General features: G+C 34.2%; 6 protein-coding genes and 1 pseudogene across 6 annotated transcripts in view; 4 read left to right on the plus strand and 3 right to left on the minus strand.

The window, feature by feature from the left end:
• Positions 1 to 1,827: 1,827 nt before the first annotated feature.
• Positions 1,828 to 23,983, minus strand: LOC123911219 (annotated as a pseudogene).
• A 6,509-nt stretch (positions 23,984 to 30,492) lies between these two features.
• LOC123905371 (PKS-NRPS hybrid synthetase cheA-like) lies at positions 30,493 to 33,716 on the minus strand. Its single transcript, XM_045954975.1, has 3 exons — positions 32,859 to 33,716; positions 31,349 to 31,659; positions 30,493 to 31,153 (listed from the first exon to the last, which is right to left on the minus strand). The coding sequence occupies exons 1-3, from the start codon at positions 33,714 to 33,716 to the stop codon at positions 30,493 to 30,495; spliced, it is 1,830 nt and encodes a 609-aa protein (XP_045810931.1).
• Positions 33,717 to 46,742: 13,026 nt separating this feature from the next.
• On the plus strand, positions 46,743 to 48,073 carry LOC123905373 (uncharacterized mitochondrial protein AtMg00810-like). The gene has a single exon (XM_045954976.1). The coding sequence runs from the start codon at positions 46,743 to 46,745 to the stop codon at positions 47,895 to 47,897; it is 1,155 nt and encodes a 384-aa protein (XP_045810932.1). The 3' UTR covers positions 47,898 to 48,073.
• Positions 48,074 to 49,308: 1,235 nt separating this feature from the next.
• Positions 49,309 to 50,902, plus strand: LOC123911222 (probably inactive leucine-rich repeat receptor-like protein kinase IMK2). Its single transcript, XM_045962593.1, has one exon. It carries the CDS (start codon positions 49,487 to 49,489, stop codon positions 50,732 to 50,734), a length of 1,248 nt encoding a protein of 415 aa, XP_045818549.1. The 5' UTR covers positions 49,309 to 49,486; the 3' UTR covers positions 50,735 to 50,902.
• Positions 50,903 to 50,986: 84 nt separating this feature from the next.
• LOC123911220 (receptor-like protein EIX2) lies at positions 50,987 to 54,536 on the minus strand. The gene is made up of 2 exons (XM_045962592.1): positions 51,818 to 54,536; positions 50,987 to 51,427 (listed from the first exon to the last, which is right to left on the minus strand). The coding sequence occupies exon 1, from the start codon at positions 54,399 to 54,401 to the stop codon at positions 51,840 to 51,842; it is 2,562 nt and encodes an 853-aa protein (XP_045818548.1). The 5' UTR covers positions 54,402 to 54,536; the 3' UTR covers positions 50,987 to 51,427; positions 51,818 to 51,839.
• Positions 54,537 to 62,672: 8,136 nt separating this feature from the next.
• LOC123911223 (transmembrane 9 superfamily member 12) lies at positions 62,673 to 67,087 on the plus strand. Its single transcript, XM_045962594.1, has 2 exons — positions 62,673 to 62,884; positions 64,533 to 67,087. The coding sequence occupies exon 2, from the start codon at positions 64,613 to 64,615 to the stop codon at positions 66,590 to 66,592; it is 1,980 nt and encodes a 659-aa protein (XP_045818550.1). The 5' UTR covers positions 62,673 to 62,884; positions 64,533 to 64,612; the 3' UTR covers positions 66,593 to 67,087.
• Positions 67,088 to 69,913: 2,826 nt separating this feature from the next.
• LOC123911224 (glucose-1-phosphate adenylyltransferase small subunit 2, chloroplastic) overlaps positions 69,914 to 72,089 on the plus strand; it is a 3,590-nt gene continuing 1,414 nt past the window's right edge. The window contains exons 1-5 of the mRNA XM_045962595.1: positions 69,914 to 70,336; positions 71,003 to 71,299; positions 71,407 to 71,676; positions 71,766 to 71,945; positions 72,057 to 72,089. The exon at positions 72,057 to 72,089 is cut by the window's right edge and continues 71 nt beyond it. Of these exons, the coding sequence (XP_045818551.1) occupies positions 70,070 to 70,336; positions 71,003 to 71,299; positions 71,407 to 71,676; positions 71,766 to 71,945; positions 72,057 to 72,089 (1,047 nt within the window). The 5' untranslated portion in view covers positions 69,914 to 70,069. The remainder of the gene's footprint in view (positions 70,337 to 71,002; positions 71,300 to 71,406; positions 71,677 to 71,765; positions 71,946 to 72,056) is intronic.

Here is a 72,089-nt window from a genome sequence, read left to right on the forward strand (position 1 = left end):
CACCGGGTTAATTAATCATTCAAGGCTTTTAACTAAATTAAAAGCAAATTTACCGTCCCTTCGAGCAATAGTTTTTTGTCTTTACTTACCTTCAAATTTTGAGTTAGAGAGAGGTTTAGAATGAGACATACCTTCATGGGTGATGATGTGAGACTTATATAGTCGAGAAGGAAGTGGCATTGGGCTTGGACCATCCAAACAGTCAACTCTACAACTGTAGCATGAATATTCCAGTCAAGTCTCTCATAATGAATCTAAAAGGATGCCAAATTAATCAACTTCAGTTTGTTTTACACATAAAAACCAAATTAGAAAACATAAATAGAGAATACCTCCAAAATCCAAATTACCAGGATTTTAAATTCTTGGAGCTTATAACTATATGGCATTTTGGCTACTTTCTCTTCCTTCTTTTGAAGAACTCTAAACTAATTAAGTATACAGTCCCTCAATGTTGGCTGCTATGAATATCAATCTTATCCAGTGTTACCACTTGTACGCTCAACAAGAATAATATTTTCAACCAATAATTGCAATAGCTTTCACATTGTTAGCTAATTATTCATATACTTATATGATGACATAAAACATTGTCATTTTTGAAATGACTCATTTTTAGACTTATGAGAGCATAAACCTATTAAAGTCTGAGTCACTCATTCTTTGATAATATGTGTCCTTACAAACAGAAATTGTCACTGAAATAGACCTTAACTCAAGAAATTTTCATGTTGGCCATGATACTTGAATTGTGTCCTTACAAACAGAAATTGTGTAAAAGTAGTAAGTATATATTCAAAAGAATCTAATGTTATAATGTCAATATAGGCTGAATAAGTTCTCAAAAACAAAAATAGACTGCATTCAACATCAAATCTCCAAAATACATAACATGATAACATAGTAAAAAAGATCCTCTTGTTAAGCTAATTATAGAGTTGTAGTCATATAACTACATCGTAAATTGCACGACGCGTAGGTAATTGACAGCAAGTGTTAATTGCATAAAGAAAAACACATCAGTAAGCTAATTATAGAGTTGTAGTCATATGCAACATCGTAAATTAAACGACACATAGGTAATTGAAAGCAAGTGTTGAATCACTTACTTTTCCTTCATTCTGAAGCGCACTTGCAGTTATATCTGATTCTACACCATATATATAGGGGGAAAAGCAGCTCAAATCATAGAATTATACCATATTAAGAAAACTTGTTCCCACATTTACTTCTGACATTAAAATCCTGCCCAGTCAACAAATTAACCTTAAAAGTTGGGATTCAATAGAATGGTCCCAGCACCTGTAATTGTTCCCTAGTTTCTATCCTGCAACCAAAGCTTCCATCATCTCTCCAGAGACTCTGGACCATTCTATCATCGTCTATGGGACATTGGTCTCATAATCAATCTAAAAGGATGATAGTCATCTATTACAGAACTGCACAGTGTACTATTGTTGAACAAAGTTCTATATATAAGAATATGTTGTTATATGAATCTAAAATGCATAATTCAACCATGTTTGAAAACATAAAGCCAATACAAACAATCACAATGAAATTTTTTAAAAAAAAAAAAACTTGAATAGCTCATCACCTGAGAATTCCTTCTCATCAAATAGCTTTCACATTAAGGCATCATCCTGCGTTTTTGGACCATCAAGAAAATCCCTTATAAAAATCACAAAACAAAATATATTTATCTTATTGTTGAATTTTGAGTTAGTGGGCTCATATTTACCACACAACGCTTTATAGATAATGAAAAAAATTCATCTCAGTGACATATTAACGATTCGGGTCATAATGCATTTTACTCTGACGCCATTGTCTCATTGAGGCATCCATTGCTTACAAAACTTATGAAACAATAGGGAATAGGGTCATTAAGATCATAATTCAAATCACTGCAAAATTGAATCTAGGGACTAAGGGTCACCAAAAGCACAATAGATATCCATTCATGGATTTTGAATAAAAATTCATATATATTTTTTGACAAAAAAGAGGACACAGATAGAGACAATATATTCAACTGGTTGTCTACATATTGGACATCTATTTGTATGGAACCTTAAAACCTTTGCACATCCGCTACACATGCACTGCAAAGAAGACAAGAATATATCAAGAGAAGAAGGATTCAAACACTGATTATGAGCGTTAGCACTTATGAGCGTTAGCACTTATGAAACTGTTTGGGAGAGCTTTTAAAAACAGTTTATGGCTTGTTCATAAATTGTTTCAGCTTATTTACAAAAGCACTTCAAGATAGAAGATGAAAACAGCTTATAGCTTACGCCTTGTTTGGATAAACAACTTAATTAAGAGTTTATAGCATAAAAACTTATCATGTAAATGAAAGATAAAATTAATTCAAACTATTTACATTTAAGCTATACAGGAGTGGGGAGCTTTATTGAAATAAGTTGAAAAAGCTTATGAACATGTAATAAAATTGTTTCCACAAGCTGTCCCAAGTCCCAAACAGTTCCACAAGTGTTTGTGTCAGTAGATAAGCTCAATGTGCTTACACTATTAGCTTAGACACAAACATTAAGTTCTCATAAAAATAGATTTGACACACACTCAGTGCTTGTGCTACTAGCTCTTAATGAAGTTTTATCCAAACAGGACATAAGTAGTTTTCAACTATTAAGTCGAACAAAAATAGTAATCAGTATGCTGAGATTGATCAGTGACAGAGTAAATTTTGGGTTAAGATAACAAGAAATGACCAGAAAATATAATGATCTAATCATTGAAAATAATTGGCAGCACCAAATATCAATATCATTTAACATTTCCCAATGATTTAGCATTAGTACTAGTGAAATCACCGGCAAAGATCAGCATCATTCTGTTAACAAGTAAAAAAAATTAAATCACAAAAAGGAAACAGTAAATACCATGTGGCGACAAGGAAGGACAGTTGTGTCGCGAGATTCTGATAAGCAGATAACTCTTTTCCGGGGTCATTCACATCACAGTCACTCTACTAAAGTTTCAATACCATATATCTCCTGCAGCTCATACCTCATTCCATTCACCCACAATATCTGCTTACCAACCTTCACCTGGAATTCTCCTTTCTCCTTCTCAAACACTTCTTGAGTTATTTGAGAGTTTCATTTATTACCAGATGTTGGAGTTTCATTTGTTCCGTTCATGTCACCGGAAGATGCATCTGCTTTAGCTGCTACAGGATAGACGTCTAGGTCGCCCATTTTTAATAACTCGGATTCCTCGAACATTGAAAGAGTGATACCAGTTCCAGATGGTTGTCTAAACTTCTGGCCAAGACCATGCTGGAAATTGATAGTAACCGTCATCTTCTTTTGCAAAGAAAAGTACTGTGATGTTGTTATGGAGAAAATAGGAAACAAACATTTAAATCAAACAAATAAAAGAACTACACCACAAAAATACATATTCAAATGTGCACTAAACTCGTGTTCAATTTCAGTTTTGGAAAAATTAAAATTGCTCTAGTAAAACATGGATTGAACCGACTATTAAGAGACTTTGTAATGAACAGGTACATAATGTATCTATAGATCTTGCCACAGAAACCAATTTTTTATATTACTTGATGCTAACTTGGCTATGATGTAAGTGGAAGTGTCACCAATGTCTATTTCAACATTTCAATTTTCCTACCAACAAAATTAGCCACTATGGATTTCAATCCAACTAACGAATTATTGACAACTATTCTCTCACCTCAGTTAACCATCGCACTTTCGACTACCATGCACCAAATATTTTCACTTTCATTTGTTAAACTCGAGGAGATCTCAGTAACCTCAAGGGACATTCTCAATAGATGTCACTTCAATATACTGCTTATAAGCAATTGCAATCTTTAGCAGCAATAGACCCTGCTTTTAAATCAGGCTCCCCGTATTATTATAGGAAATTGAACCCGAGTGACGGATAGATATACTTTTTCAGTAAATCACAAAATATACGCAAAACATAGCTGCTCTATTTTTCATTTGAAAAATGCTATATGTAAACCTGTCATGCACCAGTTTCCTAAGCTAGCCAAAAAATAACATGTTATGCCGATAAGTAAATATTTACCCATATTAGTCTACATTGGCAACTATAAGAAAGCTCTCACTACATTACAGTCCAAATTCCAGATATCAGCCGAGTTCCCATAAAAATATCAAAAGGACAAGCTTATGAATACAAAACAATAAGACTAAACATGGTTAGACTTAGAGGTTGAATAAAAATATAAACCAATCAGGGTCATAATAAGCCAATATAAACTATACATGTTTTGAATAAAAGTTCATATTAAAATTTCTTTAAAGGCCACCATCCAACTTTTCCTTTATGAATAAAGAGTTCGTAAATAATTTTACTCTAAGGTCATTGAGGCATCCATCCCCATTCATGCATTTTGAATAAAAATTCATATATATTTTTTGATATATCACTTCTAAGTTCATATATAGCTTAAATGAAAAGGGTCATTAAGATCATGATGCAAAACCACTTCTAATTGCAGTTGCAAAACTGAATTTAGGGACCAAGGGTCATCAAACCACAATAGATTAGATATCCATTCATTTATTATGAATAAAAATTCATATAGGAGTATATGTTTTGACAAAAAATAGGACACCGATACAGACAATTGCTTGAGTGGCAATTAAAGCAACAACTAACTTTTACATTCAGGGACTAGGGTCATTAAGTTCATCCAACATTTTACTTTATGGTCATTGAGGCATCTATGATCCATCCGTTACAAAACTTATAAAAAGATTCCAACCGTCAAATTTGGGGTTACTAGGGCAATATACTCCACCCCTTTTTCAGGCAATTTAAAAAGATTCCATCACTCAATGTTTCACAGTCTTATAGGGTTTTTATACCATTTTAAATTACGATTAACAAAATCGAAGGCTGACTTTTTTTCTCAAGCAGAAAATTGAATGTTCTTGAATAATCAAGAATAAGAATAATGGGTAAGGGCCGTAAGGCTCTACGTTTATTCAAGTAGAAAATTGAATGTTTTTGACTAAATCTAAAATGAAACAAATAGGTATCTCAACAAGCATGAATGAAAATATCTTTCAGGGTTCTCGGCACAGAGCATACCTGTTACATAATAATATTGTCTGAAAGAACTGTCAACAGTCACCACAGCAAGTTTTTAGACTGCATACCAGAGAGGCCACCTGTATTCGGTTACTAAATCCAAGACTTGCATTTATAATTATCAACACAAATCTAGTGCTATATGATTCTTATACATCTACGTGCATTCAAAAACATTGACACATAAAAACTTGTTGAGCTTTCCTCCATAGATTACAATACAAGCATCCTTATATGACATAGATGGTCAGCTTAATGCCATATATACCAGATAAATACTTTGATAAATAGTTCAAACTCCAAAGAGTAAATTTCTATGTACTTTGCTTCAGTTGATTCGTTTCTTCCTTAGAGAATTCCTTTGAAACCTTTATCAATAGGCTAATCCAACACAAGCATGCACTCCAATTTGCATTGGCAAAATCACTTCATATTGTAGTTGCAAAATTGCTTTTAGGGACTAGGGTCATAAAAGCACAATAGCTAGTATTTATGCCTTAATGCCTTATATTATGAACAAAATTTTATATTAAAATTGCATTTGAGGCAACAACTAGCTTTCACATTAAGGCATCATCCAACTTTTTTAGGTTATCAAGAAAATCTCTTACAAAAAACATGGAAAAAGTATAACCATCTTGTTATTGAATTTGGAGTTAGTGGGCTCATATATACCATACCACCCTTTATAGATAATGAAGAAAAAAAAATTATGTCAATGACAGTACCACAATTAGGGTCATAAAAGACAGTGGAGACCATGCACCGTCCAACTTCTTTAAAGGCACCATCCAACTTTTCCTTTATGAATAAAGAGTTTGTAATGCATTTTACTCCAAGGTCACTGAGGCATCTATCCCATACAAAGCTTATGAAACATTAGAAACTAGGGTCATTAAGTTCATAATACAAACCACTTACAAATTATAATTGCAGCTGTAAAATTAAAATTAGGGACTAAGGGTCAACAAATCAAAATAGATATCCATTCATGCATTATGAATCAAAGTTCATAATTTATTTTTGAGAAAAAAGAGGACATAGAGATAATAGCTTGAGTGGCAATTAAAGCAACAACTAGCTTTCACATTCAAGGACTAGGGTATCTCAACATGTATTAATGCAAATATAAAAGATTGAAAGTTCCAATAATTACCGTAGTAAACGAAAAAGTTCTATCTTTCAAAATATTGGTACCAAACAGGGTCTAAGGACAAAACACTTTTTTCTCAATTAGTAAGGTTATTTTGTTTTTATGAAAAATTGAGAGTGAAATCACCACTCGTGAAATCAAAACATAAAAAATTGAGAGTGAAATCATATACCTCTTGATCTGGCTTTTCATTTTCAAAGTTGCTCTAATTCGTGGATGAAGCCACATCAACACCAACAGCTGAACCATCAACAATCCATTTACTCACCAGCATACTTTCAACTTCAGTTACAGTCCTCCACTAACAGTTCCATGAGATTTCGGTTTCACCATTGAACCTTTGGGAAATTACCACCTTATTAGCATTCTGAACCTGAACATCACTATGTTCAGCAATAAAACATTTTGTATTTATCAAGCAAAAGATTGAATCTTATCGAATGATCAAAAATGATAAAAATGAGTAAGGTTCTGTCATTTATAATTATCAACACAAAGCTAGTGATATCTGATTTTTATACCAACATCCACCAAATTTTATCAGATTTCACAATAGGTCTGCAGAAAAAAGACTAACAAATACAACCTCATTATGGTTTCCCTCATTGATCACAATGCAAGCATCCTTATATGGCATACGTTGTCTACAAAATTCCATATATACCAATTAGATATTATAAGAAATAATTTAGACTCCAAAAAGTTGGTTTCTTTGTACTTTGCTTCAGTTGATTCGTTTATTCATTAGAGAATTCCTTTGAAACCTTTATCAGCAGGCTAATCAAACACAAGGGCACACTTCCTTTTGCATTTGCAGAATCACACTTCATATTGTAGTTGCAAAATTGCATTTAGGGACTAGGGTCATCAAAGCACAATAGATAATATCCAAGCCTTATATTAAAATTGCATTTCAGGCAACAACTAGCTTTCTCATTAAGGCATCATCCATCATTTATGGGCCACCAAGACAAACTATACCATACCACTAGTGACAGTTTCACAATTAGGGTCATAAAAAGACGACAGACACAATCAACATTTTGAATAAAATTTCATATCAACATTTATTTCCTTTGAAAGTCACCATCCAACTTTTCCATTATGAATAATGAATTCATAATGCATTTTCCTCAAAGGTCATTGAGGCATCCATCCCTTACAAAACTTATGAAACATTAGGGACAAGGGTCATTAAGTTCATATTGCAAAATCACTGCTAATTGCAGTTGCAGAATTAAACTTACGGACTAAGGGTCATCAATTAAGGCAACAACTAACTTTCGCATTCATGCCTAGGGTCATTAAGTTATTTATCCAGCATTTTTTGGAGAGCTTATTGAAATAAGTTGAATAAGCTTATGAACATGTAATAAAATTGTTTCCATAAGTTGTCCCAAGTCCCAAACAATTCCACGAGTGTTTGTGTCAGTAGATAAGCTCAAAGTGCTTATACTATTATAGCTTAGACACAAACACCAAGTGCTTGTACTATTAGCTCTTAATTAAGTTTTATCCAAACAAGACACAAGTAGTTTTCAACTATTAGGTTGAACAAAATTAGTAATCAGTATGCTGAGATTGATCAGTGACAGTAACTTTTGGGTTGAGATAACAAGAAATGACAAGAAATTATAATGATCTAATCATTGAAATTTTTTTGGCAGAAACAAACATCAATATCATTTAACATTTCCCAATGATTTAGCATTAGTACTAGTGATATCACCGGCTAAGACCAGCATCATTCCGTTAACCAATAAAAAAAATTAAATCACAAAAAGGAAACTGAAAATACCATGTGGCGACAAGGAAGGACAGTTGTGTCGCGAGGTTCTGATAAGCAGATAACACACTCTTTTCTGGGGTCATTCCCATCCAAGTCACTCTATACTGAAGTTCCAATACCATATATCTCCTGCAGCTCCATACCTCATTCCATTCACGCACAATATCTTCTTAACAACCTTCACCCGGAATTCTCCTTTCTCCTTCTCAAACACTGCTTGAGTTATCTGAGAGTTTGTGTTTGTTTTACTACCAGATGTTGGAGTTTCATTTGTTCTGTTCATGTCACCGGAAGATGCATCTGCTTTAACTGCTACAGGATAGACGTCTAGGTCGCCCACTTTCAACAACTTGGATTCCTCGAAGATTGAAAGAGTGATACTAGTTTCATATGGTTGTCTAAACTTCTGGCCAAGACCATGCTGGAAATTGATAGTAACAGGTGCAAAAATATTTTCCCTAGTCGAGTTAAGGACACAACCGTTACCTTCTTTTGCAAAGAAAAATATTGTGATGCTGTTATGAAGAAAATAGGAAACAAACATTTAGATCAAACAAATAAAAGAATTATAACACAAAATATACATATTCACTAAACTCGTGTTCAATTTTAGTTTTGGAAAAACTGGAATTGCTCTAGTAAAACATGGATTGAACCGACTATTAAGAGACTTGTATCCATAGATCTTGCCACAGAAACCAATTTTTCGTATTACTTGATGCTAACTTGGCTATGATGTAATGGAAGTGTCACCCATGTCTATTTCAACATTTCAACCTTCCTACCAGCAAGATTAGCTACCATGGATTTCAAACCAACCAACGAATTATTGACAACTATTCTCTCAACTCAGTTAACCATCTCACTTTCGATTACCATGCACCAAATAATTTCACTTTCATTTGTTAAACTCCAACAGTCCACGCAAAATAAGTTAAGTAATCTTTCCACACCCTAAAAAGTAAAAGAATTAAAAAGGCACCCTCAGTAACCTCAAGGGACATTCTCAATAGAGGTCACCTCAGTTGGTGACTTGGTGTTAGATTGTCTAGAGCATATAAGCAATTGCTATCTTTAGCAGCAACAGACTCTGCTTTTCAACCAGGCTCCCCATATTATTGTAGGAAATTGAACCCGAGTGACGCATAGATATACTTATTCGGTAAATCACAAAATATACGCAAAACATAGCTGCTCTATTTTTCATTTGAAAAATGCTATTTGCATACCTGTCATGCACCAGTTTCCTAAGCTAGCCAAAAAAAACATGTTATGCTGATAAGTAAATATTTACCCAAATTAGTCTACATTGGCAACTATAAGAAAGCTCTCATTAAATTACAGTCCAAATTCCAGATAGACGAGTTCCCATAAAAATATCAAAAGTACAAGCTTATCAATATAAAACAATAAGACTAAACATGGTTAGACTTAGAGGTTGAATAAAAAAATAAACCAATCGGGGTCATAATAAGCTAATATAAACCATACATATTTTGAATAAAAGTTCATATTAAAATTTCTTTGAAGGCCACCAGCCAACTTTTCCTTTATGAATAAAGAGTTCGTAGCATTTTACTCTAAGGTCATTGAGGTATCCATCCCTTACAAAACATTAGGAACTAGAGTCATTAAGTTCATATATATCCATTCATGCATTTTGAATAAAAAAATTCATATATATTTTTTGACAAAAAAGAGGACACAGATAGAGACAATTGCTTGAGTGGCAATTAAGGCAACAACTAGCTTTCACATTCAGGGACTAGGGTGATTAAGTTCGTCCAGCATTTTACTCTATGGTCATCGAAGCATCTATGATCCATTCATTACAAAATTTTAAAAACAACGTATATTCATCAATTCCAACGGTCAAATTTGGGGTTACAGGGGCCATATAACTCCAGCCCTTATAGAGTTTTTATACCCTTTTAAATTTTGATTTACAAAATTGGAGGTTCACTTTTTTGACACCAGAGGGAAACGAACTTGAGACCTTGAGAGGAGCACACTACAAGGTCCCAAACCAACGCCACTAGGCCAACCCAAGTGGGTTTATAACCACCACTCATGAAATCAAAACATAAAAAATTGAGAGTGGAATCATATACCTCTGGATCTGACTCTTCATTTTCAAAGTTGCTCTGATTCGTGGATGAAGCCACATCAAAACTAACACCTGAATCTGAACCATCAACAATCCCTTTGCTCACCAGCATGCTTTCAACTTCAGTTACAGTCCTCCGCTAATAGTTCCATGAGATTTCGGTTTCACCGTTGAACCTTTGGGAATTTACCACCTTATTAGCATATTGAACCTGGACACCACTACATTCAGCAATAAAACGTTTTGTATTTAACAAGCAGGAGATTGAATCTTATCGAATGATCAAGAATGATAAAAATGGGTAAGGTTCTGTCTTTTTTAAGTAACTAAATCCAAGACTTATATTTATAATTATCAACACAAAGCTAGTGAATCTGATTTTTATACCAACATCCACCAAATTTTATCAGATTTCACAATTGGTCTCCAGAAAGAAAAATAAGACTAACAAATATAACCTCATTATGGTTTCCCTTATTGATGACAATGCAAGCATCCTTATATGGCATACGTTGTCTGCAAAATTCCATATATACCAGATAGATATCATAAGAAATAGTTTAGACTCCAAAAAGTTGGTTTCTTTGTACTTTGCTTCAGTTGATTCGTTTCTCATTAGAGAATTCCTTTGAAACCCTTATCAGCAGGCTAATCAAACACAAGGGTGCACTTCCTTTTGCATTTGCAAAATAACTTCATATTGTAGTTGCAAAATTGTGATTAGGGACTAGGGTCATCAAAGCACAATAGATAATATCCATGCTTTATATCAAAATTGCATTTCAGACAACTACTAGCTTTCACATTAAGGCGTCATCCAACATTTTTGGGCCACCAAGACAAAGTATACCATACCACTAGTGACAGTTTCACAATTAGGGTCATAAAAAGACAATAGACACAATCAACATTTTGAATAAAATTTCATATTAACATTTATTTCCTTTGAAATCTACCATCCAACTTTTTCATTATGAATAATGAATTCATAATGCATTTGCCTCAATTTGAGGCATCTATCCCTTACAAAACTTACGAAACATTAGGGACAAGGGTCATTAAGTTCATATTGCAAAATCACTGCTAATTGCAGTTGCAAAATTGAATTTAGGGACTAAGGGTCATCAAAGCAGAATATATAGTCATTCATGCATTATTATGAATAAAAATTCATAATTTTTTTTAATAGAAAAGCAGACACCGATAGCAACAATTGCTTAAGTAGCAATTAAGGCAACAACTAGATTAAACATTCAGGCATAGGGTCATTAAGATATTTATCCAACATTTTTTGGGCATCAAGACATCACATCACTTTTTATCGAAGCAGAAGATTAAAAGTTTTTATCGACGTCCATCATCGTTCCCAACAGTTATTGATTATAAACCGGATGGGGCAAATATGTTGGAATGAAAATTCCAAAAATGGGCTAAACTGCATTATTGTAACAAAAAACTGTTCTTTTTTTAAATATTGCTACCAAACATGATCTTGGGATATAACACGTTTTGCACAATTAATGGTCATCGATTCCAATGGTCAAATTTAGGGTTACTAGGGCAATATACTCCACCCTTTTTCAGATAATGAAAAATGATTTCGTCACACAATGAATGTTCTTGACTAAATTTAAAATATGTATCTCAACTTGTATCGATGAAAATATATTGGATAAAAGTTCCAAAATATATAAACTAGGAAAATTGATACATCCACTCATGAAATCAAAACATAAGAAACTGAGATGAGAATCATATACCTCTTGATCTGACTTTTCATTTTCAAAAGGTTGTTCTGATTCGTGCATGAAGCCGCATCTGAATGATGAACCTTCCCTTTACCCAACAACATGATTTCAACTTCAGTTACAGTCCTCCAAGAACAGTTCCATGAGATTTTGATTTCCAAATCACTGTTGAACCTTGGCAATTAACCACCTTATTAGCATGCTAAACCTGAACACTGCTATGCTCAGCAACAAAAGCTTTTGTATTTATCAAGCAAAAGATTGAATCTTATTGAATGATCAAGAATGATAACGCATACATCTAGTGCTATTATGCCAACACCTACTGAATTTTATCAGATACAACCTCATTATGGTTTCCTCCATTGATCACAATGCAAGCATCCTTATATGCCATAGGTTGTCTGCATAATGCCATACATACCAGGTCGATATTTTAAGTAATAGTTTATACTCCAAAGAGTTGGTTTCTTTGTACTTTGTTCATGAGAATTCCTTTGAAACCCTTATCAGGAAGGTCATCAAAGCACAATAGATATTATCCTTGCATTATAATATGAATGAAATTTTACATTAAAATTGCATTTAAGGAAACAACGCTTTCACAATATGGCATCATCCAGCATTTTTGGGCCACCAAGACAATTCCTTATAAAAATCATGGAACAAAGTATATCCAACTTTATATACAATACCACTACAATTAGGGTCATAAAAAGACAATAGACACCATCACGTTTTGAATAAAATTTTCATATTAAATTTCTTTCCTTTGAAAAGCCACCATCCAACTTTTTCATTATGAATAAAAAATTCATAATGCATTTTTCTCAAAGGTCATTGAGGCATCCATCCCTTACAAAACTTATGAATCATTTGGGACAAGGGTCATTATGTTCATAATGCAAAATCACTTCTAATTGCAGTTGTAAAATTGAAGTTATGGACTAAGGGTCATCAAAGCAAACTATATACCGATGCATGCATTATTATGAATAAAAATTCATATTTTTTTAATAGAAAAGCGGACACCGATGTGGACAATTGCTTCAGTAGCAATTACGGCAACCACTAGCTTTCACATCCAGGGACCAGGGTCATTAAGTAATTTATCCAGTATGTTTTGGGCATCAAGACATCCAATCACTTTTTATCGAAGCATAAGATTAAAAGTTTTATCGAAGCCCATCATCGTTCCCAACAAGTGTTGATTATAAACTAGATAGGGCAAATATGTTGGAATGAAAATTCCAAAAACTGTTGTTTTAAAATATTGTTACCAAACATGGTCTTGGGACATAACATTTTTTGCACAATTAAGGTTCTTTTTGTTCTTCAATGATCAAGAACGAGAAAAGTGGGTAAAATTATACCTCTTTTTCAAGCTGAAGATTAAATGTTCTTGAATAAATAATAAATGAAGAAATGGGTCTTTGTAATGTTCTTGAGGCCAGAAAAACAGTTCATTACCTTCCAGGAGGCATTCTGAAGGATCTTGTAATGTTCGGTAACTTTCTTCTGAAGCTCAAGCTTTTCATATCTTTCATCAATAAACCCTCATCTTTCTATAGCTTTCTGATATCAATGTGCAAAGAGTATAAATAAGCAAAACAGGGAAACATGCATGAACCAGGCTCAAACAATGTAACCCATCAATATAGTGAAAAAAAATCAGAAGTTCAAGATAGATGAACTCTAGAAGCAAGAGAGCTAAAATTGTTTATGTATTAGGACTTGAACCACCCTCCTGAAGAAAAGTAACACATCTAACGTTTGTAAACCAATGCCGCACTCCCTATTTAATTCAAAATTTTATATCGCAACCCAACAACATGGAACATAGAAAAGGGAGCAGATAAACATTATAGAAAATAAGCATCGTTTTACAGAATAAAAACCTTTTCCGGCATGAAAATAAGCAACATTGAAATCATGTCTCAACCTAACCCAAGAAACCACTATTTATTGGCCACATAGAAGATCTGGAGCAAGCAATCCACCATTTACTAACAGAAAGAGAACATAAGAAATTATGTGAATTCTAGACTGAGCTAGAATAAAAGACCTCCTGGAAATTTGTCCCTTAGAAGATGAGAAGGCCACCCAGAATAAGAATAACGGTCAACAATGAGAGTGTTATTCCACTTTTCAATTTTGTTTCCGTCAATGACCTGCACCAACAATACAACTTAATTAAAGAAATATTGGCATTTCACTTGTCATGAGCAAGTACCAGCAAAAATATCCAAATGGTTCTATTGCTATAAAACTTGCACGCAACATTAGCAAATAAGAACAACATTCTAGGATATAACCATATTAACATAGTAACTAGAGCCATGTATCAAGCTTATTGAATTATACTTCCCTATGAGTCAGAAACCATGTCAGCTTTACAACACTATGTCATCACAACTTGCTTCTGCGGATTACATAAAGGCTACGGAAACTAGAGGTTTTGATCAAAGGACTTAAATGCCTAAGCTGTCTATGGTTACCATTTCTTCCTTCATAATGCAAAATCACTTCTAATTGCAGTTGCAGAATTGAATTTAGGGACTAAGGGTCATCAAAGCAGAATATATATTCATTCATGCATTATTATGAATAAAATTTCATAATTTTTTTTAAAAGGACACCGATAGAGACAATTGCTTAAGTAGCAATTAAGGCAACACTAGCTTTCACAGATATGGACTACGGTCATTAAGTTCATCCAACATTTTACTCTATGATCCATCCGTTACAAAATTTATAAAACAAAGTATATTCATCGATTCCAACAGTCAAATTTAGGATTACTAGGGCAGTATACTCCATCACTTTTTCAGCTAATGAAAAGGGATTCCGTCACGCAATGATTCACAGTCTTGTGGGTTTCTATACCCGTTTAAATTGGAAACCCGCCATAGTTCCCAACATGTATCGATTATAAACCAGATGGGACAAATATGTTAGAATGAAAATTCCAAACACGAGTGAAACTCCTTTATCATGACAAAAAAAAACTGTCTTTTAAGGTTCTTTTGGGATGGACCAGAACACCTTTTGCACAATTAAGGTTCTTTAGTTTTTCTCAAGCAGAAGATTGAATGTTCTTGAATGACCAAGAATGAGAAAAATGGGTAAAGTTGTACCTTTGCACAATTAAGGTTTTTTATTCTTCCCTTAAGCAGAAGTTGTACCTTTTTTCAAGCAGATGATTGAATTTAGGGACTACGGATCATCAAACCAGAACATATATCCATTCATTCATTATTATGAATAAAAATTCATAACTTTTTTTTTTAATAAAAAAGCGGACACAGATAGAGACAATTGCTTGAGTAGCAATTAAGGCAACAACAAAGCTTTCACATTTAGGGACTAGGGTCATTAAGTTCATCCAACATTTTACTCTATGGTCATTGAGGCATCTATGATCCATCCGTTATTAAATTTATAAAACAAAGTATATTCATCGATTCCAACCACCAAATTTAAGGTTACTAGGGCAGTATACTCCCCACCCCTTTTTCAAATAATGAAAAAAGATTCCCTCACACAATCATTCAGTCCTATATAGGGTTTTATACCCTTTAAAATTCGAAAGCCAACATCGCTCCCAACATGTATTGATTATAAACCAGTTGGTGCAAATATCTTAAAGTGAAAATTCCAAAAACAAGTGAAACTCCCTTATCGTGACAAACAAAAAACTGTCTTTTAAGGTTCTTTTTGGGACAGAACAGAACACCTTTTGCACAATTAAGGTTCTTTTGTTTTTCTCAAGCAGAAGATTGAATGTTCTTGAATGATCAAGAATGAGAAAAATGGGTAAAGTTGTAACTTTGCACAATTAAGGTTTTTTTTTCTTCCCTTAAGCAGAAGTTGTACCTTTTTTCAAGCAGATGATTGAATTTAGGGACTACGGATCATCAAAGCAGAACATATATCGATTCATGCATTATTATGAATAAAAATTCATAACTTATTTTAATAGAAAAGCGGACACCGATAGAGACAATTGCTTGAGTAGCAATAACGGCAACAACAAGCTTTCACATTTAGGGACTAGGGTCATATTTAGGGACTAGGGTCATTAAATTCATCCAACATTTTACTCTATGGTCAAATTTAAGGTCACGGGCAATATACTCCCCACCCCTTTTTTCAGATAATGAAAAAAGATTCCTTCACACAATCTTGTATAGGGTTTTTATACCTTTAAAATGGAAAGCCAACATCGCCCTACATCGTTCCCAACATGTATCCATTATAAACCAGATGGTGCAAATATCTTAGATCATGTAATCCATTCTCGCCTTAATGGGCCATTTGTTTTGGTATTTTAAAAAAATAATTTTTATACAATTAACTGTATTTTTTGTCTTTATAAATTTTTAAATTTTACTTTCTAACCAATCAATAATCACTGAATACCTTCTAACCAATCACAATGCAAATCATCATGCTAGTACACCACAGTACAAAAAAACCACTAAACTTCAAACAAATCACAATGCAAATCATCATGCTAGTACACCACAGTACAAAAAAACCACTAAACTTCAAACAAATCACAATGCAAATCAAACTACAAAATTAAGCAATGCATGAAAATAAATCAATTTATTTATAGTTGTTTAAAGTCCAGTACAAGTGGTGAGGAAAAATGAAAGAGATGAGAAACTTACAAATCATACGGCGAAGTAGCAATCGTGCAGGAACAGCAGAGCCTTCGTGCAGGAGTGACGGAACCGTCGTACATGGGACATAACAGCTTACTATGCCTCTTCCTCCTAATTTCCTCTTGCTTTAAAACATTTGAAGAAAAGGTAAGTCAATAAAGATAAGGCTAACTTGGTAACTAAGGACTAAATGCTACGTCTTAGCTCTTAATTTTAAACTAATCAGTGCCTCATCACAAACAGTTTTGACACCAAAATTTGGGAACTTCTTTGGCCAATGATTATAATAATGAGCAATAAAAGATCCACAAAGAAGACCCTGTTAATAAAAAATGCACTAACACACAACCAATATCAGTATATATAAATAGAGGACAACGTATCAACTATCATTATCAAGCATTCAATATAAGTGACAATGCAAAGAGGAAATTAGGAGAATGTGTCTGATCTAACAAAAAACTTGATTTCCAATTTGCTAAATCAGATAAATAACACAATCACTGCTACTATAACTCTTAAATCAACAAAAGCAAGTATCCATCCTATCAGAGGAAAACTAATACCTCAAACAACAAATAAATTGTAAAATAAAACATCAGTTACAAAATTTATAAAACATAGTATATTCATCGATTCCAATGGTCAAATTTAGGGTTACTAGGGCAATATACTCCACCCTTTTTCAGATAATGAAAAATGATTTCGTCACACAATGAATGTTCTTGACTAAATTTAAAATATGTATCTCAACTTGTATCGATGAAAATATATTGGATTGAAAGTTCCAAAATATATAAACTAGGAAAATTGATACATCCACTCATGAAATCAAAACATAAGAAACTGAAATGGGAATCATATACCTCTTGATCTGACTTTCATTTTCAAAAGGTTGTTCTGATTCGTGCATGAAGCCGCATCTGAATGATGAACCTTCCCTTTACCCAACAACATGATTTCAACTTCGGTTACAGTCCTCCAAGAACAGTTCCATGAGATTTCGATTTCCAAATCACTGTTGAACCTTGGCAATTAACCACCTTATTAGCATGCTGAACCTGAACACTGCTATGCTCAGCAACAAAAGCTTTTGTATTTATCAAGCAAAAGATTGAATCTTATTGAATGATCAAGAATGATAACAGATACATCTAGTGTTATTATGCCAACACCTACTGAATTTTATCAGATACAACCTCATTATGGTTTCCTCCATTGATCACAATGCAAGCATCCTTATATGCCATAGGTTGTCTGCATAATGCCATACATACCAGGTCGATATTATAAGTAATAGTTTATACTCCAAAGAGTTGGTTTCTTTGTACTTTGTTCATGAGAATTCCTTTGAAACCCTTATCAGTAAGGTCATCAAAGCACAATAGATATTATCCTTGCATTATAATATGAATGATATTTTACATTAAAATTGCATTTAAGGCAACAACGCTTTCACAATATGGCATCATCCAGCATTTTTGGGCCACCAAGACAATTCCTTATAAAAAATCATGGAACAAAGTATATCCAACTTTATATACAATACCACTAGTGACAATTTCACAATTAGGGTCATAAAAAGACAATAGACACCATCACGTTTTGAATAAAATTTTCATATTAAATTTCTTTCCTTTGAAAGCCACCATCCAACTTTTTCATTATGAATAAAGAATTCATAATGCATTTTTCTCAAAGGTCATTGAGGCATCCATCCCTTACAAAACTTATGAAACATTTGGGACAAGGGTCATTATGTTCATAATGCAAAATCACTTCTAATTGCAGTTGTAGAATTGAAGTTAGGGACTAAGGGTCATCAAAGCAAACTATATACCCATGCATGCATTATTATGAATAAAAATTCATATTTTTTTAATAGAAAAGCGGACACTGATATAGACAATTGCTTCAGTAGCAATTAAGGCAACCACTAGCTTTCACATTCAGGGACCAGGGTCATTAAGTAATTTATCCAGTATGTTTTGGGCATCAAGACATCCAATCACTTTTTATCGAAGCATAAGATTAAAAGTTTTATCGAAGCCCACCATCGTTCCCAACAAGTATTGATTAGGGCAAATATGTTGGAATGAAAATTCCAAAAACTGTTGTTTTAAAATATTGGTACCAAACATGATCTTGGGACATAACATTTTTTGCACAATTAAGGTTCATTTTGTTCTTCAATGATCAAGAACGAGAAAAGTGGGTAAAATTGTACCTCTTTTTCAAGCTGAAGATTGAATGTTCTTGAATAAATAATAAATGAAGAAATGGGTCTTTGTAATGTTCTTGAGGCCAGAAAAACAGTTCATTACCTTCCAGGAGGCATTCTGAAGGATCTTGTAATGTTCGGTAACTTTCTTCTGAAACTCAAGCTTTTCATATCTTTCATCAATAAACCCTCATCTTTCTATAGCTTTCTGATATGAATGTGCAAAGAGTATAAATAAGCAAAACAGGGAAACATGCATGAACCAGGCTCAAACAATGTAACCCATCAATATAGTGAAAAAAAGTCAGAAGTTCAAGATAGATGAACTCTAGAAGCAAGAGAGCTAAAATCATTTATGTATTAGGACTTACCACCCTCCTGAAGAAAAGTAACACATCTAACGTTTGTAAACCAATGCCGCACTCCCTATTTAATTCAAAATTTTATATCGCAACCCAACAACATGGAACATAGAAAAGGGAGCAGATAAACATTATAGAAAATAAGCATTGTTTTACAGAATAAAAACCTTTTCCGGCATGAAAATAAGCAACATTGAAATCATGTCTCAACCTAACCCAAGAAACCACTATTTATTGGCCACATAGAAGATCTGGAGCAAGCAATCCACCATTTACTAACAGAAAGAGAACATAAGAAATTATGTGAATTCTAGACTGAGCTAGAATAAAAGATCTCCTGGAAATTTGTCCCTTAGCAGATGAGAAGGCCACCCAGAATAAGAATAACGGTCAACAATGAGAGTGTTATTCCACTTTTCAATTTTGTTTCCATCAATGACCTGCACCAACAATACAACTTAATTAAAGAAATCTTGGCATTTCACTTGTCATGAGCAAGTACCAGCAAAAATATCCAAATGGTTCTATTGCTATAAAACTTGCACGCAACATTAGCAAATAAGAACAACATTCTAGGATATAACCATATTAACATAGTAACTAGAGCCATGTATCAAGCTTATTGAATTATACTTCCCTATGAGTCAGAAACCATGTCAGCTTTACAACACTATGTCATCACAACTTGCTTCTGTGGATTACATAAAGGCTATGGAAACTAGAGGTTTTGATCAAAGGACTTAAATGTCTAAGCTGTCTATGGTTACCATTTCTTCCTTCATAATGCAAAATCACTTCTAATTGCAGTTGCAGAATTGAATTTAAGGACTACGGGTCATCAAAGCAGAATATATATTCATTCATGCATTATTATGAATAAAAATTCATAATTTTTTTTTAAAAGGACACCGATAGAGACAATTGCTTGAGTAGCAATTAAGGCAACACTAGCTTTCACATATATGGACTACGGTCATTAAGTTCACCCAACATTTTACTCTATGATCCATCCGTTACAAAATTTATAAAACAAAGTATATTCATCGATTCCAACAGTCAAATTTAGGATTACTAGGGAAATATACTCCATCACTTTTTCAGATAATGAAAAGGGATTCCGTCACGCAATGATTCACAGTCTTGTGGGTTTCTATACCCGTTTAAATTGGAAACCCGCCATAGTTCCCAACATGTATCGATTATAAACCAGATGGGACAAATATGTTAGAATGAAAATTCCAAACACGAGTGAAACTCCTTTATCATGACAAAAAAAAACTGTCTTTTAAGGTTCTTTTGGGATGGACCAGAACACCTTTTGCACAATTAAGGTTCTTTAGTTTTTCTCAAGCAGAAGATTGAATGTTCTTGAATGATCAAGAATGAGAAAAATGGGTAAAGTTGTACCTTTGCACAATTAAGGTTTTTTTTTCTTCCCTTAAGCAGAAGTTGTACCTTTTTTCAAGCAGATGATTGAATTTAGGGACTACGGATCATCAAACCAGAACATATATCCATTCATTCATTATTATGAATAAAAATTCATAACTTTTTTTTTTAATAAAAAAGCGGACACAGATAGAGACAATTGCTTGAGTAGCAATTAAGGCAACAACAAAGCTTTCACATTTAGGGACTAGGGTCATTAAGTTCATCCAACATTTTACTCTATGGTCATTGAGGCATCTATGATCCATCCGTTATAAAATTTATAAAACAAAGTATATTCATCGATTCCAACCACCAAATTTAAGGTTACTAGGGCAGTATACTCCCCACCCCTTTTTCAAATAATGAAAAAAGATTCCCTCACACAATCATTCAGTCCTATATAGGGTTTTATACCCTTTAAAATTAGAAAGCCAACATCGCTCCCAACATGTATTGATTATAAACCAGTTGGTGCAAATATCTTAAAGTGAAAATTCCAAAAACGAGTGAAACTCCCTTATCGTGACAAACAAAAAACTGTCTTTTAAGGTTCTTTTTGGGACAGAACAGAACACCTTTTGCACAATTAAGGTTCTTTTGTTTTTCTCAAGCAGAAGATTGAATGTTCTTGAATGATCAAGAATGAGAAAAATGGGTAAAGTTGTAACTTTGCACAATTAAGGTTTTTTTTCTTCCCTTAAGGAGAAGTTGTACCTTTTTTCAAGCAGATGATTGAATTTAGGGACTACGGATCATCAAACCAGAACATATATCGATTCATGCATTATTATGAATAAAAATTCATAACTTATTTTAATAGAAAAGCGGACACCGATAGAGACAATTGCTTGAGTAGCAATAACGGCAACAACAAGCTTTCACATTTAGGGACTAGGGTCATTAAGTTCATCCAACATTTTACTCTATGGTCATTAGGCATCTATGATCCATCCGTTACAAAATTTATAAAACAAAGTATATTCATCGATTCCAACCACCAAATTTAAGGTTACTAGGGCAGTATACTCCCCACCCCTTTTTCAAATAATGAAAAAAGATTCCCTCACACAATCATTCAGTCCTATATAGGGTTTTATACCCTTTAAAATTCGAAAGCCAACATCGCTCCCAACATGTATTGATTATAAACCAGTTGGTGCAAATATCTTAAAGTGAAAATTCCAAAAACGAGTGAAACTCCCTTATGGTGACAAACAAAAAACTGTCTTTTAAGGTTCTTTTGAGACAGAACAGAACACCTTTTGCACAATTAAGGTTCTTTTGTTTTTCTCAAGCAGAAGATTGAATGTTCTTGAATGATCAAGAATGAGAAAAATGGGTAAAGTTGTAACTTTGCACAATTAAGGTTTTTTTTCTTCCCTTAAGCAGAAGTTGTACCTTTTTTCAAGCAGATGATTGAATTTAGGGACTACGGATCATCAAAGCAGAACATATATCGATTCATGCATTATTATGAATAAAAATTCATAACTTTTTTTAATAGAAAAGCGGACACCGATAGAGACAATTGCTTGAGTAGCAATAAAGGCAACAACAAGCTTTCACATTTAGGGACTAGGGTCATATTTAGGGACTAGGGTCATATTTAGCTCCCCACCCCTTTTTTCAGATAATGAAAAAAGATTCCTTCACACAATCTTGTATAGGGTTTTTATACCTTTAAAATGGAAAGCCAACATCGCCCAACATCGTTCCCAACATGTATCCATTATAAACCAGATGGTGCAAATATCTTAGATCGTGTAATCCATTCTCTCCTTAATGGGCCATTTGTTTTGGTATTTTAAAAAAATAATTTTTATACAATTAACTGTATTTTTTGTCTTTATAAATTATTAAATTTTACTTTCTAACCAATCAATAATCACTGTATACCTTCTAACCAATCACAATGCAAATCATCATGCTAGTACACCACAGTACAAAAAAACCACTAAACTTCAAACAAATCACAATGCAAATCAAACTACAAAATTAAGCAATGCATGAAAATAAATCAATTTATTTATATTTGTTTAAAGTCTAGTACAAGTGGTGAGGAAAAATGAAAGAGATGAGAAACTTACAAATCATACGGGGAAGTAGCAATCGTGCAGGAACAACAGAGCATTCGTGCAGGAGTGACGGAACCGTCGTACATGGGACATAAGTCTTGCTAACAGCTTACTATGCCTCTTCCTCCTAATTTCCTCTTGCTTTAAAACATTTGAAGAAAAGGTAAGTCAATAAAGATAAGGCTAACTTGGTAACTAAGGACTAAATGCTACGTCTTAGCTCTTAATTTTAAACTAATCAGTGCCTCATCACAAACAGTTTTGACACCAAAATTTGGGAACTTCTTTGGCCAATGATTATAATAATGAGCAATAAAAGATCCACAAAGAAGACCCTGTTAATAAAAAATGCACTAACACACAACCAATATCAGTATATATAAATAGAGGACAACGTATCAACTATCAAGCATTCAATATAAGTGACAATGCAAAGAGGAAATTAGGAGAATGTGTCTGATCTAACAAAAAACTTGATTTCCAATTTGCTAAATCAGATAAATAACATAATCACTGCTACTACAACTCTTAAATCAACAAAAGCAAGTATCCATCCTATCAGAGGAAAACTAATACCTCAAACAACAAATAAATTGTAAAATAATAATCAATCTTAGAAGAGAGTAGAGACGATTTGCTAATACTCTGCATCTTTTTTATCAAAACTTTACTTTGCATTTTGAGATTGTAAAACAAATAATCAAATCTTAGAGCAGAGATTCAGGCACAGTGGCATCATTTAGAGGCTCACCCTTAGTTGCAAACTGAAAATTAAGTTCACAATTGTACTTGGCAGTCCTGTAACAACCTCTCTAGCAGAAGCAACACTCGTAGATTAATTGTGGACTGCCATTTTACCTTCATAGATTAATTGAACAAGATGTGGGATTCAGTGCTCGTGCAATTTGGGGGAAAAGGGACTAATGAGAAAGTTAGGGTTTCGGTGACATTCAAATTTCTAAACGGGAAAGGGTTTGAAATTTGAAGGGTTCGTGAAAGAAGATTAGAGGGTTCTGAGAAACCGTGACGACGATGAGAAACGGTGACAGTGAAGAGATTGTGAGAAACGGTGACGACGATGAGAAACGGTAATGGCGAAGGGTTTGTGATAAACGGTGACGATTAGAGAATGAGAAGATCATAGAAACGGTGACACGGTGACAAGGTTACAGTGAGAAACGACGACGACGACGAGGTTACGGTGAGAAATGGTGACGACGAGGTTACGGTGAGAAATGGTGACGACGATGAGAATGAGAAGCTTGAAGGCTCTCGTGGAGAGAAAAGAAGGAATGAAATCAAATTCTTTTCGAAAATGCACACACGCATATTTCACATTCTCTAACCTTAAAGTTTGAATTTGTTTTTTTTAAGTTTTTTCAAATAATAAATTTTTATAGTCTTTTCAAAATAAAATTTATGTATTTTTGTCAAAGTGTATTTCTATTTAAGTTTTTATTGTTAAGCTAATGTGTATTTTTAAATAATTATTTTGTATACATGCTTAGAATATTGTAAAAAGTTCCTCGAAAAAAAAAAAACTCAATAGTAATTTTTATGTCGAGATTTTAATTACATTTATCTTTATCTTTTAAAATTTTAAAAATTCATATCTAATTCTCCGCATTTTTAAAAAAAAAAATCAAGTTATATAAATAAATTTCGGGTCTTGCTAATGAGTGTCCTCGAACAATCTTTAAATATTAAATTTAAAAAAACTATTTCATAAAGATTCAGAAATCAATGAGATCGGGGCTGAGCCCATTTTTTTTAATAATAAACAGTATATATATAAAATAAAATCACCATAGTTTTTTTTATAAGCACCAAAACAAAATAAATTCTAGGATAAAATAAAGGAAAATACTAACATGTTAAAACATTGGATATGGTAATTTTGACTCAAAAATTGTGTAATCAATTATTTTATCATAGAATTTATTTTGTTTTGGTGATTTAGAGAATGTGGTTCCAGTCCCCTCCCAAATGCAGTTGAGGGGGATCGAACTGTGGTCCTCCTTACTAAGTTCAGTGTCAATCACCACTAAACCAACTAATATTTGGTAAATTGTGTAATCAATTTCTTAAATGTACAAAAACTGTTCTTATCACTACAAAATCACTATCTTTAAATTCATTAACAATGTTGGCAATGAGAATCGAACCTAGGACCTCATGCATACTATCCAAATCTTTCACCACTAGATCAAACCTAGTGTAGTGGCTTTATTTTAGGCATCATTCTTGTATTTTTTTTATTACACGTTTATTTGAATTATAAATATATATTACTAAATATTAAAGTTGACAAATTTGATGAACCAAAAAAAAGTTGACAAATTTGATGAAAAAATAATTTTTGTTTATAATTAAAAAAATTGATATAATAGTTATTTAAATTTTTCATTAGCAACAACTTGTGTATAGTAGTTATTTAAATTTTTCATTAGCACCAACTTATTTTCTTGTGTATAATAGTTATTTAAAAAAATATTAAAAAAACATTAATGACAACTCGTCACTTATATATAACACTACCTCCGTTCCTTTTGAATGCCACTTTAAAGAATAGAAACGGTGGAAGAATTGGTTCATATAAAAATTGCATTTAGGGTGTGTTTGGTTGTGAGAATAAATTGAGAAGAGAGAAATTGGTGAGAAACAGTATGAGAAGAGAGAAAAAGAAGAGAAAAAGAGTAGATTTGTAATATTGTTTCGAAAGAATTCGTATAACAACTCGAAGACTTTGCAAAATGTAGCTTAAAGGAATCAAACCCCTTTCATGAATTTCAAATCTAAAACTTTTTTTCCCACAAAGCTAAACTAAAGATGATTAATAGATATCAATGATCATTTTATTATTTTTTTTTTTTTTGACGGAAAAAAGCTTATCTCATTTCATTAATAATAATATTGTAAATACAAGATGGTATAGTGATAAAATTATGGAAACTAGCTAAGGATGTAGCCGCCCCGGCAAGCCTATGAGCAACTTCATTTGCTTGTCTCCTAATGAACTTAACATCAGAGTTCACAAGATTAGAAGCTAGAATATTTCTACAATCCATTAAAATAGCACCAAGATCAGAGAGATAGGTTCTTTTACTGTGAAGGCTGTCGACTATCTTTTTGCAGTCCATTTCAAAATCAGTGTCATATAGCTGCATTCCTTCTACCCACTTGAGTGCATACAGCAAGCCTATGGCTTCACCAATCTCCACGTCGACTATAGGTTCTATCCACTCTGTTCTCGCAGCCACAAACCTGCCATGATCATCCCTTAAACACATACCAATTCCCACCTTGTTGCGGTCTAGCGAAAAGGACGCATCTACATTACACTTGTATCTTCCATGTCTTGGCTTGGTCCAGACCGTTTGTTGAGGACTCGGCTGAGTTATATGGGCTGATTGACGGATCTGTTGTGCATTTCGCCAGGACGTGATTAAATGTTTTGCACGTTCAACCACAGTTTGGTCAGAATCAGTGACATCTTCCCACACTTTGTTATTCCTGCGCTTCCATATACTCCACACTAATACACAAAACAATTCTTGCTGGTCTTTATTCAACCGGTGCAAAATTGAGAACAAATTTTCTGCAATATTGTTATTAGCACCCAGACCTGTACTGATCTGAGCCCACAAACCTGCTTGCTGCCAGCACTGAATGCTTCTTGTACATGAGAACAATACATGCGTACTATCTTCATCTCCATCGTTACAGACAACACAATGCATTGGACATTGTACTCCACGACTATTAAGCTTCTTGCGTGTTGGTAAAACATCCCGAATCATTTTGGTATTGTTACATATGAGATTTGGTATTTTACATTTATTTTAGGTTTTAAGTTGATCGTCACTATATTTAAAAAGTCTTAACCAGATCTCTTATGTTATTGATGTGAATATAAGTTCGTCATTTTCGTCAAATTTTGAGTTAATTTCATCTAAAACTTTCATGTGGCACGCTAATAACATTTATGCCACTTTGTTTGCCACTTCGTCTAAACTACTTAAAACGTCATATGATGATTTTAGCGTCATTTTAGTGTCGTTTTAAGTAGTTTTGAGTTAAATTGAGTCATTTAGGTACTGATTTAGTGAAGTTTGCAAGAAGTTGAAGATTCGATAGCTCATAAATGGGTGTTTCAAGCCAATTATATGAAATTTTTTGGAAGTTTCCCACAACAGCTATTTAGTTGGATGTGCTAGGGGTGGCAAAGTGGGCATGTCCGCCCCGTTTAAGCCCGTCCAAAAGCGGGGCGGGGCAACTTAGGCGTCCGAGTTCAACAACTCAAGCCCGCCCGTTTATTGGCGAGTTTGCGGGCCGGCTGGCCAAATACTTTTCTTTTTTTTTTAATAGTTTGAATTATAACTTCACAATTCTTACCTCCTAGATGATGTTAAAAAAAATACTAGTAAATTGCATTGAGAGAAGATTGTGAAGTTAAGCAGGTTGAATTATAACTTCACAATTTCTTAAAATTCTTACCTCATATTTTTAAACTAACAGAAAATAGGGATAATTAAGAGTTGAGAGAAGATTACAGCAGAGAATAGAGATAATTAAACTAACAGAAACATTAATTAAGTTAATAAGTAATTCCTTACAATATATTACCCTTAATTAAACTAACACTTACAATTACCCTTAATTAAACTAACAGAAACATCAACTAAGTTAATAAGTAATTCATTACAATATAAGATAAAAGGATAAATACTAGCATAAAGGGAGCACGACGGCGGAAGAAATGAATGAATGAAACAAACAACCCTAATTTTGGCAGGAAAAAGAAACGTGAAGTTTTATATAAGAGAAAAATATTACTGGATTGAAATTTGGGCTCCTCATTCTAAGCCCAATTTTCAGTAAAAGTAAAAAATATAAAAAATTAAAAAGCCCGCGGGCTAACCCGCCCCACCCCACCCCGCCCCGTTTTTTAGGCGGGTTAGGCGGGGGCGGGCCACCTTAAGGTAGCGAGCCGAAAACCTCAGCCCGGCCCGCCAAAAATGGTGGGTTAAACGGGTCGGCCCGGCGGGCCCGGCCCATTTTGCCACCCCTAGGATGTGCCACGTGAATCTTGATAGAATAGTTAGAGATCAGGTCCTATTGAATGTGCCTCGCGCGGCCCCGCAACAACGGATCATGTTTTTTTGCATTTCTCTATGTGTAAATATGAGTAGCTAAGTCATTTATTGATTAGGTTCATTAGATGATCTTCCTTGGATCAATTTGAAACATGTAAATTCTGAGGATCTTAGTATTGCAATTTTAATCATCTCTCAGGCTTAAATTCCATGCAATCTTCACATATTTATTCTATCTTTCCCATTGCATACAAAGAGTAAATTAACCATGTATTTTGACTAACATGGAGATATAGACTAGCTTATCAAGATCTTCTATCAAAGTAATACGATTTTCCTTTTGTGTTACCTTTGATCTCTTAAAATATTTTCTTCTGCAACAAGATGAGTCTAAACAAGCTAGAAACCGACTAAGACCTGAACTAATAGTGTCATTTCATGCAATAAGGAGGGGAGAGAGAGAGAGAGAGAGAGAGAGAGAGAGAGAGAGAGAGAGAGAGAGAGCAGTATGTCTAAGATGCTGGTGACAGACTAACAGGATTGAAACACATCCTCGAAGAAAATGAGTTCTCGTAAAGATTATAACTCACAATACATATCCCAGTCCTTCATCAAGTTGCTAAAGCATCTTCCTGCTAAAACACATTCCAAATTTCTAGTTATGTTATGGAGTTCATGTCCACCTGCAGACTTTTTTGAGAAAATCTATTTGAATTTGATTCTAGCATCTAGTTTGTATTTAACATTGAACTTATTCTTGAATCAAGATTAATCAAAAGTGTAGATTTGGCTAACCTTTGGACTCTATAAATGATGAAAATTGATAGTACCAGCTCAATAAAATTCAAATTTCTTAGGGTCTATATTTTGAACAAGTTAGGGTCTATATTTTAGCGGACATTAATTACTATTCACCAACGGTGGAAACAATTTTAATAGACATTCCATCATATATTTATACAGAGTTGGACACACTGCTCTAATATCACTATTGGATCATGAGGGAAGCCCGGTGGATCATCTACATGGGAGATCATCTACATTAGACTAAGAGCAATCACATAATGTGAGTTTAACACCACATTTTTAACCAAAATTTATAGGTTTATGGGTCACCTCACATATAAAGCATTCAACATTCATTTTTTTAATCCAATTTGAGATTTATCTCAACTCACACTTGCCACAAAATGGTTATAATTATAATCTTTGGTGTTTCACTTAAAATAACGCAAAATAAGCTCTATATCAACTCTTATTTCAACTAAGATGCTATATCTATTTCAGCCTTTCCCTTTGAGCTAAGCCTTGATTCCACAACATGAACAGAGCTTATTCACCAAAACACCAAGACTTCTTGAGGTGAAAAGATTATGAAGGTATATGATGAAACACACGAAAAAGCACGTTTGAAATGTGTTTCCCAATTTTAAAATATTTTCTTAAGATATATATTTTAACCAAACCAATTAAGTTCTTCAGCAGATCATTTAACTCAAGTTAAAACATAAACATGAAGTTAAATCACGAAGAACTTAAGTAAAATAAATAAGAGAAGGGAAGAGAAAATAACATAGTATGTTTTATATTGGTTCACTAGTAGCCTGATAGCTAATCAAGTCCACCCTTTTTAGAATGCCTTTTGCTTTCTGCCAACAACTCTTTCATTATAATCGACCTGATTACAATCACTAAGGTATTTCTATATATTAAATGAGTTGTATCTCTCATACAGGCAAACTTTACGGAAACAAAAAAATATTAAACAATTAAGTTTACAAAAAACTTCAAAATTTTGCGATCAATTATTTTCGACTAAAATTTTGTTCCATAAAGAACTCCCTATTTACATTTTTGACGACAATCATAAACAGTTAAATCTTAAACAACGAGTATATCTTAACCGTTTTCTAAAAATTAACAAAAATAAATTAATTAAATTTCTGACAAGGTTAAGACGTTTCCATCGACATTAATAATAAAAAAATCATTGTGTCACACTTGAACATATATTAGCAATCCCAATTTGTGAAGTCCACCCTTGAACATATATTCAAGTGTGACACTTGAAAGTATGGGTAATATATTGTTCAAGTGTGACACAATGATTTTCTTATTAGCAATACCAATTTGTACTTATAATACTTTGTTAACAAAGTATAATTGTTAACAAATTGGTTTGAGAACAAAGTATTATGAAGTTTCACACTTGAACATATATTGTAGTCAAATTGGCTATTATCTCTTCTTATTGTGAAGAACTCCATCAATTACTTTGATGTCATAGTCATTAGTTATTAATTAGTATATAGCCCCTTATTAATTGGTTTTTTGTTGTTGATGAGGTGAGTTCATACTACCGCTTATTAGAGAATCAAATAATATAGGACAAATTTTATAAAATCTTGAGCTTTGAATCTATTCTCATGTCCACTAATAATCAAAGGGAAATTGCCCCAAATACTTCTGAGATGTCAGTTTTTTAGACATCTGAGATAGTTGTTTCTGAGATGGTTGAGATTGTTGCTTCTGAGAGGGTTGAGATAGTTCCTTCTGAGATGGCTGAGATTGTTGTGTACACAACCTCTTCGATGTACCTAGATTTATGTAAAAACAAAAAAAGTTGAATATATAAAAATAGAATATAGAAATAGAAATATAAGCAATAACTATATTATAAAAAAAAAAAAAAAAATTAGACACCTTGTGAATCACCATATTCTCATTCAACATGTTCAAAGTATGATGGATCACGATACACATCATAACCCTTTGGTGCTTTGCCTTTATCTTTGTTCTTCACTCCTCTGGTTTTTATTTTTTCAGGTGGTGGACACAATGAACTTGAGGCTGGATAAGCAAGTTCAAACACTTTACTCTTCAACGCTCTTTTACCAACAATATCAAGTGACTGAAATCGAGTCCATATTGCCTCCATTGCATGACTCATGTCCAACTCATATTCATCCTCTGTGTCATCCTCCAATGGTTCTTCCATAGTTAATTTCTTCCAGTGACCGTGAACTGAATCTAATGGTATCGGTACACCGCTGGTTGTATATCCACCCAATTCACAAGCACAAGGCAACTCACATGTTGACCTAAGTTTGCAACCACACAAGTTTTTATCTGTTCCAACAATGCCAATTCTCTTCATCTCATCAGAAATTAGTGTCATAGCGGCCCTAGAGACAAAGTTTCTCAAATATTGAAAAAATGGACTATTGTGCGTCTTCTCTGCATAGTAAAAACTTTTTTGAAAAGACTTCTTAATTTTGTCAACTTCTAGTATTATGTTGTTATTCATGGCTTCCAAAGACTTGCATAAGTCTCCTTTGCTGTGTTCCAACATTTGCTTCAGTTTCCAATGTGCAGACTCAACTCTAAATATCAAATTGCAAACAATAGTCAATTAAACGCCAAAAAATAAAATAAAAATATAATTACAATTTTGAAATAAAAAAAAATCATACCTATTAGTCGTTGTGTTTTCTAAATGCATCACTCGATTGGTTCATGCTGCAACAAGTTGTTCTTTGTGAGGGGCCAACCAGGTGTTATTGACATATTCGACAAACTTGCTTGAATTAACACATGCTTGCTGAAACGCATTCAGTCGCTGCTGATACTCCACCTCATCTGGACTTTCAACAACATTTCTCCACAAATTTTTCACCTTCTGTCGCATATCCTTAGGTATATGCAGGGTGCATCTCGTATTCACATTTTTTATTATGTGCCACGTACAAAGCATATTAGTAGTATGTGGAAATATATCTTTAATTGCATTCATCAAAGTAAACACCCTGTCGGTCAAAATTACTTTAGGAAATATATCTTGCTTAGTAACCAATTCCTTCAACTTACCTGTTGGGTTTTTGTATATTGGCTACATTTTGCGAAAACATATTTTAGCCAAGTGTTGAGACAAATGTGCTGACCCCAAGTGTTGAGACAAATGTGCTGACCCCAAGTGTTGTGACAAATGTTGGTACACTTTGGAACAACACCTGACTCTGTTCTGCGCGCGCCAGCTAGATGTTATTATTTTCTACTCAATCTTTTGAAGATCTGTTTGAAGAATTATTTCGTGGTTTCTTATACAACAAGGCGCACGTGATCAATGTGTTTCAGAAGGCAGCTGAACCCTAGTTCTATTTTCCAAAGGAATTATATTTTTGGAAAATATATTTTTGTGTTTCAAAAATAGAACTATTATTTTCAAAAATATATCTTGTGAAGATTGCTGCAGAAAATATAAAAGATTTATTTCAAATAAATCTTTGTGCTTCAAGAAGATTAGAAGATTTAATTTTAAAATATATTTCCAACAAATATATTTATGGGAGGAATATTTGATGCAAAGAAAGATTTGGTAAAAATATATATTTTGCATCTAGAAGATTTCTTGGAGCTGAAGCATTGTGAAAAGCCCACGAGGCTGTGCTATATAAAGGGTGCTGCTAACCCTTATTATTCACCGAAACTTGAAGCTAAAATAGAATATCAAAGATGTAGTCTTTTAAGGGTTTCGTGTCTTTAAGCCACTCTCTAGGAGAGTTGGTGTAAAGTGAACCACTCGGGTTGTGAGATGGTCACCATGTCCTCACTCAGAAACCTGTAGGTAATGAGTTGAGAATTGTACTTGGAGGAAGCTTTTAAGCAACTCCAAATTGTGAACTTAGTCGTTGGCTAGGTGGTGATGTTATTGAAGTGTGTCTTCATCTTTGTCAAGGAGAGTGTCTCCATTATGTTGTTATTGAAATCCTTACTGGTTGTAAGGTTGAGGGGAGTGAGACGGGGTCTCATATCTAGGAGTTCCTAGGTAGAAGTTGCATTGGGTAGGGATTAAGTGAGGAGTTGTAAACGGGGGAGTTTAGCTCCGAATTAATACTGCTGATAGTGGACTTCATTCCTGGATTGGTATCCCCCAGATTAGGCTGTTAGGCTGAACTGGGTTAACAATTATGTGTGTCGTTTATGCTTTTCAGTATATGTTTTTAATGCTCTGTTTTATTGTTCTTACTGCTAAGACAAGTGTTGCGACAAGTGTCGGCACATCGTGGACAACACTTGTCTACTGTGTACCAGAATTTCATTACCTAACGCCCAATAATAATTGTTCGTCTTCTCAGATTCCATGTAAGCAAATCCAACAACAAATGTCATGTTAGTTGACGTTATGCCAGTAATTTCAAACTGTGGCTGTCTATATTTATTAGTTTTGTATGTGCAGTCCATAACCAAAACAATGGGAAACAAGTTCAACAACTTGATTGAATCTGGATGCGCCCAAAAAATATCACTCAAAACATCGGAGCCATCATCTTTTCTTCTATTCCAGCTGACATATTTTGCATCATCTAACCACTGCAGCAAGTGTTGCAGCTCTGTTCTGGAGCCTCTTTGTTGTATTTGCATCATGTGTCTTTTCCTATATACAAGCGTGGCATCAACAACAGACTCTGGATTTTGATCTTTCAAATCTAAAACAATGTGCCTTGGTGCTACCTTACGCTTTGTCAAATCTTCAACACGTTTGTTTTCATCAGCGGTTAAACGTGCCTTGCGAGGATGACCATGATATTGGTCAGGTAGCCTGTGGTTGTGAACTCCATGAATAACCTGAACTTTCCATCCTGAACCATCTGTTGAAGGTGCAACTCTAATTTTAAATGGACAGTTACACTTTTTCGATGCAGTTGTCGTGGAACTTTCTGAAGAGTCATACTTTCCACCTTTGTCACAACCCAAAATCAACTTGTCATTTCTTCCTCTTATTCCGTTCTTTTTATCCGACCGAGTAATGATAATACCGACTTTATTGGCATCTCCAACATCTCGAGCCCATGTGACAACATCATCTGGGGTAGCAAATTTTTGATCAGTTGTAAAAACATCTGTAGTATCTACCAATATTTGACTTGTATCGCCGAAATAAGCCATATATGTTTAAAAATAAAAGAACAAATTAAAATTAAAAAAACTATAATAACATACCGGTACACTTATTACATACCGGAACACTTTTAAAAAGTGTACCGGTATGTATAACGATAAACGAAAGAAAATATTGCATACCGGAACACTTTTTTCAAGTGTACCAGTAACATTAACATACCGGAACACTTTTTTCAAGTGTACCGGTAAAGTTAACATACCGATAAAGATAAATACTTACCAGAACAGTTTTTGGGAGATGAAAATTCTTCCGGAACAGTATAATACGACAAAAAAATTTTTAAAATATATTAATTTTTTATAAGGGTATACTGGGTATTTTGAAAAATATGTTGGGGTAGAATGAAGATTGTTGGGGTAGAAGAAAAAAAAATTAATTCCTATTTTGGTATGAACAAATTAATATCGCAAGATTTATTCTCAATTGTAAAGTTTCGATATGGTTAATACCTGAAGGACATAATTTTAATCACAATTGGTTTACATGTCATAGTGGTTGAAAGACTTTATTCACCCAAGTGCCTCGTGACCTATCGAGACCCAAGAAGACACTCCAACAAACTTTATCGGTTCTAGCATAAATTATGGTGGATACCCCACTCGTAAAAGGAACAGTGGGAGCCATATGTTTTTACCTAGAAACCACTTCCATTATAAAAGTTTCACCCTAACGACCAGACACTCGACGTAGAATGTGAAGTAGCAAAGTTTTTCACAAGGGGGGTTTTGAATTGTGACCCTTTTAAAATTTAACCTTAAGTAACAATATAAAATGTTAGTAATTAAAATAAATTTGTGCACAGTGAGATCGTTCTAAGAATGATCTGTGCAGTGTAAATCAGTAGCAGAAAATAAAAGTTAAGGGAAAGAAGATAAACACAAAGAGTTATCTTGGTTCACCCCTAATCTTTGGGTTACGTCCAGTCCCCACCACCTGTGAGTTTATCCACTAGAATCACTTAAAGGTTACAGATCCACAATCTACAATTCTTCTTTGATCTTGACCTAAGATCAACAACTACCAAAGCTCCTAGAGCTTTATACTTTTCTAGTCACCTTGACCAAAAACACTCAATCAATAGTCACACATTGACTTGAGCAATTACAATGTGATTGATTTGGTTCTAAGCTATTTTCAGACTCAATACAAAAGAGAAGCTTAGATGAATGCACTCTAAAAGAGATTGGTACTCAGATTATGATACAAATAGAGTGATTAAAAAGAGCTTTGAGCTTGAGAGATTGAATGTGATTGTATGACTTAGATTGCTTGAAAACTCTTTCTCTTTCTCTTGGATTTGATTGCCTTTTATAGATGCTTGCTTGAGGTTGAAGCTTGGCCTTCAAGTATATCAGTTAGAGGGCAAAAAAGAGCTGTTACTCAGTGCATAACAAGCAGCAGACAACTTCTGCATATTTGACAGATTCTTTGTTCAGTCTTGAAATAGTCTTGAACTGATTTTTGCTTTGATCCACAAGAGCCAAATATGTGTGAGCTGTTGGCAAGTACAAATGAGTTGTTTCCTGCTTCCTTTCAATGTCAGAGGTTAGATATAGTCGTTTGGAACCTCAGAGAAAGAATCATGACAGTTGGAGGTGGTTTTGCAAAACTGTGTGCAGGAACGTTCTTGAATCAGTCTTGAACCAGTCTTGACTGTATCAGCAAGTGTGATGAAGCTTCATCTCTATTTCCTTTGTCATGTGCAGATGTGCAGCTGTTCAATAGCTCTAAGGACTGATCAGTAGTAGCATTAGCTTGAGAATAAACCAGCTGGATTAGTACAAAGGCATGTAAGACAAAAGTGTACTTATATGACACTTGCATTAAAGAATGTTTCCTTTATGTACTTTGCACAAGTACAATACAACTCATAGTTCAAAATGTGTTGTTGCATTATGATTGGTCTAGGATTTTTGATCAGGTATTTTCATTGGATGATCAATACCATAAAAGATCAAACTTATAATTCATTGCATGAATTATGACTAGGAAAGCATATACTTAATTCCATCAAATGTTGTTGATCCCAAAAGAGATTATCTTCTGTAGAGATTTGATCCATAATTCCATTGTAAAGTGCTTATTTGTTTTGTCCTTAGTTGACTTGAAAAACCAGAAAACACTTATTCCAAAACATGCTTATATTCAAAACTGCAGTCTGTGTCTGAAGAATGTTCTTAGATTGATCTTAAAACAACTTTGCAGGATTTTAACTTTGCAAGTGGATTGTTAGAATCTGTTTAAACTTATACCACTCAAAAGCACCTGTTAGATAAAAAAATGATCAGAATCATTTAAAATATAATTAAAGATGTTTGTAATCTTTAAAACATCAAAAGTGAATTTTGCCTCAACAGAATGTCCCTTCCGAAAATAAGACATCATTTTGAGATTTCCACGGTATGTACGTTAAATTAACAATCACCCGACCCAATCTATCTTTTCTACCCATGATCATGCAAAATAAAGCCTAAAAAAATCCTAAAAAAAATCCTAAAACAGCACGAGGAAGCACCAACTTCACACCCAACCACCAAAAAATATCATACCAAACTGGTAAGATTTGGTTACAAGAACCGAATAATTGATCAGCTGACTCAGGCCCTAATCCCCATAACACATATGTAGAAATACTAGCATCCCCATTGACGCCCTGCTACCAGAGATTTTGACGAGGCGACAACCTATCTTGCCAAGAAAATATCGCCACTTTTGAAGGGGTCAAAATTTTCCACACTTTTGAAAGAAACTTTTTTCCTCTACAGAGAATGCCACCTCATCAGTTGCGGAAGAACTAAGCGAGCCAAAAAAAATAGACTTAACTGAAGAGTGACTAGTTTGGTCATGCTTCCAAAACCAAGAATCATCTGCTACAAAGATTGTTAAGCGGTTCAAAATTTCATGGAGACTTTGCAAGAGATTAAGCTCCCAGACAAAAAGATCTCTTCTCCACCTCAAGTCTCAAACTCATTGAGATCTCCACATTGTTCACAAGCTCCTCCAAATTAATCGGATTTGGATCCTCTCCAATGTTTTTTCTCATGTTGGTCTTGTTGTTGTAATCTTAGTCGTCTTAATTTCATTCTCCCCCATCCTTGAGTCTTTTTTTTGCTCTTTTGTGATTTATCAACCATTAAATTAACAAAAGAAGAGATAACATGCAAGAAAAAAATAAGAGAGAATCAAAATCCAAATTAATCTACATGCAATATCTCCTGATATTAACATTTGTATGGGTATGGAAATTAAAAACATAACTACTAACTCTGCATTTTGCTTTATTTTTTGTCACAAGTTAATTAGAGCATCCATTCGCTTGTGTTTTGTTGAATGAGCAGAGCGAGGAGTGCTAACAACACACTTTTTAACAAACACACTTTAACACACTTTTTTTTATTGGTTAAAATTTATATGGGTCCCATAAAAGTTATATGAGTCCACATTTTTTTATGGGACCCATGTGAATTTCAACCAATAAAAGAGAGTGTGTTGGAGTATGTTTGTTAAAGAGTGTGTTGCTAGCATTATTATGAGCAGAGCACCATTTCCTGATATCGATTATTTTTCGAAAGCTATTCTATAAATTTTAAAAGTTATCTTTGGAAATCTAGCATGTTAAAAAGTTACTCTCTCTAATTCTTATAATAAGAAAAAAAATTATTTTTAAAATTTATACAATACTGTTTGATATATCTTGTTTTTTTTTTTTTGGAAACATCTGATATATCTAGTTTACTTATTTTTATAAGAAAAAAATTGCCTTGTAAATTGGTGGTCCTCGCGCATGGAGAACAATATTGAGTTGATATGAATGGTAGCATTAGCGTCAAGCAACAACCTCTGATAGCGTGCTTGGTGATTTGGAACCTGTAGCTCAGTCTCACATCGAAGAAGTATCCCAAGTATATATATTTTTACAGACAATATCATGCGCATGGTTTTGGCTTTTGCGCCCATCCCATGGCCTTATTGTCAATAACAATGATTGATGAAAATTTGTAAATATTTAAAATAAAAAGTTTGAAAATTGAATCAAACAAAATGGATATATGAATGATGGAGTTCTTATAGAGAGCTCACTCAAACAAAGAATTAGGGTCATAACTCATAAGTTTTTCTTTTATGGTTAATTATTCATGATGGGAGACTTATTTTCTCACCGTAATGTTTTTTTTTTGTGCTTTGAATTATTGGGTTTATCACTTATATGAGGTTTTTTTCCATGTTAAATTTTTTGTTTAAGGCCTAAAACATTTTTTGAGTTGTTTGATCTTGGGTTGGCCTCATCTATTAGTATTATGGTGTATTTTATTGTAACAATACTCAAATAAAATAAATATTTTTACTGCTATGTTTTATGATTGGTTTTTAAAATTTAAATTAGTTTTGGATTGATCCAAGGTTAGAGCTCACTATCCAAACATGCTCCCAAAAGCACAAGGCACCAATGTGGAAAAACTCAGTCCAAGGGCTCTTCGTCTTCTAAACTGCAACTGCTACCCTCAATTTCATGACATTCAATAATGTCTGAACTCGACAATGATGAGTGTCATCTCGTAAAGGTCACACATAAATGTTCTAACGACATTATCACTCTCACGATAAGGTGTACAATTCATATATGATCTTACCTTATTAGAATCAACGTAGCTGGCGGTGATCCTCTGCAGTACGCTTGTTCTAAAAGAGCAGTTGTACCTGCAGACACTTTGACGTTCAAGTCAGTATTTGCGTGAAGTGGAGGTTTTAGAGGTTAAGAATAAAATACTTGATCCTTCTGCATGAAAAGGATATATATAGTCCTGAGCGCGAAACCAAGGTCATTAATGGAAGGGCGGATACAACGTCCTCGCCATTAATGGCTGAAAAGCTAAGATTGACAGTAAATGTCAACCATTCTGATATTTGCAGTTACGGAAGGTAGCTTCCTTGATTGTTGGGCAGAGAGACACGACTTTAGAGCCACGTCCAGTTGGGCTGAGTTTGGCATCGGTGAGGAGGATATCCTTGGTGATTAAGCATTAGACCCAGATCAAAACAATGTCCTTAAACCTAAAATATTAATTTGAGTGATTGCAGGTATTCCCACCTACTTCAACTTTAACGGCTTGTTGTTTGACGTTGGACCACTTCTTCCAATCCAGACCAAAATCAAATGGTCAGTCTGAATAATTTAATTTATCAAAATGTTTGATTGTTCTTAAAAAAAAAGTTTGATTGTTATAACTCCAATGACCCATCTAAACATTGAGTGAAACCAGTTCTGATTTGAGTTCCACCTATTAGATAATAATTATATTATTATTATATAGGGTAGTTTAGTCTTTTCTAATTTCTAGTTTATATACTCTATTGTACTATTGTTTCATTAAGCTTTGCTCATATGATTGAAACCCTAACCTAAAGGGTGTTCTCTTCTCCTTTGTTATTCTTCTTCTCTATATGTTCACCGTCATTTAACATGGTATCAAAGAGCTTGGTTGATTGTCTATGAGAATCCCAAATCACCGATTGGTGTGAAGAATTTGTTTTGTAATTTCAATTGGATTTTTAACTTTTTTCCATCAATGATCAACTCTGCTTAACTCTTGGATGCTAGCTTTTCTTTTGTCTTCTGGATGCTAGCTTCTCAAACAATACGATGCTGGTTGCATTTAGTGGCATATCTATGACGGCTTCGGTATGTGAGTCTCACAGCCATGGTGATTGTTGTTTCAATTGGATTTTTTAAGACTTGGTAATTCCACTCAATTTGGTGAAGAATTTATTTTCTTGTTTCAATTCAATTTGTTTGTGAAAACTTGATAACCCCACTACATCATTTGTCTTGCCTGTGAAGTGTTTGTTTAATTGTTTCAATTGGAATTGAAAACTTGGTGGGTGACGTTAAACTCCTTTGACTGATTTTGTTTGAAGGCTTATTGTTGGTTAGCACTACTTTATTTTGTTCCAAGACCATCGGATTGAAAAATTGTGAATTCTTGTATTTGATATGGCTGCTTCTATTGCTCCTCTCCCTGTTGGTTATGGTATTGGTCCTATATACTCACACGAGACTACTTCACCGGTGTTTGATCTTGCTGAGAAGTTCCAAAATTTTCTTGCTGCTCAGCCTCATGCCACATCTGTCTCTTATGTTAAAGGTTTGACTCCCTCTAACTTGTCAGATATATCTTCTTCTATATGGATATTTGATTCTGGAGCATCACATCATATGTCGTATGATCGTAAGTCCTTTTTGTCTTTAAATCCTACATCATCTATGTCGGTTATGACTGCTGATGGCACTCCTATGTCGTTAGCAGGAATAGGGTCAGTGTCCACATCTAATTTGTCTCTTTCTGATGTTTATTATATTCCTAATCTCACCATGAGCCTTGTTTCTATTAGTCAACTATGTGATTCTGGTTACTCGGTTATGTTTTCTTCCACTCATTGTTATGTGCAGGATCCACAATCTGGGAGGTTGATTGGGACAGGTCATAGACAAGGGGGGCTTTATGTTTTGGATGAGTTAAGAGTTCCAGATACTGCAGCATCAACTTCAATTTCCAATGTTGATTTATCATCTTTTCGTTTGAATTTATCATCTTCTAACTTTTATTTGTGGCATTCTCGTCTTGGTCATGTTTCTGCATCTAGATTAAAATACTTAGTCTCTACTGGAGCTTTAGGAAAGTTACAAATTAATGATATTTCTGATTGTTGTGGATGCAAACTTGCTAAATTTTCTGCCTTGCCATTTAATAAAAGTGTTTCTGTGTCCAGTGAACCTTTTGACTTGGTTCATTCTGATGTCTGGGGTCCATCACCGGTTCTTACTAAAGGTGGATCTAAATATTATGTCTCTTTTATTGATGATCATACTCGTTATTGTTGGGTTTATCTTATGAAAAATCGTTCAGAGTTTTTTAGCATTTATCATATGTTCCGTGCTATGGTTAAAACCCAACATAATGCTACTATAAAATGTTTTCGTTCTGATCTAGGTGGTGAATATACTTCTAATAAATTCTCTGAGTTACTTGCTTATGATGGTACTATTCACCAGACTTCTTGTACTGATACTCCTCAACAAAATGGCATTGCTGAAAGGAAGCATCGTCATATTGTTGAGACTGCTCGTTCTCTTTTGTTGTCTGCTTCTGTTCCACGTGAATTTTGGGGCGAAGCAATTCTCACCGCCGTTCATGCCATTAATAGAATTCCATCAGCTGTCACCTCAGGTTTGTCTCCCTTTGAAAAATTGTATGGTTCTTGTCCCGATTATTCTTCTTTGAAGGTCTTTGGTTCTACTTGCTTTGTACTTCGTCCTCAAGTAGAACGTAATAAATTGTCTCCTCGTTCTACAATATGTGTTTTTCTTGGTTATGGAGCTGGTCAAAAGGGTTATCGCTGTTATGATCCTTCAAGTGACAAATTGTATGTTTCTCGTCATGTTGTGTTTCTTGAGCATATTCCATATTACTCTCTTTCCTCGGATTCTCATGCTCCTAGCAGGTCTGAACTAACTAATATTGATCCTTTTTGTATTGATAATGATATATTTCATGACTGTAATTTTGAGAACTGTAGCGATGATATTAGTGCTACTCCAGATGCAGATGTCCCTTCTGTCCCAATGGCTACTCAACAACCAACTATGACTGTTGTCCCTCCTACACCTCCTCCTCCTCCACCACCTCCCCCACCTCCTCGTTACCCTCTTCGTGAACGTAAGTCTACTCGATTGCCTGATTTTGTTTATTCAAATTATTCTGCTACTTTTGCTTCTTTTCTAACCTCTCTTCATAGTTTGTCTGAACCGTCCTCCTATAAAGAAGCTATTCTTGATCCTCTTTGGAAAAAGGCTATGGCAGAGGAACTTGCTGCTTTGCACAAGACAAATACTTGGGACTTAGTACCTCTTCCACCAGGAAAACGTGCTATTGGGTCTCGTTGGATATATAAGATTAAAACCAAATCTGATGGGTCGGTTGAGCGTTACAAAGCCCGTCTTGTGGCTAAGGGATTCTCTCAACAATATGGTATGGATTATGAAGAAACATTTGCTCCTGTGGCCAAGATGACTACCATTCGCACTCTTATTGCTGTTGCGTCTGTTCGTCAGTGGCATATATCTCAATTGGACGTTAAAAATGCTTTTTTAAATGGTGATCTTAAAGAAGAAGTTTATATGTGATCAGTGCATTTTAATGCACATTCTTCTACTATTGTACTAGTGTATTCCTATGGTTTAATTTACTATTTTCACTATTTTAAGGTGTTTTTATATTTAAGTTTATTTCTAACTCTATTTTATTTTCGCACTTAATTTATGAATAAATAGCACTTTGACACCCTTCCAGTCCGCAGGTCATAACTGGAGCTACGAATATCGGATTGAGGCGCCGGAAGATGCGTTGGAAAGATGAGATCAAGAGCTACAACTTTCATGTTGAGGCCAGAACCCAGTTCGGAGCGCAACGCAGTCAAATGTTTACGTTTATGTTCCAGACTTTATGAAAATAATGTAATTTCGGGTTAAACTTATGTTTTTCGACCCGTAGCTTTTTAAGCCCAATTTTCTATGAGTACTTAAGCAAAAACACAGCTAGGGTTTAATAATTCTGATTTCACGCAAAAAAAATAGAAAAGAAAGGCTGCTACATTCTCATGGAGAACTAGCAACCCTAGGTTGATCCATTGGTATACGGGAACATCGTTCATGACTTCTTGAGGTTCAATTCTTAATAGTAATTCAGTTTATTTATTTATTGTCTTCTCTTATCAATTCATGCTCTTTATTTATTTATGAAACTCGAATATAGTGATGCTTAATCTCTATTTTGAGTTATATATTGTGAGACTTTTCGGATTGATTCATCGCTTGTATGACTAGTTCGAATAGGAATTGATATAGGTTTTTTTCGCGCTTAGCAAAAAAGGGTTGGTCGAAATCTGTCATGATACAAACCGTGTTCTGAGTGACGCTTGTTCACTACTCATGGTTAGTTGAACACATTCTTTGCTTAATCGAATGAATTCGTATAAACTGTTTATCGCTTGTATAATCGGTCTTATAAACCAACCAAGGCATGAATATATAAACAATATTTTATGTGAACCGAGGATAGAATCATAACGAAGTTTTCCTAAAACCAATGGATTGATCGTCTTTTTATCAATTGAATTTCTAATACTCTTTCGATCTAAACAAACCCAAAACCCCATATTTAATTGTGTTATTCATTGTTCTTATTTTTACTAATTATTAAATTGGAGGTCCTTGTGAGACGACCAAGGTTAACTACCTTGTTACTACTTTTCTTAATTAAAACTTATTTTGATCGTGAAACGACAGCGATCAAATTGGCGCCGTTGCCGGGGATCTCTGATTAGGATTAGTAAAATTTAGAACTAACTAACGTTACTAACACTTTTTGTTTTGTGAGTTTTTGTTGTGTTTCAGGTTCTGACGTTGAATTTTGCAGTGAAGCTGAAAAATAATTAATTTTCGGTTGATATCTCAGATTGATCCGAAATTTGGTCCACAAATCCGAAAAAAATCAAGGAACAAAACTTTCGTATCTTTGATACGAAAATTGAGGCTGAAATTGCGAAATTCCTTCGTTTAGACCACTTTTTATTTTTTTTTGAATTTTCCATACATTTAAAAAAATCCCAAAAAATTATATTTAGATTTGTTTTATTTTTAAAAAATTTAGGTGGTATATTTAGTTTTTTTAGATTTTGTTTGACACGATTTTTTATTTTTCTATTCATTTTTGTTTAGACCCCAAAAAAAAAAAAAAAAAAAAAACACTTAAAAAAAAAAATGGGTACCTCATTGGATGAATTAGCTTATCTTATTAATTTGTTGGAAGCAAGAGAACAACAAGCATGCTTTCAAAATCATATTCCACTTTTGTTTTGTAATTTTTGTGGATCAAACTATCATAGTATGGATGCATGTCCTATATTGTTCGATACTAGTTTTATTGGTATGAACCAATTTGTAGGGGTTGAAGATAATTCGCAATTTCAACAACATATGCAATCTCTTCAAGTTATGAAAGTCCAGCCTGATCATGTTGGACAAATAGTCTCCATCGACCATCAAATTCAAGAGAACAAGATGTCTCATGATAATGTACAACCTGTTGCGCCACTGGAGGTAATGCAATGTGATACAAGTCTTAATGACTCTCCAGGTGAGCCCATTAAAACACTGTTTACTTCATCTCATGAACACAAAGTAAATAGCATGAACTCAAGTGAATGCGTGAAAGAGATTACACCACAAAATGCTTTACAATCTGATTTGGATGAATTACATACTTCGCTTGAAGTAGATAAATCTTTTGAAATTTTTTTTTGTGAATGTGGTGTTTGTAATGTTTGTCTTGAGATCAATGCAGCTATTTTAAGTGAAGAAATTTTGATGCCGACAACCACTTGTGCAGAAATTCAAGCAAATTCAGTAACTCTTGTAGTTGACAGCAAAAATGTGGATTTTAGTCGGAAGAAACCATTGACTATAGAAAAAAAATTGTTGGTGGAACCTTTGATTAAGCCAAGAAACATGCAGTTGTCCTTCACCATTTGTGCATCTCTTCCACCCAATTTATCTGACTCACAAACTAACCGTGGATTGTCTGATTTCCATGCTTTTGTTATTGCAGGTGTACCATATGTGTTGGCTATTCCTCCCAAGCCACCAGATTTTTTACTAATATCTAAGTTCATCTGCTATTTGCTTTTTCCCATTTCATGTATTCGAAGTGCAGAAAGGCCTCCACCAAAACCACCAGATATGGAAGCTCCAGCAGCTACATCTTAACCCCTCGGGTGTGTTCCTTCCTTTACTCTCACTTTGTGTTTATTATTACATTGCGGACACTGTCTGTTTTAAGTGTGGGGGAGAGACATTTTACATTTACATTTTTTGTGTTTTTTTAAAAAAATAAACTAAAATAAAATAATAATAATAAAATAAATTGTCATGAGTAGTCACATGTTCTAAGGCTAGGGCAGATAGCTATAGGGTCAGTGAAATTTTTGGAGTTTTTTGTTTTGATACTTGACATGATAGTCTTTGCAACTTAATGCACAACTGCTTGAACACTGTCAAACTTAGTAATGTCTAGATAAATCTCTGAAATATTTATTCTTTAGACTAAGTTCTCTAATTTGAATATAATGGAGGTATGATTAGAACTAAGTGTGGGGGAAAGGCTAGAGTAACAGATAGACCGATCGTTGCTATTAATTGAGAAAAGGGAAACTGCTTAAGAGCTAAAAATAATGAATATAATAAGTTCCTGTGCCCGAAACTGGAGGAACAAGTTCCTGTGCCCGAAACTGGAGGAACAAGTGCTGTGTAGGATGCTCTACTCTGAGTAACAGGTTGGACTTATTACAAGTAAGATCCCGTCAGGTGAAAAGGTGGAGTAGTACCTAAAGCTTAAAAACAATAAATAATAATAAACTATAATAAAGTTTGAAGGTAGTTGCCCCTGAGTTGATGTTGAAAAGCTTTGGATCTCTTGAAAAGAAATAGCCCCCTAGTCTGAAATTCTGGTTAAACCCAAAATTATAGGAAAAGAATGACAACTTAGCATCTAGAATGGTAGTTTCAGAGAGGGATCTTGACATTACTTTGGTTGACAGTGGGAGACAGTACACACACACGCAAGATTGTTATTGAAAGTTGATAGATAAGAATTGTGCCAATCTTTGATTTTTGACCCAAGGTTTGAAGCTTGAAACCTGGAATATCTTGACTGCTTGTGATTTGCTTTTAAGTTTTTCATTTGAGTTTTGCTCGGAGTGCAAAAGTTCAAGTGTGGGGGAATTTGATCAGTGCATTTTAATGCACATTCTTCTACTATTGTACTAGTGTATTCCTATGGTTTAATTTACTATTTTCACTATTTTAAGGTGTTTTTATATTTAAGTTTATTTCTAACTCTATTTTATTTTCGCACTTAATTTATGAATAAATAGCACTTTGACACCCTTCCAGTCCGCAGGTCATAACTGGAGCTACGAATATCGGATTGAGGCGCCGGAAGATGCGTTGGAAAGATGAGATCAAGAGCTACAACTTTCATGTTGAGGCCAGAACCCAGTTCGGAGCGCAACGCAGTCAAATGTTTACGTTTATGTTCCAGACTTTATGAAAATAATGTAATTTCGGGTTAAACTTATGTTTTTCGACCCGTAGCTTTTTAAGCCCAATTTTCTATGAGTACTTAAGCAAAAACACAGCTAGGGTTTAATAATTCTGATTTCACGCAAAAAAAATAGAAAAGAAAGGCTGCTACATTCTCATGGAGAACTAGCAACCCTAGGTTGATCCATTGGTATACGGGAACATCGTTCATGACTTCTTGAGGTTCAATTCTTAATAGTAATTCAGTTTATTTATTTATTGTCTTCTCTTATCAATTCATGCTCTTTATTTATTTATGAAACTCGAATATAGTGATGCTTAATCTCTATTTTGAGTTATATATTGTGAGACTTTTCGGATTGATTCATCGCTTGTATGACTAGTTCGAATAGGAATTGATATAGGTTTTTTTCGCGCTTAGCAAAAAAGGGTTGGTCGAAATCTGTCATGATACAAACCGTGTTCTGAGTGACGCTTGTTCACTACTCATGGTTAGTTGAACACATTCTTTGCTTAATCGAATGAATTCGTATAAACTGTTTATCGCTTGTATAATCGGTCTTATAAACCAACCAAGGCATGAATATATAAACAATATTTTATGTGAACCGAGGATAGAATCATAACGAAGTTTTCCTAAAACCAATGGATTGATCGTCTTTTTATCAATTGAATTTCTAATACTCTTTCGATCTAAACAAACCCAAAACCCCATATTTAATTGTGTTATTCATTGTTCTTATTTTTACTAATTATTAAATTGGAGGTCCTTGTGAGACGACCAAGGTTAACTACCTTGTTACTACTTTTCTTAATTAAAACTTATTTTGATCGTGAAACGACAGCGATCAATATGGTACCTCAATCAGGTGTTTTTCATAATCAGGGAGAAGTTTGTAAGTTGAAGAAAGCTTTATATGGTTTGAAACAAGCTCCGCGAGCTTGGTTTGAAAAGTTCTCAACTGTGATTTCATCTCTTGGATTTCGCTCTAGTGATTATGATTCTGCTTTATTTGTCAGGACAACTTCTCATGGACGTATCATACTATCTTTATATGTTGATGATATGATTATTACAGGTGATGATGTTGATGGAATTGATGAGGTAAAATTACAGTTAGCTAAAAAATTTGAGATGAAGGATTTGGGCCCTCTTCGATATTTTTTGGGGATTGAAGTTGCCTACTCTCGTAAAGGTTATCTTCTATCTCAAAGCAAGTACATTTCCAACATTCTAGAACAAGCTCGCCTCTCTGATAATCGAGCAATAGATAGTCCGCTTGAGCTGAATGTGAAATATGCTCCCTCTGATGGGGTTCCTCTAGCAGACCCCACTTTATATCGTACTTTGGTTGGAAGCTTGGTGTATCTTACTATTACTAGACCTGATATTGCTTATGCAGTGCATGTTGTTAGTCAGTTTGTTGTTTCTCCCACTACAGTACATTGGGCAGCCGTGCTTCGTATTTTGCGTTATCTTCGGGGAACTCAGTTTCAGAGCCTTTTATTCCCCTCGTCTTCTTCCTTGGAGTTATGTGCTTACTCTGATGCTGATTGGGCTGGTGATCCTATTGACCGCAAATCTACCACAGGGTTTTGTATTTTTCTTGGAGAGTCTCTCATCTCTTGGAAGAGTAAAAAACAGGACATTGTCTCCCGCTCTTCTACAGAAGCTGAGTATCGTGCTATGGCATCCACCACCACTGAAATAGTTTGGTTGCGTTGGCTACTTTCTGATATGGGTATCTCTCTTTCTCAACCAACTCCTATGTATTGTGATAACAAGAGTGCAATTCAAATTGCCCACAACTCGGTCTTCCATGAACGTACCAAACATATTGAGATTGATTGTCACTTCACACGTCACCATCTTCAGCATGGCACCATTACTTTGCCGTTTATTTCTTCTTCCTTGCAGATTGCTGATTTGTTCACGAAAACACATTCTATTAAACGTTTTCGTTTCTTGATTGACAAACTCTCGATGCTCTCTGTTAATGCATCGTGAGTTTGAGGGGAGATATTAGATAATAATTATATTATTATTATATAGGGTAGTTTAGTCTTTTCTAATTTCTAGTTTATATACTCTATTGTACTATTGTTTCATTAAGCTTTGCTCATATGATTGAAACCCTAACCTAAAGGGTGTTCTCTTCTCCTTTGTTATTCTTCTTCTCTATATGTTCACCGTCATTTAACACCACCGACAGCGACATAGGCCCTACCCCAATACTGCAATTTCTGTAAACATTATTGAACCAGCAACAGGAGGGGTGTAACAATCAAACATTTACATTGAGACTGACTGGAAAACTGTAACCCAAAACTTGAAGTACATTTACATTGTTGTGCTTGTGTATCATACCAGTACTATAACAAGTTTATGCTTGAATTTCATAAGAAAATGGAATTGAACTGTTACATAAAATAGAGGGTTTAATACTAATTCATCTATTTGACACAAAACAATATACCTGGTACATTACATGAGACAGAAAAAACAAATGCTAATTTGATTGTACCATTGCAGTAACTATTTTAAACGGCTACGATTTACCGGTGCAAATAATCAACATTACATTAATTCCAGTGTTCTGTTTTGGTGACTAGTAATTGAAGCGCGGGACTAAGTTCTGAAAACATGTTTGTTCTGTAGTAACTAAAAAGTCTAAAGACGTTAAAGCTAGCATCTGTTTGTTAAAGCTTGCATCTGTTTGTTCATTAATGCAAATGCAACATGTTAAATTAAATTCCTCTGCAAAAATCTCGAGAATAGGACCCACACCACAACACACTTAAGCAACTCTGTCAGTCATATTGCATGATGAGCAATGAGCTCCTTGCAATTGCATTTAGTATCCATACACAAGAGTCAAGACCCCCTCACTATTCACATTTCCATTTTCCACTTGCCATTTACACATCTTTGTCTAATACTATCCATTTTACTATTGAATTAATATGTTAACATTTATCGGTGAAACTTATTGATTTAACTTAAAATTAAAATTATTCTTAGAATTGTGAATTGGTATGGAGATTTAAATGGTGGATGACATGACTCAATCAGAAACATAGTGATAGCAAACATCCAACAGATTATGGAGAGACTCTAATACCATCTTAAAATTGAGATTTTGGTCTAACTCATCCTTATAAAACCGACTTGTGAGGTGAGGATTGCTCTCACTTATAAACACATATTCAGGTCATCTTGCATCCGACATAAGACTTATCTCATTGTTTGCAAATTCTAATTCAATTGACATATATGTTAAAATTATTAGATCTGACACTGTGTGACTGCGACCAAAGTTCGAACTCAACCACTTTTTTACTTTAAGTGTGTGAGTTTTCGATGAGTTATCATTTTGTGTATCTATAAAAATGACTTATCTCATTTGTGAATCATCACTTGTCCTCATATGCATCATAAACCGTAGCAAAATACAAAATTATTCCCAAAGTTTCCAAAACCTCTGTAGTACTATCATTTTCCAAAAAAGATCTCTCTGTCCGGACCTTCTTCACCAAAAGCTCCTGCTTTGCATCCAGACACACAAACACGCACTCTCATTTCTCACTTTTCTATCAATGGCAACCTTTGTGCTTCTTGTTTTTATTCTACTTTTCACACCCCCTATTCTTCATTCTCAACAACTTCAAAATTCAAATATGAACCCCTTGGATCTCAATGCTCTTCTTTCCATAAAAAACTCTCTCACTGAAATCTCACCAACTAACTCCTTCTTCTCCACCTGGAACCTCACCGCACCAAATCCCTGCTCCTCTTTCTCCGGTGTCACATGCTTCTTCAACAGAGTTTCCATTCTCTCACTCGGCACCGACTCACTCCCACTCGCCGGTTCACTCCCCTCATCTATCTCCTCACTCACTGAGTTAACCCAACTAGTCCTCTCCCCCGGAATTGTCACCGGTTCCATCCCTCCTGAACTCGCTCAACTCACCAAACTCCGAGTCATATCCTTACCTAACAACCGCTTCACCGGCATTATACCTTCCGCATTCTCTTCTCTCACAAATCTCCACACACTCGACCTTAGTCACAACCAACTCGCCGGGTCAATTCCACCGAGTCTCACCGAGTTACCGCAACTCAGAATCCTAATCCTCGCCTCAAATTCCCTCACCGGCTACTTACCGGAAAATATTTCCTCGCCGTTACTTCATTTGGACTTAAAGAACAACGAACTCACCGGACCGTTACCAACGTCAATTCCGTCATCTCTCCGTTATTTCTCGTTATCGCAAAACAGAATGTGGGGTCCACTCACCAACGGACTAGAGTCGCTTTCAGAGTTAGAGTTTCTGGACCTCAGCATGAACCAATTCATTGGGCCTATTCCGGCCCAACTCTTCTTCAGGCCCACACTCTCTTCACTCTTCTTACAACGCAACAATCTCTCTGGTGGGCTTCCACAGAGGCCCAAAGATGGAGAACCGTCGATTGGATCATTATTATACGGTGACGGATCGATAGTTGATCTGAGTCATAACTCAATTAGCGGGGAACTATCAACGGTATTTGATGGAGTTGAAAGCTTATTTTTAAATAATAACCGTTTGATGGGAAAAGTGCCTGAGGAGTACGTTAAGAGCGTGTATAGCGGAAGCACCAGAACTTTATACCTTCAGCATAACTACTTCACGGGTATACCGTTGGAAGAGGGAACTGTGATGCCTGATACGGCGTCGTTGTGCTTGTCGTATAACTGCATGAAACCGCCGGTGACGGTGATGAATTGTCCGGAAAATGCTGGCGAAGAATTGTCGAGACCAGCGGGGCAATGTTCTGTGTTTAAAAATGACGACAGTGGTTAATTGGATTGGTTATGCATTATGCATGGAGGTTAGAGTACACTTCAATTTTATATATATATTTTTTAATTATTGATAATGTAAGGTGTATTTTGGTGTAGAAAAAAATGTTCGGTGATGAAATGAAAGTAGTAATATTGTGATGAAATACTTAAATTACCGTTTTTCCTTATTGCTCCTCCATTCTCCTAATAGTAGTATAGCAGGTGTCATTTTTTTTATTTTTTTTAAATTTAAATTGTGATAGAAATTGAGGAACAATAGTTTCTTTCTGCAATGGATAGAAAATGTTTTTTTTGTATTTAAATATTATTTTTAAATTATTTATTAATTTAAATAATATTATAAAAAGACAAAATTGTAGCGGCTGGCTAGTAGGGGTGTTCATGCTTCATGAACTGCACTGAACTGAACCATTTATATGGTTCGGTTCAGTAACTGAAACCACATTTTTAGGAGCAGAACATTTTTAGGCCTTGGTGTTAATATACATACATATATCATCATCATCATCATATTGATTACATAATATATCAATCAATACATAAGGTAAATAAATGCCACAGCCACTTGAGAAAGGTCTCATTCAATCTGCTTCTTCTATTTTGATTTTGTTCTCCACCAAATTTTAGTGCCATTTCACTTTCTTCATATATAACCAAACCAGCAAATTAATGGATGTACTCTGTCTTGGACCTGAAAATCACAAGCTGTTATTTAGTGGCTGGACAAATTAGTTTGAGATTCTATCTATTTATGTAACTATCTGTTTTAAGTGCATGTTTGGATTTACACGAGTTTGACAAGAATCATAGTAAGCCACCGTGATTTTATAAAAGCTACAGTGTATAGATAGATCACATCCTCTATAAAATCAGAGTGGCTTACCGTAATTTTGACAAGATAATAAACATGTACTAAGATAATAATCAGAGTGGCTTACCGTAATTTCCTCTATAAGCTACTGTGATAATAAACATGTACTAAGATAAAGATAAAACTTCATAGATAAAAATACTTACATATGATCAATAAAATAAGATTTAATACAAGTATTGACAAAGAAAGAACTTAAGTTTCACTTACCTCAATTGGAAGATCCCACAAACTAATGGAATTGGTCTGCAACACGGTTAAGGAACCGAAAATAATTGTGCCTCCAAGGCTTGTTGAGGAATAGAGAACCACAAAGACTCCAGAAACCCACTGCAAATCCAACACCCAAACCAAAGTAGAGTGACTGTGTAAAAGAATCATCATCATCATCATCAATATCATTGTTTCCTCCATATTTGTTTGACTCAATGCAGATTGGTAGAGGAGCTCCGCAAAGTCCAGGATTCCCATCATAGAACGAAGCATCAAAACTCTGAAGCTGAGTCCCAACTGGGATTTGTCCAACAAGGTAATTGCTTGACAAATTCAAGAAGCTTAAAAAGGACAGACCTGAAATTGTATCAGGAATTTCACCGACAAGTTTGTTGCTGGATAGATCAAGAGATTCCAAGTTATTCATGTCTCCAACCTCTCTTGCTATCTTTCCTGTGAAATGATTTCGAGACAAGTTCAATGACTTGAGTTGAACTAGACTGAAAACTTGTCGTGGGATTTCATCTGATAAGTTGTTATCTGAAAGGTCAAGAGTTCTCAACAATCCATAGTCTAAATACTCTAAGTCCTGCCCTTTGTTATACAGATTGAATTCAAATGGATAATGACTCGTTTTCTTTGCTCCACCCATGCCAGTGAAGTTACTAATGCATTTGGGAATAGGCCCTGAAAGTTTATTGTGGGAAAGAACCAATTGTATCAGTGAAGAGATACTGCACAGTTGTGATGGAATATTACCTTCAAACTGGTTGGATCTTAATATCATCACTTCCATAGCATGTGGCATCTTCACCGGTACAGGTCCGGAGAAATTGTTTTCTCCAATATTAATGAATTCCAAATTTGTTATGTTTGACAGGTCCAATGAAAAATTACCAGACAAGCTATTGTTATGCAAATCCAGTATTATGAGATCGATAAACGAGTCCATGGATGGAGGAACTTCACCAGTCAGCATATTATTCCCCATGAAAAGGAAAGATAAGCCTTTCCAATACTCCCAACAATCAGGAATTTCTCCGGTTAAAAGATTGGACGAAATGTCCAAATAATCCAAACTATTTTCCCTACCTAATTTGTGGCAGAACAGATGGGAAATGGTTCCAAAGAAAGAGTTGTGTGACAAATCCAAATAGATAACATTTGCGGATATATGCGGCAGCCCTCCTCTGAACATATTGTGATCCATAAATATAAGATCCGAGTTTAGCATAACATTTGATAAATCTGCACTGATGTTGTTATGAGACAGGTTAAGCTGTGTAATATTAGCTACAAATCTCCAAAATATGTCTCCATCTATGGATGAAAGTCTAGAGTTTGGAACCTCAAGATATTCTAGTGACTTTTGTGTATATATCCATGCTGGAAACTTAGGACCTAGAATTGTATTGCTTAAACTTATCCCATTCAATTGAAATGGAGGAATCCATTTAGAATCAATATCAAATGAAACAGGTGCACTCAATACAAGTGCTTCTAAATTAGAGAGATTGGAGAAATGTTTTTTGGTTAGAACACCTGACAAGGAATTTCCTCCAATGAACAAACTCTTCAAATTGAAGAGTTTTCCAATGGTGGTTGGAATATTACCGGTCATAAAATTGGAGCCGATACTTAACTCTACCAAGGAAGAGAGATTTCCAAGAGACGAAGGAATAGAACCGTGAAACAAATTCTCGGCTAGATTAAGGTATTTTAAATTTCCATGTTGGCCTAACCAATCAGGAATGGATCCATTCAGTTCATTGTTACTCAGCTTTAAAGTTTCAAGTTTTCTAAGACTTAACAAACTCTTGGGAATTTGGCCTTGTAAAAAATTGAAACTAAGGTCAATATGGGATATATTCATATCACTAGCGTGATCGAACAGCCAAACAGGTAATTCAGAATCAAAAGTGTTTGCTGAGAGATCAAGAGTTACAAGTGAATTAGCAAAACTCACATGCTTTGTGGATGGAAAGATATTAGTCAAATGACAACTTGACAATCTCAGCTCTAACAATGATGCATGCATATCTATAGACTGAAGCCAATTTGTTTGATTTTGAAGATTAATTTGACTAAGATTAAGAGATTTCAATGATGAAATTTTGGAAAGCCAATCAAGATTATCCATATGAAGATCATCATTAAAGGATAAATCTAAATACTGAATATGATCATGTGATTGGTTAAAACTACTACTTAGAGATGTAAAGCCATTCAAGCTTAAATCCAAGTAGCTCAAAAATTCAATTTGAAACAAAGATTGTAAGTTGATTTCACCTTCTAAGTATTGTTGGTGTAGATCAAGTTTTGTAACTCTTTTTGTGATGTTGTCACATAGAACTCCTTTCCATGAACAACAATCATTTTCATTGGACCAAGAGGAGAGTGTGTTGGAGGAATGGTTCTCAAGACCATGTTTGAAGATTAGCAATGCAGAAAGATCTTTCTCATTACAATTACTACTAAGTTCGGTATTGTCGGTACTATTGCACCTTTGAAATATTGTTGTAGATAGGATAAATAATGGAAGTAGCCAAAGAATGGGAATTTGTGAAGTGAAACCTAGCATGGTTTATGATTAATTAATTAATTAATTAATTTGGAGTGTTATACGAATCAATGTTGTGTGGTGGGTTTTTATGGATTAAGTTTGGTACTGTTGCTGCTGTTGTTGTTGGTGGTTACTATTTTCACAACCATATATAGACGTTTAACGTACGTATACAATAGTTGTAAGCATTAATTGAAAATATGAAATATTCAACACGATTCGTAGACTCTCCTATCGTTGATTATTCTCCCGTAAAAGAAATTGTTGTTTCTGTTATTTACATTTACACTTTGATACTTGTTACTCATTGGTTCAATGTATTGTTCTAAAAATATGATTTATATTTATATTACAATGTAATGATACACTTGTGAAGAAAATAATACAATATACTCTATTTTTCTCTCTTTAACCCTTCATATAAATATTGATTTATGTTGCTTTTGTTTTGGTTAATAATATCATAACAATACTACTATACTCCTTATTCCAGCATATCACAATTTCATCATATGCACTGTTTATATAATTTGCTTTTGATCATTTTGTTTTTGGTAAATCAGAGATATCATCCGCGTGCAACTATAAAGACTAATCTCCTCGAGGTAACTGAGATCCATTTAAAGGATTGATGTCTACCAAAAAATATTTCTCCATACACACCGGCCAGGGATCGAACTCAGTTACTCTCACAATTTTATGACGAAGAGAGTAGTTTTTTTTTTTACTATCTACTAAAGGTGATATATGTTATGTACCCTTTCGTCTAAGAATTACTCTATGATGAGTTAAATTCTATGAATGTTTTGTTTGATAAAAATAGCATATAGTTTATAACATATAGTTGATAAGTTAGTTTATAGCAGATAAACTTATAATGAATAATTTATAATCTAGCTTACAACAAATATGTTAGACCCCAATAATACAGAAACATTGTATGCAATATGTAGAGACCAGGGTTTTAACCCCGATACTCTCATGATTTTACCTTAAAATATAAAATTCCGACCACCGAACTACTTGAAGAAAAAAAAATTATAAAGTAGTATATTCATATGCACCGTTTGGAAGCTAACACGTTTACTAGTTGATGGCCTCAAAATATTCATGACAACATATTTAATTTATGAGACGTAGAATTAACTTTAGAAAAATGTTAATTAGTATTTCAAAGACATTGGTTAAGGGGGTCAGAGTATTCACAGTAGTAGTGAGTACTTACTTTTTAATAAGCATTGGTATTCAATAGATATTTCTATTAGAATAAAATAAATGTCAGAGTATTCACAATAGTGAGTACTTACTTTTTAAGCATAGCTAGGTATTTAATTTTAATTTTTTTTAAAGAGGTGTTAGGTTGGAGCGATGGAATATTTATTAAGTATTTTTATTAAAATATTATAATAAATAATGTGTATATGTGATACATAATTAAGTATTTAAAAAGAATTTAATTTATATGCACCGTCGGTGTAAAGTTATTTTGCACATGCGTTCAATAATATACCGACACATCATGTATGGTCATTAAAACACACATGATGTGTCACATTCATTAAATAATGTGGCAACGCGTCATTGAATGTATGTGTAAAAAAAATTACACCGACAGTGCACAACAATTAAACTCATTTAAAAATAGAGAGCTTAATTGTAAATGCTCTAAATATAGTACAATAATCTTGGAGATTATATAATTCATCTTTTTAAAATATATAAAAAAAAAAAAAGTTATGCTAACTACTATGTCTGCAGCACTAGTTAAGCAAAAAAAAGATTTTTTTTTTTTATGTTTAAAAGAATTTTTTATATTTTTAAAAAGTTGACTACAGAAATTTCAAAATAGTCTTATTATATACTTAACTTCCTTAACTAATACTCACAGATACTATTTAACATTTTCTATATAAAAATAGTCTTTTCCGTAAAAAAAATATAAAAAATATTCTTTTAATACAAAATTTATCTCCTTTTAATTTTCTTAACTAGTATTTCAGAATGGATAGTTAGCATCACTCTTAACTTTAATATTAGCATCCTTCTTAACTTTAATATAAGATATTTTATATGATGAACAATTTATATATATGATGAACCAAAAACTCTTCTTGCTTAACTATATATGATTTTGGGATTAATATTTGATTTGGGCATGCAACAATGTTAAAACTTTTAGGAAGTGTTTGTCATCCATTTAAGTCTCACAAGGTTCGAGGAATTATTCTCTGCAGTTGCGCGTAAAAAATACTCGATTAGCGAGAAGAAGAAAAAAAACTCTAGCCAATTGATACGCAATCTCTAATTTTCTATGCTCACGTTATTAGAGTTGGACACCACACCAAGTCTAATTAATGTCTTGTCCTACAGCTTGAATGATCTTGTCCTTTACGTAAGTTATATTTTTTCTGCACTACAAGATGAAAAACCTAATCACATTTGCATCCAATTCCAACATTGACTTGGAATGGACTTCCAATATTGTTGTGTGACTAACCAAATTATGTGTTCTCACATGAAGTTCGCCACACTAAACATCTCAAGATTTTTGTTATCGATTATGTCCATTAATCTAATATATACAGTAACTCACAATTAGTTACCATTTATCATAAACTTTTGTTGACTATTTAAATTTGATTAGTTTAATTTTTCTATACGTATACTCTTTTTATTTTTTGGTATATAGACAAAATCACAAAACAATCATAAACTTACATATAAGGGAGTTGAAGTTCGAACTTCAATCATGATGTTCGACATAAGCCGACATTCTTTTGTCAATTAATTTATGATTTGTGGACTCTTATACTTTATATTAACCTTCATTCATTAATAGACACAACATAATTTTTCACCCATTTATTTTGTGTATATTAACCAAAGTAAAATTTGCAGGTATACTAAAACAATATAGAAATAGAACCCACATTATTTAGTGGCATCATATGAATTTTAATAGATAAAATAGTGTGTTAAAGAATAATTGGGAAAGTTCTTTGTTGTATGATGACTTTAAATTGAAGTGCAAGTGACATGTTACGTGACGTGTATCCTAATAACTTATAGACCATTTACAAATGGTAAAATAACTCAACACCATCTTTTTCAACTCCCAACACTCAACATCATTTTCTTTTTCTTCCACCTACTCATTCAACACTCATTCAACTTTTACCCTCTCCAATAGTTTTTTCATTCAACACTCTACCCCACCATTTTCTCTACCCCACCACTTTTTATTTCATATTCTTATTTAAATTTAAATTTTTGTTTTTATGATTAAATTAAATTACAATTTGACCCCAATATGTTTCACCTTTCTGGTTTCTCTTGACAACACTGCTTGTTCCAAATGTGATTCACCCACTAATTAGCACCAAATTTTGTTCAGTGTTCCATGCTGGTTGCTGGTTTTTCTTGCTCTTAGGAGTTGAATGCTCATTAGCAATAGTTATTTGTGTTGAAAATTCGGGAAATTCAGGTGCACCACCACTCGGAATATTTTCATTCACCATTGACATATAACCATTAAATGGGAGTGCTTGAGATGGATTTCTCATCATAGATCCATAATATGGATTAAAGTTTGGAACAGAGGATAACTGATTGAAATTATGTATGTTTTGAGGATGTTGGTTGGAAAATTGATTTGGATTTTGAAAATTGTTGGGATTTTGATAATTGTTGAGATTTTGAAAATTGTTGGGATTTTGATAATTGTTGGGATAATTAGAAGAATTTTGGCTGTTGAAATGATTATTGGGATCCATTTCACAAAAAAAAAAAACTAATATTTCAAGATTAACACTAATCAAAAGATAATAATAAGATTAATATAGTGAAAAAATCAATTTTTTTTTCTGTGTTCAAATCAAATAAAACAAGTCTCTATTTATAAACAAAAAAAAATCATGAATTTTGGTGAAAAAATAAAAAAATTAAAAATTAAATTGCAACGAAATAATTGAGTTCAAAGTATTAAATGGATAAAAATCCGGCCAGCCAATCGCAGCCAGCCACGTGGCAGAATCTTATCACCACCACACTCTCTCTCCGCGTGAAAGCAACCTCACTCGCCTCCTGCGCGTGTGTTACACGCGCCTCATTTCAGCCACAAAACGCAGGCCGCGTGTCCCCTTGCTCAGTGCTTCAACACAGTTGAGTTTTCTCAACATCTCTCTCCTCCAACTCATCTTCAACACCAATTTAAACACCCATTGCACTACTTATTTCATGTTGAGAATGGTTCAACACAACCATTGGTCATGGTCGAAGACATACATGGCCCCCTTTGAAATTTCTAAAGGCAAATCTTGTCAATGTGAAGTCATAAACATTAGTCTTGAATCTGCTTGACTACTAGTCTACTACTCACATTACATTGACTGTTTCAACTCCTTTGTGCCAAATAGATCCACAAACATTGGTGTATTTATTTGCAGGCTTTGTCTAACATTGGAATACTCTTTTAACCAACAAATACCTATTTTTGAGTATTATGTTTACTGTATTTATAAGGTGAATAATTTTTACTTTTTTTTGTCAACTTCTTTTTAATATAGAGAAAAAAATATTGTGAAAAAAAATTGAGTTTTTGTAATTAACTAACTTTACTATTTTATTTACCAATCTACGTTATTAACGGGTGGAACAAGTGTGTAGCTTGTAGAGGAAATTGGTATAGAATAAACACAAGTGTAGAACTAGAGTATGTAAATTTGAAAAAGTTCATGTTATTAAGTCCCACGTCCCCTTCGCCGTCCGGCTAGCTTGGATCAGGTCGGGCTTGGGCTTGGTAATATATTAATTGTTTAATACCTAGAAGTGGAAAAATAATTATTTTTCGCTATAGTGTGCATCATCGCATACCCATTATGCTGCAACTGCTTATCGATATCCTTTTTGTTCTTGTTGTTTCAGAGAGTGGTTGTTGCTACTTCGAATTGATATTCGTATATCAATATTTAAGTACTTGACTGGTTCATGGAAATGGAACCATCAAAGCTGTTTTTTTGACCGTTTTCTACAGTGCAGTAGATAACGGTATTTACTGTACATCAAATTGACTGTTTTATCATGGGGACTTCATGGTTGATAGTCTACCTTGCACAAATTTGGGTAGTGCCGTGAAACGTCTTAAAGAGAGCGTATCGAACCGCGACTAGACCAGTAATTTCTTCTTGCCTATTTTAAAAATTGATTTTTTCTAAACCGAAAAATAACATTAACTGTTATGAATATATTAGTAGATGTCCATTAGTCTTGGCCCATATATTGTCCTATAAATAGAGCATATTATACAATGTAATATACACCTTGAATAGAACAATACAAGAGTCTATTCTCTATTCTTTTTCTCTCCTTCATCTCTTCTTCTCTATTCTTGTTATTCTCTAGGAATAGTTCATAACATTAACTATTTTGTTAACATATATTTTATTATTGGGGAATTTTGGCACATGCTAAGGAAGCAAAATAGAAAATTTATCTTGAAACTGTTAGCAAAATTCATTTAAGGATCGTGATATTATGATTTTCACTAAGCCATAAATTTTCTATAAGAGAGTAATAAAATATACTTGAATCCATAATGCAGAATTTCTTTGATTCTTTTATGTAGTTGTTTTGCCTCTCTGCCTTTTATTTTCTTGTATAATTGATGGTATGAATACAAATCTTTTATGAGAAAGTGAATCTTTATCTTCTTTTATTTATTTATTTTTTGGTACAAAATCTTTATCCTTTTCTTCTACTTCCTTGTTTTTATGGTTAATTACATTCAGTTTTAATAACCACCATTCAAAAGGGAGAGAAAAAGAATACTATTTAGGGTAAATTATGCCAGTTTTGTTTTACTCACCTGTAAATAAAAAATTTGTGATTCCCCCTTCGTAATGTCAAGATTCTTTGCTTTTACCCTGTGGGTTGACAACTTGAATTTGAAATCTTATTTTTCCTGATGTGGTAAGCATAGGTGGGTTTTTTTTACATTTTTTATTTATTTAATTTTTTGTTATCGTGCCACATAATAAGCTATGTCATTTTAAGAAATAAAAAATTAAAAAAACATAAAAATGGATGGGAAGAACAATGTGATCCCATTGACTTTACATTGCTCATCTGAATGAGCAAACTCAACGGTCGTCTCCATTTTTGCGATGCAAGAATGGTGACCGATGTCGAGTATCATCATCTGCCAGCTTGCTCAGACGAAACCATCTTGTTCACCAACATGAAACTTCAAAACGACGGCGATGTGAGAACAATGTTCTCTATTTTTTCTCGGTACAGTACGAAGGGATTAATCGAGCTACACACTACGTTGGTTAGATTCGTTCAAACTTGATATATGTTGATATGATTTTTTGTTGATTTTTTCGTCTTCGTCATCTTCATCTTCTCCTTCTTCCATCTTCACAGGTCCTTGTGAACGTTGGCTCTGATACCACTTATATGGTTTTTTGTGTTTTTGGTATTGCGGAATTTGGTGGGATATAATTTTAGGAGAAAACTCTCCTCAAATACAGGGTTATATGAAGAATACTAAAGTTCTTGTTTTATTCATTATGTTTATGGCTCTATATATATAGAGCTACATAAAAACAAATCATATATTTTTAAAACAAAACTAATCCTATAATAAATTCTAAACAAATCTTAAATATTCTAAATAGAAATATAAATCATAAACCCTAATATTATTTTATTTTAAATATAAATCTAAAACTATATCTAAATATAAAATCTTCCAGAAAGATATTTAGGCTTTATTCCCAATATATGTTCTCTATTTTGTTCTCTATTTTGTCAAGATATATGTTCAAACTCTACCCGTCCGAAGGAATCGTGGCTTGCAAGGTTAAACCCGGGGAGGATTAAGCTGAAGTAGTTAATTTATCTGATCTTTAGTCTTGTTTGTGTTAAATTTATGTTTCTAATTAAGGATCTTAATTTCCAATGTAATATGTCGTTGTTTTTATCGAATATTTCTTTATAGTAACAGTTTGTGTTCTGTAATTTATGTTATGGTGTCGTCCGCTATTTAAGTAGCCGACCAGTCTTTGACGGGAAAAGAAAATGATAACAGGGAAGGCAGAAATATTAGACAGTAAATTAGATTTGTTACAACTTAAAGCAAATTAATTTTATAAATTAGACAAAAAAATAACATCCAATTTTACACTTCGTCAAGTGTTTGAACTTCAAAGTGAATGAAATCTTCCTCTGAGAGAAATTAAATATTACACGTTAGACAGGAAAATGACATCAAATTTAATAAAATTAACAATAACGACCAAACAGATGAGAATATTCCACCTGCCAACGTTTATCGCCGTCCCTCTTAGCATTCTCTACAGGTTTTGTTTTCGGTCCTACAGGCAGCCACTTAGCTGGTCTAAACCTAAAATTTTGGCAGGATAGGACAGTCTAATTTGTGTATGGAAAAGTCCCACTTGCCAAGCTCCAAGTTCCATTTGAGTGACCTCCGTTTCGGCTAGTCACTCGTTTCCAATTTGACCACAAAAATCTATCGTCGATTACTATATTGTTGTCAACCATGATGATTAAACAACACCGTTGAGAATGCTATGAGTAGCCGATAATAGACTATATAACCGTTTACATACGAAATGACAAAAATTAAACTAAACTAAACATAGCTAAATCTAAAACTAAAGAGAGAAAAAAACAAAAAGAATAAATGAGAGGGAGGAGAAGTGAAGAGAACAGACGGGGAGTATATATAGAATTTTTGAAGGTTCCTCATTGGTTAGAGCTATGACATGAGCGTACTACAAATGACCGATCAAATTTGACTACTTGATAGACCTTTGGTTAAGGCAGGGGACCTAACCACTAACTGGTCCGCTACTTAGGTAGGGGACAGTATTTTCAGAAAATTTCAAAAATTACTTATTTTTATAATATCCGCTAAATGGAAAACGTGCAGGGCGCGCAAGAAGCACACATGCGCCAAAGGAAATTATCGAAAATTTCTCATCGCACTACCCATTTTCTCACCACACCCCTGGAAATTCCATTTTTGCCCTTGGTCAAAAAATTCGGAACGCGTTTTCCGAATTTTTTTTGCCTTTAAAAACTTCGGAATGTGTTTTCCAAATTTTTTTCAAATTTGAACTAAAAAAATTCGGAAAACGCGTTCCGAATTTTTTGACCAAGGGCAAAAATGGAATTTCCAGGGGTGTGGTGAGAAAGTGGGTAGGTGAGATGAGAAATTTTCGAAATTCTCCGGATTTATAAAGGCGGGCTTGGCCCATATCAAGCAATCAACCCAACCCAATCCAAGTGAATACCCAATGCGATTTGTGTGAATAATTTCATTCAGACCAACGCATTACAGATTCTCGATCTTCTTCTCTTTGTCCCTTTCTTGCTTCCACCCAAAAACTACAAAATTCATTCTTTGCATTCACTTCACTTTCGATCGATCTATCTCTCTCTGTTCCTTCCAATTCATTCATCGCCAAAACCCCTTCGTAAGTCTCTTTTCCTTCTCAATTTCTTTTTACAATTCTTGCACCCTTTTATAATTTTCCTCCAACTTCGGATCCATTCTACTCGACTTTTGCTTTCTTGATTGATTCGTTTTTCTGGGTAATTTTTGTTTTACTTTAATTTTGTTGTTATTACTATATATAACGTGTAGTTTTTGTTTTTTGTGTTTATCATTGTCGGTAGTGATTATATTTGTAGAACACCTTAATTTAGTTTAATGATAATGTGCTTCTGGGTTTTTTTCTTAGCTGATTTGTTTTGTTTTTATTTCAGTTATGATTTATGATAAATGGATCTGATTTGAAATATTTTCATGTTGTTGTACTTTGAGGGTTTTGTTTTTTATGGTTATTAGTAAAATGCAATGTCTTTTGTATTATATTTTGAATAATGAAGATATGCTGAAGGTTTTTGATTTTGGTTTTTGAATGTGCATTTAATGGTTGAGTTAGTGCCGAAGATATCGACAAAAGTAGGCTTTAAGATTAGATTCAGTTGTTTAGGAAGTAATGTTAATGATTCGATTACAGTGTAATTAAAATCGGGTTTGTCGTTTGAACCGGGTTGACCGTAAACTGAGACCGGGCTGGCCAAGTATCCATGCCCACACAACCATTACCGGGTTCGAGATCTGGTCTCAGTTTGGTCATGTGTTTGGGTTGTCACGTGTTCGATCAGTGATTATGTCGTTATCCACTGGGTGGTTAAACTTTTAAACCAGTTAGAATCTGCTTGGACGATTGGCAGAGTTAAAAAAACAAGAATTCATTGTGGTCAAACAATGCAACACACAGCAGCCATGCTCCTCAAGAATTCTGGCCGTGCTCCTCACCACGAAGCTCTTCTGTAGTCAAACAATGCAACACACAGCAGCCTAGTCGTGAGCACACTGAGCAAGAGAAAGTACATTGTGGGAAAGAGTTGCAGAAGGAAAACTTATGATGGAGAAACACACTTGTTATACAATAGCAGGAGTGGTATGTTTGTTGTGTGTGGCAGCTCTTGTATGCAGATGACGACAAAAATCTTTTACGGTTATGTTTGTGTGGGCTTGGATACTTAGCCAAAATACTAAACTTTAATTTCAAGAATATACTGAGTAATGCAATTTAACTATTGAGCCACCTGTTCGACCAATGGCCCATTTACCCTGTAACCTAACTTCATAATTTAGTTTTTGAATGTGCATTTAATGGTTGAGCTAGTCCCTATTCCCTAATTTCATTAATTATTTGATTATTTTTTAATAAGAATTTGCATTGGCATTTAATGTAAATTGTTACCCTTTATGGAGATTTACTATTGAAGGGCATTGCTGTTTGTGTTATAATATATGCATGGTTTTTTTTTCTCTTCATTAGACAGTCATGTTAATCCTTAAAACTTTAAACGCTACAACATTATTCATATTGGTTCGTAGTGCTAGGCCATGAATAACACAAAATATGCTAAATGTCCCTGAATGACAATTTTTCTATCTATTTACTTCGAATAATACCAAATGTGAAGACTAATTTGACTGAAATAATATACAATAAGGTCTAAATTGATTATTTACGGATCTTCACTTTTTTTATTGTTTAAAAACTGCTATGGCATCTGATGTTTAATTTTTTTGCTCTTATGTAGATTTGATATCACTGTTGGAATTGGCTTAGATTCACAGGAAACTTTTCAGCACCTCCTCTTGTCGTCTCGCGTTCAAGGAAATGGAGTTACCAACTATGAGAAAACCCTTCATCTGCTGGGTTTTCCTTTCGTTCGTTGTATTTGCTCAAGTTAGCAATGGTTTTTATTTGCCGGGAACCTACATGCATACTTATTCCAATGGAGAATCTATAAATGCCAAAGTCAATTCGTTGACTTCTATTGAGACTGAGCTTCCCTTCTCTTACTACAGCCTCCCTTACTGCCAACCCCCTGGTGGGATAAAGAAAAGTGCTGAGAATCTTGGAGAACTACTTATGGGAGATCAGATTGATAACTCAGCCTACCGATTTCGAATGAATGTAAATGAGACTCTATACCTCTGTACAACATCACCATTGAATGAGCACGAGGTAAAGCTACTCAAACAACGAACTCGTGATCTGTATCAAGTGAATATGATCCTCGACAACTTGCCAGTTATGAGGTATACTAGCCAAAATGGGGTCAAAATCCAGTGGACAGGGTTCCCTGTTGGGTACACTCCATCTGATGGCAGTGCAGATTACATCATTAACCACCTAAGATTCACTGTATTTGTTCATGAATATGAAGGCAGAGGGGTTGAAATTATTGGAACCGGGGAGGAAGGTATGGGCATTATTTCTGAAGCTGACAAGAAGAAGGCATCAGGGTATGAAATAGTTGGTTTTCATGTTGTTCCTTGTAGTATTAAATATGACCCTGAAGCCATGAAAAAGCACAAAATGTATGATGGTCTCTCTTCTGTAAGCTGCCCAAATGAGCTTGATAAGTATCAGGTAATAAAAGAGCAAGAAAGGATATCATTCACATATGAGGTTGAATTTGTGAAAAGTGATATAAGATGGCCATCACGTTGGGATGCTTATTTGAAGATGGAGGGTTCCCGAGTTCATTGGTTCTCGATCCTAAACTCACTGATGGTTATTGTTTTCCTAGCTGGTATTGTGTTTGTCATTTTCTTAAGAACTGTAAGAAGGGATTTGACAAGGTATGAGGAATTGGACAAAGAGGCACAAGCTCAGATGAACGAGGAGCTTTCTGGGTGGAAACTTGTTGTTGGTGATGTATTTAGGGAGCCTGATTGCTCTACACTTCTCTGTGTAATGGTTGGAGACGGGGTTCAGATTCTTGGAATGGCAGGTGTTACTATTGTTTTTGCAGCACTTGGTTTCATGTCTCCAGCATCCCGAGGAATGCTACTAACAGGAATGATCATTTTATATCTTATCCTTGGAATTGCTGCTGGCTATGTCAGCGTACGTCTTTGGAGGATCATTAAGGGAACAACAGAAGGGTGGAGATCAATTTCTTGGTCTGCTGCATGTTTTTTTCCTGGCATTGCTTTCATTATCCTCACAGTACTCAATTTCATTCTATGGCACAGCAACAGTACCGGTGCTATACCCATTTCCTTGTATTTTGAGCTGTTCTTCCTCTGGTTCTGTATTTCAGTACCTCTGACCCTCATTGGAGGATTTATGGGGACAAAAGGAGAGTCGATCGAATATCCTGTAAGGACCAATCAGATTCCAAGGGAAATTCCTGCACGAAAATATCCATCATGGCTACTTGTTCTTGGTGCTGGAACTCTTCCATTTGGAACCCTCTTCATTGAACTTTTCTTTATCCTTTCCAGTATCTGGCTTGGGAGGTTCTATTACGTGTTTGGTTTCCTGTTGGTTGTTCTTCTGTTGCTGATTGTTGTTTGTGCTGAGGTGTCGGTGGTCCTCACATATATGCATCTGTGTGTGGAAGATTGGCGATGGTGGTGGAAGGCATTCTATGCTTCAGGTTCTGTTGCTCTTTATGTCTTCTTGTACTCAATTAACTACTTGGTTTTCGACCTGCAGAGTTTGAGCGGACCTGTGTCAGCTACCCTATACCTCGGCTATTCACTACTCATGGCAATTGCAATCATGTTGTCAACTGGCACCATTGGCTTCCTAATGTCATTCTACTTTGTGCACTACTTGTTCTCATCAGTGAAGATCGATTAAGGTTCTCAGCTGTTATCTCTCAGTACCCGTGTAAAAGATCAATTGATATATCTTCTATTGAGTTCTTTTTGTAGCTTGATTGCATCGTAGAATATAGCGAGGCAACTGATGCTTCATTGATTTCCTTAAATTGTCATCAATGGATTTTATACTGCTATGTGATCTGCAGTTTGTTCGTTCCTCTTCTACCTGCCTCCGAAAGTAGTCATTCAAGTACTCGACTAGTGTTTGAGCTCATTATATTTCAAGTACTCTAGTTTAAATTAAATTTCTTTAGGAAGTTGTAATTGCTTGGTCTGTCTTACGTCTTGTTTCAATATAATAGAAAAATGTTAGATGGATACTCAAATTTCGTTGTGATGTTCATCATGTTTGTGGGTGTTTAATCGATCTTCTGTGCTTTCAAGAATAGGGAAGAAAACTTTGTGTTATGTATCTATTATCTACAAGCCACAATTTTGGCTTGGTATTGTACTAATGTTTTTTTTATAGCCAGATACTTGTATTTTTTTAGTTAATGATATTAATCTATGCAAATTTTTGAATAGTTTCTTGGCACAATAGTTGGGTGCTTGCTGCTGTGTGAGGTCACACGTTAATATATTACTACGTTTTATATGCCTGTCATAATTAAACTGTATTGATTTTTTTGGTTTAGAAGCATAAGTGGCTAGAAATTCCAATTTAAAAGTGAATAAGTGAAGTGTCCGGAATTTGAACTTCAACTCTTGCATGTACAATGCGATATTTTTACCAACTGAGTTAAGCTCACGCTGACTTGAATATCTTGTTTTAGTCAAAAATATAATTAAACTATAATTCTTGTGTATGATTAATGTTTAATTGATAATGCTGAAGGATTTCTCAAGCATTTCAGTAAAATATTTGTCTATATCAAAGACATCTGTCAAACTTGAGTTTACCTTTTGGTTTGGGTCCATCCCAATGGCTACAAAACAATACACTCGGTGACAGATCAATTTGGCTTTTTGTGATATACTATGAATCTATGATATTATTGTGATTCTTCTGTAAGAACATGTTTCCAACGTCGGTGTCCAATCTTATAGTAGTATTTTTATGCAGTTGTAACTTGTAAGGATAAATTAGTCAAAAAAAATAATAATAATTATATATTACAATAATTTGTGTGCATTGAAATGAGATATGCATGTTTCTGTCTCATTGTTCTGTAAAGGCAAGATTTCAACGATCCTCCTTCACCCATTCTGGTTTTGTAGTCTAATCTATTTAATAATTTTTAAGGAAGAAAGAACCAAACACTCCTCTATTCAACACTGGACAAACATTGCTTGATACTTTCACGTGACCCATTGCAACTTGCAGTGCCCTTTCCCCAAAAGCCTTAGAGGATATCCGTTTTATTTATTGACGCCAATAAATATTTGTCAAAATTTTAAAAAGAAACTTTAGGAATGTCAATTTGAGCCGTAAATAAGGATCTCCATGGGATTGTCCTTTTTTGAAGACTCGAAGACGGATAATTTTTTTCATGGGAATGCCCTTGTTTGAAGATTCCAAGCCCTCAGTAAATTTTGCACAATAATAACATATTGTGGCAACCGCCAAGAAATGTATAATAATAATAATAATAATAATAATAATTAGTAATTATTTTGTGGCGATTTTTTCTAGGGAATTATGGCAGTTTAAATGGCCAATCAATTTGTTGATTATTTTAAAAAATTACCACTGGCGGTCTGAACCATCAATAAGTTCAACGTATTTTTTTTTTTATAAAAAAAAACTATTACATTTTGTGGGGGCTAGAGCAGTCAATAAATTGCATGCGTTTAGAAGGGTGAAAAACTGCTACATTTCATTTGGGCTATGTACTGGTTGGACGATTGCGAGCTGCTCCCAATTGTCTGATTCTGGTGATGCTAGTAATGTTATTGTTGTTGTGGTTGCTCCAGTTTGTAATGGTCGTGACTATCGCGGCAATGCTAATTCCACCCTTCTTTAAATCAAACTCTACTCCGCACACTAAGTAAGTAATATATATATATATATATATATATATATATATAATTTAAATTGTATAATTCTATCATCAATTTGTACGTCAATTTGTATATTGATGGCAAGAAACTCATTCGTGTAATTTTTGCAGGGATATCATACCTTTGACTGTCAGTGTCACTACTGTCGTGAGTTACTACTTCGTGTTCATATATCTTCCCTTAAGCATAAATAGGGGCGGGCGGAGCCCTTCATGGGCTGGACAGGGCCATGGCCCGCCCCAGAATTTTTAATTTTATTTTCATAGGTATACTATTTTCATAGGTATACTCCCGCTAAATAGTCAGCGTAGTTTGTTATATTTTGTTTTGCGGGGGTTTCAAACGATAAAATCAAGTATTCTTTAACAGGTTTGCCTTTTGCAGGGGTTTCTAACCCCCGCTAGTTTTACGTCCCAGAATTCAAATGATTCAAATGTACTTTTTAATTTATTTTTTTAAGCATCCCTTCTAATGTTTTATTATTTAATAATTTATAGATGTCTTAAATTGTGTAATTTATTTTGTCGAAGTATTCAAGTATATTTTTTTGGAGAAAAAAGTACTCAAATGTTTATTTAAAATAGAGTTTGTGCATAAAAATTCATGTTTGATCAATCTTTTGTTAAAAAAATTTAAATTTTTGTTAGAGAGATGCATATAATATTATAAACATAAATACAAAAACTAATTAAAAAATATGAAGTTTACACATTTGACATAAAATATATTTCATAATATATCTTTAAAATTTATTTAATAAACATGTTAATGGTCCACCTTTTAACTATTTTTGAGATATCCATACTAGACAGACTCTCAATATGATATGTCTTTTTTTTTAGTAATTTCTTTTGCATATTCGATTTATATTTGTAGCGACCCGCCCCAATTTTTCGGGCTAGCTCCGCCACTGAGCATAATGCATTATTATTTTGAACCCTATATAAAATTTTTAAAAACAATGGCTCTTAACTTTATTTCTTTTTCATATAAAGAAAGCTAAAATCTCATACAAAGAAAGCTTTGATTATATCTCATACAATGATTTATATCGTAGTTTTCGTTTTCATATAAAGAAAACTAAAATCTCAAACGACTACACCATTAAAACTTATAAGATATTATCAAAGATTTATTACATTAAAATAATATAAACAAAACTATGATATAAATCAATAAAAAATCTAATATTTTTAAAAAATTTATACATATACTAATATTAAATATAATCATATTTTAAATTATTATATATTTAACTATGTACGGTTATATTTACGTTAAAAAAAAAACTATGCACAACTATGAAAAATATTTTAATTATATATTAAGTAAGAAAGGATCCTAAGTCGTGAGTGAGAGCCACATATTTCTTTGTTTGTCTTTGCATTACATCGTCTCTCTGAGTGAGTGAGAGCGTAGACACAGTCAGTACAGACCTTCAAAACCCATATCCATGGCGTCAATGGCTTCGATCGGTGTTCTCAAAGTCCCTTCATCCTCATCCTCACCCTCACCCTCACCCTCACCCTCTTCTTCATCATCATCCAAAGCCATTGCACGCAATCTCTCATTCACTTCATCACAGCTCTGTGGTGATAAGATTAACACAATCTCAGCAAGACAAAGAAGAAGCTATGGCTGCAGTCCCTTCATTGTTTCTCCCAAGGCCGTTTCTGATTCCAAAAACTCTCAAACTTGTCTTGATCCAGATGCTAGCAGAGTTAGTTGACCTTTCTTTTTCTTTTTCTTTATTACTTTGACTATTGTTGACTCTTGAGTATAGTGAAAGATAGAGAAAGAGGGGTGTGTGTGAAATCAGAAAAATTCAATCTTTTTTTGGTTTCTGTAATGTTTAATAAATTGGGTATGCTTAATTGGAGTTTGTTGATAATGGGTTCTTTTCATGTTGAAATGTGTTTTTGGGTTTCTTGAGTTAGGTCAGCTTGGGGAATGAGAAGTTTTATAATCACAAAATTGAAAAATAATTGAACAAGATTAGGTTGGGTTTCTATATTTGAATTTCGGTATGTGATTGGTTGTTACTCAATTTTTATGCTTTTATAGTATATTTGGTTCAGTTTTTATCATATGATTGATAATGTCAATTTCAATCAGGGAATTATTTTTGCTATCACACTAATATGAAATGATCAAAATACAAAGTTGTTTGTTTCCTAGTGGTTTTCGCAATTGTGTAATGATTGTGCATAGTTGGAGTTTGTTGATACTTGATTCACACAATATTGTCTTTTGAATGTCTGCTAGATTAGTGGAATTTCATGTTAGACAATATGAAATGTTAACCCTCTATTTTTTTCAAGGCATTTGTTAGGATCTATATTTGAATGTAATGTAATGTAATGTTTCTTTGATGATAATTGTTTAGAGTGTACTTGGCATTATACTCGGAGGAGGTGCCGGGACACGTCTTTATCCACTGACGAAGAAGCGGGCAAAACCAGCTGTTCCTCTTGGAGCAAACTATAGGCTTATTGATATCCCTGTAAGCAACTGTCTAAATAGCAACATATCAAAGATCTATGTCCTCACGCAATTCAATTCAGCGTCCTTGAATAGGCACTTGTCCCGTGCATATGCGAGCAACATGGGTGGCTACAAAAATGAAGGTTTCGTTGAGGTTCTCGCTGCACAGCAGAGTCCCGAGAATCCAAATTGGTTCCAGGTAACAAGACAACCTTATATATGTATTCTATTGTTACTGTATGTCGCTATGATCACTTATTGAAGTCTAGAACTATCTTGTGATTTTGAATGCTTTCACTGTTACAGGGTACTGCAGATGCCGTGAGGCAATATTTATGGCTTTTTGAGGAGCACAATGTTTTGGAGTACTTAGTTCTAGCTGGTGACCATCTGTATCGAATGGATTACGAGAGATTTATACAAGCACACAGGGAAAGTGATGCTGATATCACTGTTGCTGCACTGCCAATGGATGAAGCGCGTGCCACTGCATTTGGTCTAATGAAGATTGACGAAGAGGGGCGTATAATTGAATTTGCCGAGAAGCCAAAAGGAGAACAGTTGAAAGCTATGAAAGTGAGTCCATATAATAAGCTTCTTTTTTGTTATTTGTTCTTTAGTATATAACTGGTTTAAAAGTTCTGCTATGACTTTTTCTGTATTAGGTTGATACTACTATTTTGGGTCTCGATGATGAGAGAGCAAAAGAATTGCCTTTTATTGCTAGCATGGGTATATATGTTGTCAGCAAAAATGTGATGCTAGATCTGCTCCGCGACAAGTTTCCTGGTGCCAATGACTTTGGGAGTGAAGTTATTCCCGGTGCAACTGAACTTGGATTGAGAGTAAGAATTCCTTCTACCTGTTCAATACGTAGAAAACATTTAAAAAATTTCTAGCCAAATCTTTCATGTCTTTAGCAACCAGATCATTGACGTATTTGTGAATCTGCGCAGGTGCAAGCTTATTTATACGATGGATACTGGGAA

The sequence above is a fragment of the Trifolium pratense genome, linkage group LG2 (genome assembly GCF_020283565.1).
Source record: "Trifolium pratense cultivar HEN17-A07 linkage group LG2, ARS_RC_1.1, whole genome shotgun sequence".
Taxonomy (NCBI): Eukaryota; Viridiplantae; Streptophyta; class Magnoliopsida; order Fabales; family Fabaceae; genus Trifolium; species Trifolium pratense.

Bases quoted from the DNA above. Each gene is read 5' to 3' on its own strand.
- LOC123911220 (XM_045962592.1), bottom strand. From the start codon at position 54,401: ATGCTAGGTTTCACTTCACAAATTCCCATTCTTTGGCTACTTCCATTA.
- LOC123905373 (XM_045954976.1), top strand. From the start codon at position 46,743: ATGGTACCTCAATCAGGTGTTTTTCATAATCAGGGAGAAGTTTGTAAG.
- LOC123911222 (XM_045962593.1), top strand. From the start codon at position 49,487: ATGGCAACCTTTGTGCTTCTTGTTTTTATTCTACTTTTCACACCCCCT.
- LOC123905371 (XM_045954975.1), bottom strand. From the start codon at position 33,716: ATGGCTTATTTCGGCGATACAAGTCAAATATTGGTAGATACTACAGAT. The intron at 31,660-32,858 runs GTACACAGTAGA...CGCAAAATGTAG, and splicing joins CGTTAGGTAATGAAATTCTG to CCAATATACAAAAACCCAAC. The intron at 31,154-31,348 runs GTTTGTCGAATA...TTTGATATTTAG, and splicing joins GCATGTGTTAATTCAAGCAA to AGTTGAGTCTGCACATTGGA.
- LOC123911223 (XM_045962594.1), top strand. From the start codon at position 64,613: ATGGAGTTACCAACTATGAGAAAACCCTTCATCTGCTGGGTTTTCCTT.